This window comes from Cimex lectularius, unplaced genomic scaffold (genome assembly GCF_000648675.2).
Source record: "Cimex lectularius strain Harlan isolate CLEC.00 unplaced genomic scaffold, Clec_2.1 scaffold142, whole genome shotgun sequence".
Lineage (NCBI taxonomy): Eukaryota > Metazoa > Arthropoda > Insecta > Hemiptera > Cimicidae > Cimex > Cimex lectularius.
Window position 1 is genome coordinate 1,183,070 of NW_019392729.1, and position 72,089 is coordinate 1,255,158.

Below are 72,089 nucleotides of genomic sequence, written 5' to 3' on the forward strand. Positions count from 1 at the left end.
CAATTTTACCTCTTTGTGCCATATTTTCAAATATCAGGATTCGTTTCTTGGCGACTAATGAAGTGGCCACGGATAGTTGTTAGCGAAGTAAATACCTCTATAATTATTATATTAATATAATGAATATTTAGTAGTCATAATTGACCGTTTTAAGTATTTAAAATTTTACTGTAATTATATTTTTTATCTGAGGTGAGGTGAAAATCGTGAAAATTATATAACGTTTTATGGGCATATTTATGGCAATAAATAATATATGAAGCTGTGTTCGTTCTGGGAAGCTAGCTTTAATTTATTTCTGTATTTTTCACTTTTTGATTACTTTAATATTGACAATCAACCGAACGCTTCATTTTGAAATTTTGATTTTAATTAAATATCAAATCTCCCCTGACTGCTATTAAAATATGCTATTTTTGTATATGTTCTTAATGTGATTCACTTGTTTGTTAAAAAAACCCTGCCTAAGAAAACGTAAGCCAATAAGAAATACTCTAAATATTAATTGAATTATATAATAAAAAAACTGTTTACGCAACTCTCCCCTAACCTGTAGTGAACGGCAAATAAAAGGAAACAGGAAAAATTCCTATCGAGTCTCGCTGTATTCGAGAAAAGTTTTATATTGGCCGGTTTCTTGGAATCTCATATCTCCTCAAAATCTTATCAAGCGTGCGCGAATTTATTGCTAAAATATAATTACACCCCTCAATTTTTTTATAGTCATGCCATCGTTGTTGTTGTTTTCCCGTTATGTTAAAAATGTTTTTGTGTTATCGACGTGTGTAAATTTGTGTGCTAAAAATCAATTATAATAATATTCAAGTTTTCAATAATATTAAAATGTACTACAACATTTATAAATGACGCAAGTGTTAAATTTGAATATTTGGATAATAATATAATAATTTATAATCTCATTCACTAGTTTTCGTGGTCCGCTTGACCAATTAATACCTTTCAATTAATTAAATTTTTAGTTGAGATAAAAAAAGTCAGTGTCACGAGCAGGATTCGATCCCATGACCTTTGGCTAGATACGCCGCTACTCTACCACTTGAGCTACTAGCTATCGACTCGGACACTAACTTCCCTTCTCAACTCCACCTTTTTTTTAATTTTCCCTCCTTTTGGCCATTTTACAAATGTCGTGTGATCTATTTGATTCTCGGCGACAAATGAAATGGCCACGGCATATAAAATGCGGGTTCGAATTCCGCTCGTGACACTGACATTTTTATCTCAAGTAAAAACCTTAATTAATTGAAAGATATTAATTGGCCAAGCGGACCACGAAAACTAGTGAATTTAATAATTTACAATGAAGTTTATCTTCCCGAAAGCACTCCACGGGCATGTCATTTGTCGCCGAGAATCAAATAGATTACACGACATTTGAAATATGGCAAAAAGGAGGTAAAATTCAAAAGGTGGGGTTGAGATGGGAAGTTGTGTCCGAATGGATCGAAGTCACGATAGTTCAAGTCGTAGAGCAGCGGTGTATCTAGCCGAAGAGCGTGGGTTCGAATTCCGCTCGTAACACGGAATTTTTTATCTCAACTAAAAACCTTAATTAATTGTAATATATTAATTGGTCAAGCGGACCACGAAATTATCGAATTTAATGAATTAAAATGAAGTATACTTCACTAAAGCTCTCCGTGGCGATTTCATTTGTCGGCAAGAATCCAACCTGATTACACGACATTTGAAAAATGGCAAAAAAGAGGGAAAATCTGAGAAGTGAGATTGAGATGGGAGGTTGGTGCCCGAGCGGATCGGGGTCACGATAGTTCAAGTGGTAGAGCAGCGGCCGAAGGTCGTGGGTTCGAATCCCGCTCGTAACACGGAATTTTTTATCTCAATTAAAAACCATAATTAATTGAAAGATATTTATGTATACGTTTTTCGCATTGCTCATTATATAAAAAAAAAAATAGAGCAAAAGATTTGGTACAGAAAAAACTAAAATAAATATCCTTCATATTGCATACCATATAAATATTTAATTACAAAAATTGTAAAATTGTTAAAAAATTATTGATCCAAATGCCACTAATAATGTCAGTACTATTATTTACACAATTTAATACAAACAATTATGCAAATCTCATTTTTTTTCACATCATACACAATTAATTAATATTTATGAAAAGTATTGGTTGAGATAAAAAAGTCAGGATTCGAACCCATGACCTTCGGCTAAATACGCCGCTGCTCTACTACTTGAGTTATCGTGACTTCGATCCACCGGACACTAACTTATCATCTCAACCACCTTTCGAATTTTACCTCCTTTTTTGCCATCTTTCAAATGTCGTGTAATCTATTTGATTCTCGGCGATAAATGAAATGGTCCCGGAGAGCTTTAGTGAATGTTTCCTTCATTTTTTATTATTAAATCCATTAGAGTTCGTGGTCCGATTGACCAATTATCTTTTTTCAATAAATTAATCTTTATGTAAAGTATTGGTTGAGATCAGTGTCACGAGCTATCGTGCGCAAGTGGTAGATGAGCGTCGTATTTAGCCGAAGTTCGTGGGTTCGAATCCCGCTCATTAAACTGACTTTTTTATCTCAACCAATATCATACATAAAGGCTATTCGCAATATAGGTTTTATAAATGAAATAACTTTTCAGGTTCAATGGATGAAAATCACGTGTTCGGAAATTTGTAGCAACGTAAACATAACAATCATTCTAAAAATAACTGTTTTTTTTGTTAAACTGGCTTATATATTTTATACAATTATTAATCATTACAGTATTGAACTAGTTCATAGTATATTTTCATACGTGTCTTGAAAACCTCAGTAGTTTCCGAGAATCAATCATAATAAAAATAAGTTTCTTTTTCTTCTTTTCTTATAACTACCCTTTTCATTTTTCCTGTAGAATAATAAGTTTCCGTTAAGATAAGGAAGAGGCCGAAATGGAGTCGACCAATTTCGCCCAGCCTGCTCCAGAGTAATGTGTTTTCAACATCTCCAGAGTTGCACAGTGCGAAGCCTATCTCTTCCTAACTATACAGCCGACGTAATATAGCACTAAAACTCACAGCGCAAAGACAACCGTGGAGAGAGACTTTCAAAATTATCTCGATGGAAAATCAATCGTGGAGTCAAGGTTAATATATTGTATGGCATAAAATGTTTAGAACTGCTCAAATTTAGAAAATCCGATTTTTGCTTAATAAGAATTTCTGTGAAGTGTGTAAAATATTTAAAAAAATTATTAACTAAATTCATACTTAGGACATGAAATCTCACAGATGCATTCTGTTTGACAATTTCCCGTGCGTTAATGTAAGACGGTTTAAATTTGAATCTATGACAAGCCATTTCATAAAGGCCGCCGAAGCGGCATGAACAATCAAGAAGGCAGGGAGTTCCAACGATTGAGGAGGCAGAAGAAAGCACGGCGGAGGCCTAAGGCGGAGCCACGCTGGATTTGGGGTTCCTGTTCAGTCGCTTTGAGCGTTAGAAAAAAAAAAGAAAAAAGTAAAAATAAACGTGTGTGACGTGATCAAAGATAAAAGAAACTGCTTTTGAAGAATTCTTGTCGGCTGGTGCTCATTCAACAAGGTTCGTTACTCTATACTTTACATCTTGGCAGGATACCGAAAAATAACTTTATACTTAATTACTTTTCTACCATAAGAAAATATTCTCTCATCTTTCCTAAATTTTTTTGTAACCATTTATAAGATTTATTCTATCCAATCATTTGTTATTAATATAAGAACCTTTTATGTTTAACGGTTATAGACTTATTATTTTGTTTTATTTTTTATAACCATTTTAATCCCCAACGTCATAAATTTACCCTCCCACAACGTTATAAATCCAAGAAAAATTTTGTCAAAAAAAGAAAAATCAACTTTTAACGTACAAAGGTAAATAAGATCTTCTCCGATTTCTAAAGCGAGAATTTAATTCGGGGTTGGATTAGGCGGCTTGAAAAGCTTCTTTATGAAATATCTCTGAACTCCCTCGACCAAATCATACATCTAACCCTCCCACGTAATTGGCATCCAAAGCATAACACGAGTCTGGCAGCTTGAAAGATGACATGCTCGAATTTAATAAGGACAATCTTATGTGTAATTAGGAAAGGCCAAGTTTTGCGTATTGCAAATTTTGCAGGGGCTGCTTTGCGGATCGAGTGGGTGTACCAGGAGAGAGTGGGAGTTCAGTTATTCCAAAGATATTTCCAAAACTCACTGCTCAGAAGATTATTATTAGCAGGATTACAATATTTCAAATCGGTGGGCAAGGGATCATTCCTTTTGAGTTATCATAATAATAAACGTATTATCTGCTGTAAAAATTATTCTCTGCTAGCTTTAAATGAAGCTTCACGCTTATAAAGTTTATAGTCTAGCATTTCACTTAGTTTTCTCAGTCTTTAGGTTTTTGAGTTGAAATTGTTTTTGGCTAAGGTAATGTAAAGTACAGGCATATCTACTGGTTCTTAATATCGTTTCATCTTGATTGCATTGATGTCATATTACCATTTTCATAATAATATCATGTATAAATTTGTGTCACAGCGTTTCTGAATAGACTTACATCGTATGATTTGAAAATCGCTCAAACGATTGCAATGTAATTTTTTTTATGGCTTTATGTACTATTCATATTAGCCAATGCCAGCAATATGTTATGCGTATTCGTTTTGGGGCGAAGGTATCGTGAAAAAAGGGCCAGAGGCGACGGCGGGAATTGAACCCACGTCCGCGGGGTCTACGAGTCGAGAGTAACTCACGCTAACCACTCGGCTACCGCGGCCCCCAAATTGCAATGTAATTAAACAACTTTGAAAAAAAATTATATTATTACAGGATGTGCTTTTACGACATTCAACATTGATAACACCAGCAATATAGACTTCCAACTCTATGAAGCTCATTTTTGACCTCCTTTTTTGCTATCCTGAAAGCGTTCGAGTATGATTTGATTAACCATCAAAAAACTAACATTTTTACAAACAGCCACAGGAATTTAATTTCCAAATTTTAATCATGATAGCAGATGTGTTTATATTTTAGAAAATGTTGATAATACCATTTTAACACTCACTAATGGAACTAGGTAAAAAGTGATATGCTGGATTAAGGGACACGTGGGAATTAAACATAATAAAAGTGTAGATGTTGTAGTCTAGGAGACAACCATTAAAGGTGTCTTCTCGGAAACAGAAAACATCAACTTTTAAGGGAGGCGTCATAAAATGACAGATATATAAGAAGCAGCCAGTTCTCTCTTTCCCAGATATCCAAAAAACCGTGAAGTTGAAGGATGGACATTGCTTTCCCGTATACTCGGTCGGCCTAAAAAGGACAATGAGCATCTTTAACGCAACGTATGACAACCTATTCGGCCTTATCGGACGTCTCAAGAAGGGTGTTACTGCCGCAGCATTAGTGTAGAGGCAGCTCAGCCCCGAGGGGCGAAGACAACCTCGCTCCCCAATGCCCATTCCGAGTGGTCGGGTCCGCATTAAGCATCGAACCGTATGCCGCGCGCAAAAGTCTTCCTAAGCCGAAATACGCCTGGTCTCCCGCGCACTCGCTAGATAGAGAAGGCCACTCTATTTCCCAGAGTATTGGGCTTCTTTAGCGTACAAACTACCGGATCCGCTCCGGCCGCGGTTTTGTTTAAAGTAACCACCCCCAGAGGAGACCGCCTACGATAAAAGCCACCAATCAAGCTCAGCCTACACTTGCGTGGAAAGCATACTCGAATATGAGTAACCGATTCACAACCCGTTCCCATCCGCCACTACTCACGCATTCGAGGGACTATTCCGCACAATCATAGCGTCCTCAACGCTTATACGCTGCCGTTCTATCCGCCGTATCCCGTGAGGCCACGTGTATAACGTTGGTCATACGCAAGTTTCGTGCGAAGGCCGATAGAAGACTGCCTCTTGGTCTCACCACGACCACCTACAGAGCCATTCCCAGGGTAACAGGGTCTGAACCTTGGAACATTTCTGTTACCCCATAGTACAGATAGTTATTTACCCTCCCCTGACTATGCAAACAGGATCTGGTACCCTAACCCACGTGTGCCTCTGATAAAGCACCCGCCGCCCCATGCCGACTCGAGGCCGACACGAGTACAGCTTGAGATTTAGAGAGGTTGCCACGCCCTCAGGGCTACACCATTGTTTTGCCCGGACACCTCCTTTGTAACCAATGGTTGGGAGGAGTCGCAGGGAAGAATGAAGGAACCTGGAATGAGAAATGGACGTGAATGAGGACACGAGGTACACCGTTCTCGGGCCCCGAGCCTTAACCACATTGTACCACCCGTCGTCGTTGTAGTTCCACATTAGTGGGCTACAACTCCGTGGGTGGATGAAGGATGGACACAAGCATTTTTATCAACGATCTCAAGCTTAAGAGCCGGGCATAGTATCTGTGGATCATATTTGTATAACACCGGACTGAGAGTTGGCCTTATTGTGAAGTACATGAAGTACTGGAGAATCCTGAGCATTTGTTATGATGAGGTGAAAAAAACGAAACCCAAAGAAAGCGGAGATCAATATGTGCTTGTCCAGACATCGAGAAATCTTTTAATAAGAGTTCCTTACTTCCTTCGTGCAGCACTGAAGTGTTTGGATACACGAATTTGCCAAGGACTGCAACGTATACATTTGAATGCAGTGATGTTCTTGTACTATCATTTATAACAATATTTTCAGAAATGAATAGCTAATCTCAAAGGATAAGCTAATATCCAACCGCAGGCTCGGGCAGTGCGAGCTGAGCCACCAAAAGACGAGGGAGTACTCTCTCTCAATTTGTTTGAAGGCACCTGCTCTTTTTATGTAAATGGCAGAGTTAGTTCCGTATGTCATAGATCACATATTTTTATTTTTAATTTTTTCAAATCTGAATATTTATTTTTTTGAAGGTTTTGTTATAATTTATTTGGATCAGGTCCCGATTTTTGTATTTTCCGATTAATTTGTTTGAGTTTGTGGCACAAATATTTATTTTCATTTTTATTTTACACTCGAAAGGAAACGAGTTTGCTTCGTGTGAAGGGGATTCACGCTAAGATCGTAATACATTTATTTTTACTTGTTTTTTACTCGTTATTGTAACATCTCGGTTGTGTATATTTTAATTCTGGTGGTAATTTTAATGCTCCAAAGAATATCGAGTACTCTGGCATGATTGTGTGACTGGAAAGTAAAAGTAATTTATTAGCGAGAATGAAGTGGAAGACTATCGTGTATTGCTCAGGGTGAGAATGCGACCAGATTTCTATATTTGGGGAAATTATGTGTGATTTATCTGTTAATTATTATCTTTCAAGTAATTAAGGTTTTTAGTTGAGATAAAAAAGTCAGTGTCACGAGTGGGATTCGAACCTACGATCTTCGGCTAGATACGCCCCTGCTCTACCACTTGAGCTACCGTGACTTCGATCCACTCGAACACCAACTTCCCATCTCAACCCCACCTTTTGGAGGTCAAGGTTAATTGGTTAAGCGGACTAAAAACCTTAATTAATTAAAAGATATTAATTGATCAAGCTGACCACGAAAATTAGTGAAGTTAATTATTATTTTATTCTGTTATTTATCTACTGTTTACAAGTGATATTTAAGTGAAATTTCAGAAAAGAGACTGGCTCCAAAATGGCCGATATCTCAGATAAGGTCAGTTAGCATGGGAATATTAAATATACGAGGAAATTCTGAGGAAAAACAAAATATAAGTATGTAATAAAATGATCTATGTTTGGCAGTTATATAAATTAATCTAGGACTGTTTTTTATTATTACAATTACAATTTTGATCAAAGGTAGTTGCGCAAGAAGGTGATTGATTTAGAAATGTTTTAATTGGAAATACACTTTTTAACGGTTTCCATTTTTAACCCAAAACTTATTAAGAAATTCTAAAATTCTTCAAGAGTTCAGATGGGAGATAATTTTATTTTGCCAAGGAAAGTTGATCATAAAAGACCATCGTGATAAAGAGGATCGCTCCTTTATAGCATTTGACCGGTTCAAAGATGTGAGATAACCGTCCAGGGCGAATTTCTTTTCCGCTTGTACTGAACTCAAATGTTAAATATAAAGATTTTTCGAAGAATTGAAGTATCACGGAGGCCCTACAATTGAATAAATATTTAAGAACGTTATTATCATTCGATGTTTATCGTAAAAAAATATTTATTTAGGCATAAAAATGTTTCTAAGTTTCGTTTATTTTTTTTCTTACTGAAATAAAATAAAGAAGATATGAATCATATCTGTACTGCTTTTACGGAGATCTAGCTTATCTAAATTTTATCGTAAACATATTTTAATTGAAGCTTCAAAATTGGCAAAAAATTTAAAAGTTGTCCAATTTTTTAATTTTCAGAACAAAATGTATATTGTACATTTTCATTCGAGTTGTTCTAATCCAGCACTTGTGAAATGAAAGTAATATTGTTCTCTGGAGCCAACTGAGAGAAGTGGTTTGAAACACTTGAAAACTTCATAAGTTGCTGATATTTGAAAGCGTTATGAAAGAAATGTGGAAAGCCGTCCGTAAAAAGGATGCCGTCTTTTAATATTTCCAGCTTGATATAAGTGCTTTTCCCAAAGTTTCAAACTACTCACAAAACCGCATAATGTTTCGAAATGTGTTCAGGCTGAATTAGTCCTAAACAAGTTAGAAGCGATTAATTTTTTAACTAGTAGAAATTTCTTGAGAGTATTTTTAAGTGCACAATCGAAATAACATCGAATCGTTTTACACTAATTGCAAACAAACTATTTCAGATATATTTTCTAATTATTTGTTACGTTCAATTTCAATGGAACTATCTAAATATCGGATATTTAACCCTTGATCATATTAGAATTTTTTTAAACATTTATCAAAAAATATCCCAACCATTCATATGAGCGCACATTGATAGAAAATAAAATTATACTATAATGTCTTCTGATTTCCATTTGGGTTGAGTATTTTTTTAATTTTCATTACAACTATCTTTAATTTGGTACATGTAACAATGAGATAGGAAATATATACAACATTAAAGAGAAGTTAATTAAGGTTTTTAGTTGAGATAAAAATTAATTAATTGAATGATAGTAATTGGCCGAGCGGACCACGAAAACTAGTGAAGTTAGTAAGTTAAAATGAAGTATATCTTCACTAATGCTCTCCATGGCCATTTCATTTATCGCCGAGAATCAAATAGATTACACGACATTTTAAAAATGGCAAAAAGGAGGAAAAATTCAAAAGGTGGGGTTGAGGTGAAACGTTAGTGTCCGAGTCGATCGAAGTCACGATAGCTCAAGTGGTAGAGTAGTGGCGTATCTAGCCGAAGGTCGTGGGTTCGAATACCGCTCGAGACACTGACTTTTTTATCTCAACTAAAAAACCTTAATTAATTGGAAGATATTAATTGGCCAAGCGGACCACGAAAACTAGTGAACTTAAAAATAAACAAGAATCATATCCCTCCCTTCCTCGACTACATCTACATAAAGATATGACATAAAAGTTGTGCTGTACGTTAAAAAATTAGATTCGATTCATTTTCTCCATAAACCCTATTACGATGTAACCTTCTTACATTGAGTTTATCAAGCTTATGAAGTTGTCCTCTTCAGAAAAGGGAATAGAAGATCACCTAAGCTTATTAACTTATACCAATATAAATCTCAAAGTCAATGTGATCTTGGGCATTACATTTCATTGGACTATGCTTCGTAATTAGAAGTGTATGACGACATTCCAGCTTGTATCATCCAGTTCGTTCATCTGCAGGTCGAGATCGTTACTCTGATTTCATGATATTTACCGTTAAAAACAATTTATTGCCGCCCATTATACTCAAATCTGGTACATTGTGTATAGAACAATGTAATCCTGATACTATAACATTTCTCGTGACATATTTCTGCTTTCATTCACTCTAATAAGCTATGCAATAAGGGCAGCAATTTATTTGGTGGGTAAAAGGATTGATTAAAAAAAGACGACCAATCCACTCAATAATATGTTTTATGTGTATAAAACTGTTAAAATCCTATTTCAGATTTGTATTGAAAAACTTGAAAGGTTGATAAAAAAAATTAGGCTTGCATTTAGGCCACACAAATATATAGGAATTTTCCCTTTAAAATTTATAAGAATATCATCTTTCAATAATAAAAAAAAAACTCTTCTAATTAGCTTGTTGATAACTATAAAGAAAACTAATGTCAATTTTGGAATTGTTTTTGTAATATATAGGCCCTGATTACGGCGAAAAAATTGCTGAAAACTTGGTGAAATCCAAAAATGAATTATATTCATCAGTAAAAGAACTCAGGAAGATTTCATAAACAACGATGTAACTATTGCAGGTCGATCAACTTCGACTTTAATTATTGAAAAAATTGTCTTTTATAAAATTTCTCGTTATGCCGTGATGAAACGTAAGTTCACGAGCCAGGACGGTGTGAAAATCTTTAATTTTTTAGAGAATTTGTATTTTATTGAAACAGTGGTGTGCTCTATATTTTAATGATATTTTTATCTGCTAATTAAAAAAATATTTTATATGCATCTATTTTCGTGGTCCGATTGACCAAATAAATTCTTTTCAATTAATTAATTTTATTTTTATCCCAACCGAAGCCTTAATTACCGGGGGACCGCGGTAGCCGAGTGGTTAGCATGAGAGACTCTCACGCCGCGGTCGTGGGTTCGATTCCCACCGTCGCCTCAAGAAAAGATCATAAGGCCAATAAAAATAAAAATAAAAATAAAATAAAAATAAAAAGCCTTAATTAAAAATTAATTAATTGAAAAGATTCAAAAAGATGGGGTTGAGATGGGAAGTTAGTGTCCGAGTGGATCGAAGTCACGGTAGCTCAAGTGGTAGAGCAGCGGTGTATCAAGCCGAAGATCATGGATTCGAATCCCGCTCGTGACACTGACTTTTTTATCTCAACTACAAACCTTAAATACTTGAAAGATATAAATTGGTCAAGCGGGCCACGAAAACTAGTGAATTAAAGAGAAGAGTAAATCAAATGTGGTTGTGCGTCAATGATGCTAAATTGGTGCCTGGTTAATTAATACTTGTGTTGATATAACTTTTATGAAAAAATTCCCATTGATACTACGCCAATAATGTTAAAATGTTGTCTGTTTAATTAATATTTTGTTGATTCACTTTCACTATCACATCGTAGGAGATCTGGCGAGGAGTGTTCGAGAGAATTTGTCGGGATGCGAATTTTTGGATGTGCTGATTTATGATGGTTTGATTCCTATAACATTTCCTATAACAGGACGAATGAAATTTTCAAATCTTTATGTAGTTCTGTTTGATAATAAAGTGAAGAATCAAGAATTTTTCGTAAGGTTAAGGATTGGACAGTTTGGATGCGGCGGATGTTGGAACGTTTGGCTGAACCCCACACGTCAAGTCTATATGTCCAAGTAGGCATAACTATGGTGATGTAAAACAGGCTTTCATTTTTGAGAGGTAAGTCAAGAAGTACAAGGGCAATGTATCGTGTCATAACTTCTTGACGTTTAAGTCGTATATGAGGATTGAACGTCAAGCGTTTGTCGAGGTACAGTCGGAGGTACCTCGCCTTGTCCACAGTTGAGAGGGGATTATTACTTAAGTAAAATGAAGGGGATGTCTTTTTATTGAGATTGAAGGTAATGTGGGTGGATTGCCAGTGTTAATTTTATTTTTTTATTTTCTCAGTAAGACTCTTGTAGGGAAATGTTGTTGAAGGTTTCCAGTACAAATGACAGGATCGGAGTTACTAGAGAAGGTTGCTGTATCGTCGGCACATATGAGGGTGGTTTGAGGGTGGAATGAAATACCAGCTCTGCACTCCAAGTATAGTGTGGGGTCAGAACGCTACCCTGATGAGCCCCTGCATGGATAGGGATATATTCTGTCAGGGGAAATACCTTCAATAAATAATAAGTCAAGAAAGGCCCTAGAACAGTATTGTCCATCTCAGGAAAAGAGGAAATAATGTCTTCCACGCGATGGCGATGATGGACAGTAGAATGGCACTTGCGAATACCAAATTGACGGTTTGGGATTATATTTTGAGAATTTCGGATTTGGAGAAATATTTTTCATGTGTGGTGATTAGTGAGCGTCAGTCGATGCTTATTCAGAAATCGTGAGATGCGTGATGAAGGTTTCAGAAAAACATTTTCTTTATTGAGATCATCTTCAGAGCCTGGGATTTACAAACATTGTTTAAATTTAACAAAAACATGTAGGATGTGAAAAACGTGAATTTATACAATGTAAAAAAATATTTTTTATATTCAATCAAAGTATTTCTACTCATTCTACTATTGATTGAATATAAAAAAATATTTTTTGCATTGTATAAATTCAATTTTTCAAACATCCTACATGTTTTTGTTAAATTTAAACAATGTGTGTAAATTCCGGCCCTGAAGATGATCTCAATAAAGATCGAAACGTTGGCACGATAAAGAAAATGCTTTTCTGAAACCTACATCACACCAAACCGCATCTCACGATTTCTGAATAATAATATTTTTAATAGAAGCTTTTCTAAAATTCTCTCACTAAAAAGGGTAGTAACTAATTGACGCATATGAAGCAGTTGAATTTGTTATTTTGGTTTATAGGGAAGTGGACCGAATGAAGAAAAGAGTTAAAAAGGTGTAAATGCATATGATGGGTTTTGGGTAGGGGTTGGATGCATTTTAAGTGCAATAAGGTCAAAACCTGCAGTTTTCTTGGATTTTAGATGTTTTAGAAGGTGAAACATAATCTCTTTAAGAGGGAAGGATAATTGAATAGGAGAGTGTCAATATCCTTTAATAAGTTGTGAGCAAGTATGGGCCATAATGATGGAATGTGACTGAACAGTGTGGTAAAGTAAGAGGCAAAAGCATTCGTTTTTCCATGTCAAAATTGGCTCGGCTGCCGTCGACTTGGCAAAGAGGGGTAGATAGATATTTTGTGGTGAGAGAGGAGCTTTTTAACTGCCTCCTAGATCTGTTGTTATCTGCCTTTGGTGGTTCAGTATACCATCGGATCTAGTCACAGCGGTAGTACGCTTGTAATACCGTTGTCAATTGATATGTTAGTTTATTCAGTTTTCGTTTATCTGAAGGATCTTTGTCATTTCTTACAAGCTTGTTTTGTCATTCTTATGGATCGAATATTAAAAAAAATCTTTATAAATAAATAAAGGTATAAAAAGTAAAAGTTATCAAAATTATATTTATGCGTAATAAGGTGTAATAAGAACTGCTAATGTTCGTTGAAAAAAATATAAATGTAAGCATAAATATGATACTTACATTATATGTCCTTATTTTTTTTCTAGATATTTTTGAAGGATGTTCAATGAGTAAAATTCGATTTTTTACTCTTAAGTTTAAAAAGGTTAGAGTGACAAGAGTAAGGAGTTTTCAAGGGTTATTCATACTGAAATCTTATCCACCAAAATAATTTAGATTTACTCTGACTTTTACTCCCGTCTAGGTTGAAATTTTTAAAATTATTTTTTAACCGGAGGCACACGGAAAAATTTATCACCCCGTGATATAAATATGATTTTAAGAAAATTAGGTCGGAGATCGTTCAGCCACTTTAAATGCTTATTAGTCGGTCCTTTGCCATAAAGGAGAAGATGAATGGACGTGAAAGTTCACTCTGACATCCCTACTTTGCCCACTCACGTAGGGAGGAGTTAGGGAGCACTTAAGACATGAAAGGTGGAACCAATAATGTTAGGGGTCAATCAAATTAGGAAGGGGTGTAAAATGTGACACCATCTTTCGTATTACCTCCACGGCACAAGGGGTGGTACCAAATGTAATTATATCATATACATTATATCTATGCAGGAGGAAATCTGTATTACACTCTCTGGGCGGGTACAAAACATAAATTGGTTTATGCGATAATTGAATTGACGTTTAATTACAAACACCGCAAACGGGGAATGTAAATAATTGGGCAATTTGTGACTGGACGAGTCCTGATTTTTGTTAATAATCTTAAATTAAGTCGTTTTTACTTTAAAATGTACCTATTAAAAAATTAATTTGGATGCAGTTGCTATAAGCTTGATTAAATTTTGATAAAAACGATTTAAAAAAAAAAATTCATTTTCTAGACATACACTTTTAGAGACTTCACTTAGATTAGCATTTTTATACAATTATACAAATAATATATGTTCAACCTTTTAAATTAATAACTGAAATCAATCACTAATTCATATGCATTTATCAAGCATGTGTTGAATTCACTAGTTTTAGTGGTCCGTTTGACCAATTAACATCTTTCTATTAATTAATTAACCTCTTTCTATAAATTAATTAACCTAACAATCTAATTATTTAAGGTTTATAGTTGAGATAAAAAGTCAGTGTCATGAGCGGGATTCGAACCCACGATCTTCGGCTGGATACGCCGCTGCTCTACCACTTGACCTATCGTGATCTCGATCCACTCGGATTTCCCATCTCAACCCCACCTTTTGAATTTTCCCTCCATTTTGCCATTTTTCACGATACCTCAAGTGATAGAGCAGCGGCGGATCTAGTCGAAGATCGTGGGTTCGAATCCCGCTCGTGTCACTGACTTTTTATCTCAACTAAAAAACTTAATTAATTTAAATATGTTAATTGGTCAAGCGGACCACTAAAACTAGTGAATTAATAAGTAAAAATGAAGTATACTTCACTAAAGCTCTCCGTGGCCATTTCATTTGTCGCCGAGAATCAAATAGATTACACGACATTTGAAAAATGGCAAAAAGGAAGGAAAATTCAAAAGGTGTGGCTCATGTGCTGAATATTGTTTAACCTTCATTCAATTTCTGCTATTTAGATATTATAACATTCCTCACTTTCAATCAAATTACATAATAGAATTTACCTGTTCTGGCCCCCACTGTATACTAGGAGTAAACAGCTGGTATTCCTTTCCACCGTCAAACCACCCTCACATGTGCACACAGCGATCTTCTCTAGTAACTCCGATCCTCGTTAAGTGTGAAAAGAAAAGATTAGAATTTAACACAGACAAATACACTCATTTTACCTTCAGTCCCCATAAAATGAACTCCCCTCCATTTTACTTAAATAATATTCCCCCTCACAACTGTGGACCAGGTGAGATACTTCGGACTGTACCTCGACAAACGCTACTAATCCTCGTAAACGACTGTAACCAGTTGTGACAGGATCAGGGATCTTGCACGACTTCTAGACAAATCCTTATTCCTCAAAAATGAAAGGCTGCTTTACAACACCATATTTATGCCCATATAAGGGGGTAACATAGGGACTGCAAGTGTGGGGTTCATCCAAACAGCCCAATCCATCATCTTACGAAAAAGCCTTGATGCTTCGTTTTATTATCAGACAGAACTACATACGTAAATATTCCATTCGTCACGTTAGTGCAAATTTTAAAAAAACTCAACGACCGTAAGTCAGCCCATCGAAAAACTCGCATCCCGAAAAATTCTTTCGTATTCTCCTCCTGAGATCTCCTACGATGGATAGTGAAAATGATATCAACACAAGTATTAATTAAACAGACAACGTTTATTGTCATACTATCAATGGCTCGCTCTTGTCTTGTAAACTGCTCAAAAATGAATAAAGATTGTAATTAAATTAACCAATATATTCTTGTTAGTTGGATAAAATAAAATAGAAAATACAAGTTCGTGCTTCCTCCAGTGCAATTTAGAAGAAGCGGTGTAGTGGTCGTGGCGACACCCCTAGCGGGTACCTGGTGAAGAGGCTGTCTTCTATCAGTGTCCTTCCACGAAACTTGCGTATGACCATCGTTATTCATCTGCTCTCACGGGATACGACGGATCGAACCGAGGCGTATATGCTTTGAGGACGCTATGATTACGCTGACGGAGCCCCTCGAATACGTGAGTAGTTGTGGATGGAAATGGGTAGTCAATCGGTTGCTCCTATTCGAGTATGCTTTGCACGCAGGTGTAGGCTGAGCTCGATTGGAGGCTTTTACCGTAGGCGGTCTCCTCTAGGGGGTAGTTAGCAATTCCACTTTAAACGAAACCGCGGCCGAAGCGGATTCCGTAGTTAACTCGCTGGGGAAGCCCCAATACTCTGGGAGATAGAGTGGCCTTCTCTATCTAGGGAGTGCGCGGGAGACCAGGCTGATGTATTTCGGCTTAGGTAGCCCTTTGCGCGCGGCTCACGGTGCTTAATGCGGACCGACCACTCGGAATGGGCAAGCGGGGAGCGAGGGGATTTAGCCAGTCTCTGCTTGACTATGTTGAGTGATTGCCCCTCAGCTATGGGGCGGGATTCGTGGCCAAGCCGATGTATCCGCTTTCGAGTGCAATCCTTTAGCAACAAATCCCCGATCCCAGTACAGCATAATATACGAGCGACTTCAGACGTAGCGACTCCTAGGAATACGCTTCAACGAAGCCTGGAAAGGAAGGGATATGACACTGGGAACGGAAGTCGAATTGGACGATTGACCGACTCCGCCCAGGATCCTTCCGGCCGTACTCTTCCGCGACTACCTCGCCTTTAGCCAGGTCGCCTACTACGCCAAACCTTTAAGGGGCTATGTTTTTGGAACTTAAACCGAGGTACGCTGGAGGGGTCTAGGACAGGTGAAGGTGTGGCTTGTGGCTTCTGTTGCGAGAGTACGACGACCGCATTGCCGCTTCAACCGTACTGCAGCATTTGGCAATTCTTTGGAGCGGTTCGAGAATATGGTGGCTCTGCTTTCCTGGTCTGCACCGATTCCAGTTGACTGTACTGGTGTACTTGACAGGTCCTCTGTCGACTCTCTCGTTACGCTCTTGTTAGAGTTACCACGAGCTGGACCATCTCGGCAAAACGGTGGTTTTGTTGTCTGGGTACCCGGTCACATAGGTCCTGAGAGTAACGAAAAGGTGGACGAAGGAAGAACGTATATATATATATATATATAATAATATTATAAATGTTATTAATAAAATTATTATGACATATTCAGTGGTTAAATGTTGAGTAAAATCCTTTTACATGTTTCATGTAATTTGAGTTCATCACAATTGTAATGTATTTTGTTATTATAATAAAATTGACAATCAAAAAATCATATTTTACTCCTTAGTTTTCTTGTGAGAACTATTTTAATTTTCTTTAAGTAAAAAATGCTTTTTGCAAATGACCCCAAGGTTTGGAAACAACGACTGTCTGTTGCAAATGTTCAAAACTTAGATAACGCAGAACGCATACACGATGCCTAAAGGACAACACACACACACACACACACACACAAAACAAACGAGATAAAAATTTCCGTCGGAAACGCCATAGAAAACCCGTTTATGCTTTTTAGATGAACTGCTGAGGTAATGGATGAAAACATTTGGCTACCCTCCGAGTAGAACGATCTATTTATGTTCTCAGCCCTATCAACATAAAACAGCAACGACAGGAAATCCGGAAATGACATTGATAATATCTTTTTATCTTTTATACTAAACAGTTATTCTTCATTGAAATTGACGTGTTAAATTCAATTTGAAAACATTACAAAAATAAATTGTGGACCATTAGCGGTAATGGAGTGAAAGTGATCGATTCTGTCCATTTTCCCCTTTGGCTTGTAGTCAGTTTTTTCCGAGCAATCACTGTGTTTACCAGTTTCTTTTGTTCCCAGTTTTAATTAAATGTGATAATCTTTTAAGCGAAACTAATAGATTGGAAATAAATTATATGAAATTAATTACTATTTCATAAACCGGGTTGAAACCCCACAAAATGGAGATGTTTAAAGATTAAAAAAATTGAAATTGTATGAAATTAAATCAAATCATTTACTAACAAAACAACGGAATTTCTGAAGTTCTCGATTAATGTCAATTTTTCCATTTAATTTTTTCTTCCTGTTGAAAATTTGATCCTCCGTCAAAAGTTGTCTAACTAAGTGTAGGAAAACTGCCTTAGAAACACACTTTTCAAACAAAAGCAAACTGATTTGGCCAGAAGGTCTAAATTGTGCAAGACGTCTGTTCGTACTATCTTCTTTGGATCCGGCTAGCCGTGTAGTATATTGGTTTTGGCGGTTGTTTCCTCAAGTTCGCTCTCCGACCGGCCATCCAAATTCTCATCATGTGGCATTGAGGATATGAGAAAAGTTGGAAGTGACTTTTACCACATATTTCATACTCTTATACATAAGTAATTCCTATCTTGCCATTGGCGATTGGTCAGTTTATTTTAAACAGTTAAACTAATTTCTTAACATGGATTTGATCAATAGAAAAATAGTAATATAAAATAACTGAAATGTTTTATAATAAACAAAAAACAGACGTTCCTTTTTTGTTTTTCATTTCACATTAAATGTATTTTTTATCATTATTTTATTTGGAAATCGTGAGATGCGGTCTGGTGTGAGGTAGGTTTTAGAAATACATTTTCTTTATCGTGCCAACGTTTCGATCATTATTGAGATCATCTTCAGGGCCTGGGATTTATAAACATTGTTTAAATTTTACAAATACGTGTAGGATGTGGAAACAATACAAAACAAATGAATTTATACAAATGCTATAAATTTTAAATTTATTTAAAGTATTTGTACTCTAAGTAAAAATTGGTAATAATTCGGATGTTTTGTGTGATGAGGTATGTTATCGATATTGACATACATATATCATCATCACATCACACAAAACATATAACATATAAAACAATCATCACATTCCACACATCAAACATTTCTACTTAGCCTAATTCTTCAACAATTCGGCTTTCCTTTCCCCAACGACACATCTAAACGGAAAACAAACACTTTGAGTGAGTAGGAATACTTTGATTGAATCTAAAATTTTCTAGCATTGTATAAGTTCACGTTTTTTCACATCCTACAGGCATTTGTATAATTTAAACAATGTTTATAAATCCCAGACCCTGAAGATGATCTCAATAAAGATCGAAACGTTGGCACGATAAAGAAAATGTTTTTCTGAAACCTATGTCCCGCCAGACCGCATCTCACGATCTCCAAATAATCATATGTTAAAAGGTATAAAAATTTTAATATGGTTTAATTAATGATAAAGATCGAAACGTGTGGTGTTTAGTGATCGTTAGTCAATGATTGTTTAAATTTTACAAATATATAGGATGTGGAAAATATCATCATCACAACACACGAAACATATAATATAACATATAAAACACTCATCACATTCCACACATCAAACATTTCTAAATTGTCTAATTCTTCGACAGTTTGGCTTTCCTTTCCTAACTATCCCTGTCTATATAATCCTGAAAGGATAATCAGGCCGAACCATTACCCATTTTTTCCCATTGTAGGCGCTATTCACCTCAAAGAAGCCGAATCCTCACATAAAAATATCTTTCTATTCTCGACTTCCCTCCCCACCCCTTCAAAATCCAACGTGTATAAACATAAAAAATCGATATCTCACTGACACTCTCAACACGACACACAAGAATGACACATCTACACAGAAAACAGTTTGAGTGAGCACAAATACTTGATTGAATCTACAATTTTCTAGCATTGTATAAATTCATTTTATCCAACATCCTACATGTACTTGTAAAATATCAACAATGTTTATAAATCCCAGGCCCTGAAGATAATCTCAATGAAGGCCGAAACGTTGGCACGATAAAGAAAATGTTTTTCTGAAACCTACATCACACCAGACCGCATCTCATGATTTCTGAATAATCATCGACTAACGGTCACTAAACACCACTCATACCTATATACTTTGATAAAAATCAACTTAAGCGAGATCATAAATTTAAGAGTTTTAATAAAAATAATTTAATTTATGATGATTCAAAGAGAATTCACTAAAACATCGGAAAATCTTTTAGTGATAGATTAAAATTTCATTAACAATTGATTACCTAGTTTTGCTGTGGTTATCGGGAGGGCCTTACGTCTCCTAGGTATCGAGTAAATAAGTGATCGGATATCCTCTTGTGAAACAGAATCCCATTATTCAAAAAGAGCGGTTTGAAGTTCAATACCTGCGGAAGGCAAGTAATGCCTTAGCTGTCTCTTTACTGTGTCCCATAAGCGTTCTGTAGGATTCATGTCAGAAGAACATGCAGGCCAATTTATTGTAGCAAACCCTACAGCCTCCAAGTAATTGATGACAACTCGAGCTACATGCGGTCGTACATTATCTTACATTAACACTAAGTTGCCCCTAAAAAAAGGAACGAATGAGACCGCACAGCTTCCTGAAATTAATCCTTATATCTACGTATAATGGAAAATAAGCGAATGTGTACAAGGTAGTGTTAGTTTTTTTTGTTTTTGGGTGTATAAAAGTAAATAAAATTCTTAGTGTTCTAATAAAATTCTTGTACGAATAAATTTGTAATAATGTATTGGTGATTTTGTAATATTTTTTAAATTGTCAAACAATAAAAGGTTGAAACCTTAAAAAAATTCAAGAACAAAAATATATCCAATTTATAAACAAGCAATTTGTAAGAATAGGTGTTTGTATAACTATTGGTTAACGAGCTGTACATTTATTGCTCAGAATATTTTTTGTTACCAGACCAGAAGAAGTATGTAAGTAGTGTTCTCATAAAATTCTTGTACGAATTAATTTGTAACAATGTATCGGTGATTTTGTAATATTTTTTAAACGGTCAAACAATAAAAAGTTAAAAACTAAAAAAAATTTAAGAACAAAAATATAGCCAATTTATAAACAAGCAATTTGTAAGAATAGTTGTTTGTATAACTATTGGTTAACTAGCTGTACATTTATTGCTCAGAATATTTTTTGTTATCAGACGAGAAGTATCACGCTTTGGTGTGACACTCGTTAGTACATTTTTGTTTCTGATATGCTTCGAAGGACCAAAATAACGATATATTTCCTAGGTGATGAGCGACAGGTGGTGAAAAGTGGATTCCGTGTAACCATCCATTTTTGCCTCCGATCATGGATAAATTCATTTATCAATCATTATTCTTTTTTAAGGGTGGACTTCACACGAAGATCGGGGTATAGATTGACGAGCTTGGAAGGGATTCTTTAACTGCAAACCGATTCCAGAGAACTAAACTTTCAATTCGGACAAAATAACATCACCCACTTTATAAGTTTATAATTTGTTTTGTAGAGGAAAAACGGACTAAATTCGATTTATTTTATGATGTGAATTTATAATAATCAGTTTTCATAACGAAAATTGACATTTCAATAATGAAATGTTCAAACAACAGGCTATCTTAAATCTAGTCATTTAGTTACTAATTTCTTTTAACACTTAACAGGATTTGCTAAACAGTTATAGCTTTCCTTACGAACATTTCGTATTACAGTTGCACTTTTTCTTCTTTTTAAATAATCGGCTGTCTGTTTTTCATGCTATTTACCAATCGCTACTGCCATTTTAGCCTTCCTGCCGGATTTATGGAATTTCTGTTCAAGGAAAAAAACTGTCTAAAATAATGGTACAAACAGTTGCTTACAGTGAAATTTTTCGTGATTGAAAAAGTTGTTTTACGAATGGCAAATCAAGGTGGCTTTTCAGTGTCATAGATTTAGAATTTTGTGGTGCAGCGAAGAACTGTGGAATGTTTTTATTCAGTTAAGGTGAGCTTGAATGATCGTGGCTTCGAGTTCAAATCCGTAAGTCCACGGATCCATGGCCTTGTACATCGTAATTATATTTTCTAAAGTTAATTTATACTATTTTCCGAATGGTATAGACGTAACAGTCGTCTGTTTAGATGTAATTTTTTTAGTCTAGTAGACCGGAGGTACAAAATTTTTCTTTGAAATTTATTTTGAATTGCTGCTATTCAAGTTGAACTACGTGTACATGGCGGCCTACCTCTTATTTTAGGATTGTCTATTTTTCGTTTGTCATTGAAAAAAAAATTCCTAACTGATTCTATTGTCCCTTTGTACGACCTCCCTGTACCAACGGTAATACTTAAGGGCAAGCCAGGGGTACCAAAAAAGAATGGGAAAGAGAGGAAAACAACTCTTTTAAAAATGGCACCATCCTCTGATACACAGATGGATCTAGAACACAAGAAGGTACAGGAGCAGGAGTATTTGGACCTGGAACCAAATTCTCAGAACCCATGGGAAAATACCATCTTCCAAGCTCAGATTCATGCAATCGAAAGATGTACCCAACTCATCCTAAGTAAAGGATACAAAAACAAGAATATAGCTAACATGTCAGAAAGTCAAGCAGCCTTCAAAGCACTAAGCTCAAATATCATTAGTTCAGGGATGGTGCTAAACTTCAAAACCAAACTAAACATACTAGGTCCCAGGACCCATGGGAGTAGAAGGCAGCGAGAGGCGGACACCCTTGCAAGAAAAGGGGCTGCTACACCGCTGATAGGACCTGAACCCTTCTTTGGCATAGGAACCCACACTATTAACGAGCATCTCAGACAGAAGGACAAAAAGAAAATGAGGGAACTTTGGAATTCACTCGTTGGACACAGACAATCTAAGAATCTTCTAACCAATTTTGGTAGGAAAGAAATTACAGAATGTGTCAAGGTAAGCAGGAACAAACTGCGAATCCTAATAGGATTCCTAACAGGACACTGCAAATTTTACTAAGAAACTGCGGAGCTTCACGAGCCCGCAGAAAGAAATGTTTTGGGATGTATAATGTGACCATAGAAGAGCTTCAAACATTGAAACCGGGCCTACTAATCAAGTTTCTTGATGAAGTAGGACTCACCGATGTGCAGGCAGAGCACGGGCGGGATACAATAGCTGTCAAAGGGCGCAGTATACTACACCCTGGAACCATATCTACATCTACATCTAAGAGCAGGCCAAAAGTTGCATTATGATAAATTGAAACAACCTACACAAATAACCTGATCTTAGTATAAAATTATTTTAAATAAACAGGACAATAAATTTTAAAAAAATTGCTGACTATCCTTCCAGTACCAAGCAGCGGATGTTTTATGAAATTATGAAATTTATTATAAACGGATTATGTAAATGACAGTTTGTAGGTATAGTATGCCGGAGAATAGTTTGGTTCCAGGCCAGGATTACTGCCACTGCCTTGTTATCCAGGATTATTTGTAGTAGTAGTAGATTATTTGATCATTCAATTTCAGGAAGCATATTAGCATGGTTTGATCGATATAAAAAGGCCTTGTCACTGTTTATCCTAAGATATAGTCAATAAAATGATGAATATAATGTTTGCAAATTTGCTTTGGATCATCCCTTTCCCAACTGAACGGCATTGCTGATGGTGTTCTTCAAGGCTCTATCCTTGGACTTGTTATCGTCCTTATCATCCCATTCCCAACTGAACGACATTGCTGATGGTGTTCCTCAAGGCTCTATCCTTGGACTTGTTATCGTCCTTATCATCCCTTTCCCAACTGAACGACATTGCTGATGGTGTTCCTCAAGGCTCTATCCTTGGACTTGCAATTGTCCTTATATATATTAACTTAATAAAACACCTAATGAAGTTATATATAGGAGGACCGCGGTAGCCGAGTGGTTAGCATGAGAGACTCTCACGCCGCGGTCGTGGGTTCGATTCCCACCGTCGCCTCTGGCCCTTTTTTCCCGATAACCCCCAATTTGAAACAACATATATATGAATTCGTCATGGCTAAGATACCGCTCTCTATTCTTCTTGGAAGACAGATACAATATCGAAGTGATTAAACAACGCATTTCACTGCGTAGTAAGTTTCTGCAACCGTTGAAAAATTGAAGAAAATACTTGAAGGAAATTTCTAGGATCCCCTGTCTTCCAATTCCTTGTTCACTTCCTGTAAGGATTGTTGGGGTTCTTTCCTAATCTATCCAATTGATTTCCTGTTGTACGTTGTTCTGTGAAAGAGGGAGTGTTGAAATCCAATCTGAAGTTCCTATGATTAGTGTTTGATGGTTCCTTGGATGCACTCCAGTTTATGATATGTTCATCTGCCCCTTTAGACGGATAGTCTTGATTGAGCAAAGCACTGTTTTATTGCTACTTGACATGACACAGCCGGTTCTTAACATGCTAATAAATTCGCCAGCGGCGTCGAACAACCGTCGGAAACAACATTAAACATACGTGAAATTGAGTCTTGTATACACATTGGTGCGGAATCACATATGAAGACTTGAGGTGTTCTACTTGAGGTATTTATACTGCCCAGGAACATGCGAAATGCTTCTTTTTTTTTTGTAAAATAGTTTTTCCTTTCGAAAATCACATGCGGCCGAGTTTTTCCGGCATTGTTATGTTGAATACTTGCTGTCGAACCTACAAAGGGGAAAAGCCGACAACAATTTTCCTGCGGGTAACATTATACCTAATAATAGTCACGAGAGACCAGGAGCGGATGTAATCCACTCAAAGCCGATTTCACGTTATTTGTTTAAAACGTCCAATAACACCCACGGCCCGACTCCCTAAAATCCCTTTGGCGGAAATCGCCTAAAACAGGGATATCATCGAATTAAGAACGGTGGAGGCGATGTTTCGTAAAATCTGATTAAAAAGTTACTTCAAATATATTTTGTTTTATTTTACAATAGATTCATGCATGGTCAATGGTAAATTTATTTAAAACAATGCAAAAGATTATATATAAAATAATAACTGCTACCACGAATAATTAAAAAAAAATAAACGACAAATTAAGGAAAACGTTCCAAAATATATTTCCATAATATATATTATAAAATGTATATTAATACAATATTTACTTTTCCATACACTTGCAAATTTAAAACATACTCTATTTGGTTTAAAATTAAATCTATTAAATTCACTAGTTTTCGTGTTCCGCTTGACGAATTAACATCTGTCAATTATATAAGGTTGACTTTAGTTGAGATAAAAAAGTCAGTGTCATGAGCGGGATTCGAACCCACGATCTTCGGCTAGATACGCCGCTGCTCTACCACTTGACATGTCGTGACCTCGATCAACTCGGACACTAACTTCCCATCTCAACCCCACCTTTTTGCCATTTTTCAAATGTCGTGTAATCGGATTGGATTCTCGGCGACAAATGAAATGGCCACGGAGAGCTTTAGTGAAGTATACTTCATTTTAACATATTAAATTCACTAGTTTTCGTGGTCCGCTTGACCAATTAATCTTTCAGTTAATTAAGGTTTTTAGTTGAGATAAAAAAGTCAGTGTCATGAGCGGGATTCGAACCCATTTGGGACCAACTAACCGAAATCCAGGTCCTAACAGCATAGAAGAGTTGGGACTTGATTACTTGGTGCTGAGTATCTTTATTCCTTAGTATTTTTATCAAAAACCATTTCCAAGGGATGCAGAGGTTATCTATCCATCAGTCTAGTTTATTTCTTCTGTAGTAAACATAATGCATTATTAAATCCATTATGTTTAGTGGTCTGATTGATCATATTACGTCTTTCAATTAATTATTCTTTTTATTAAGGTCTTGGTTGAAATGAAAAAGCTAGTGTCAAGAGCGGTTTGGTTCCGAAAACTCATTATGTAGTTTAGTCGTTTCCGTTCTTTATGGCCAATTGAATAATCTCGATTTTTAAATGTCTGTTGCATATTACTGTAGTAATAAGTTAAAGCAGGAGAGAAAATCCCATCGAATAATCAGAAATTAAAACAATTGCATAAATCTGTAAATGTTTTGTTCCCTATCATCCTGGTGATAAGTGATTGCTAGGCACAGAAAAAAGTTAGCCCGCTCAAAGTTTTTCCCCTTAAAAAAAATTTGTCAATTGATAATAGATTTTTGTAATACGTAGTTTATTTTGCTAAAATTGCAACACATCTCCATTGGTGTTAATAAAAAATAATTTGTAAGAATCAATAAATATAATCATTTTGGGTGTGGGTCAAAGAGATAGTATTGTAATAGTTGTTGTTCATTTACAAATAAAAACCATAAAAAAAATCTGTTGTCCGAAAAAGGGTCGCTTTGACAAATTTCAACTAAACCTAAACCCTAATTACAATTAATTAAGGTTTTTAGTTGAGATAAAAAAGTCAATGGCACGAGCGGGATTCGAACCCACGACCTTCTGCTAGATACGCCCCTACTCTACCACATGAGCTCTGACACTAACTTCCCATCTCCACCCCACCCTTTTAATTTTCCCTCCTTTTTTTCCATTTTTCAAATGTCGTGTAATCTATTTCCGTGTCCGAGTGGATCGAGGTCACGATAGCTCAAGTGGTAGACCAGCGGCGTATCTAGCCGAAGATCGTGGGTTCGAATCCCGCTCGTGCCATTGACTTTTTTATCTCAACTGAAAACCTTAATTAATTGTAATATATTAATTGGTCAAGCGGACCACGAAATTAGTAAATTTAAGGAACTAAACCCTAATTATTACTACTTCAACGAACCACATAAATCATAATTTTCAGGTAGCCATGCTGTAATGGATTTTGGGAATTTCAGAAAAAAAATATTCACACACTTTGGACAACTGAAATTGCATTGTCGTAATCATCAGAACATTGCCAAGACGAGGAGGACAACACCGACGCATCTTTCACCTTTCATTACTTAATAAAAAGGATCTCGATCAAGGATAATAACTCGACCCCACCACTGAATATTGAGAAATAACGAAACTTTTCTGACAGACAGGATAATTAAGTATTAAACGATAAAACTACAGAACACCTCAAGAAGAAGTCACTGATGAAGTTTATATGTTTTTAGATTGATCTAGTTAACCAAAGTGATTATTTAAGTTGGCTTATAATTTTTAACTAAAGTGTGGTTGAGAGTGTCATAACCGGGACTCGAACCCAAATGCCGCTGTTCCAACCACTTTCGTGACTTCGGTTCCCCCCGAAACACCAACTCATCAGTGATGAAGTTTGTATTTATTTGCATGATAAATGACTTTTACTACCTTTAATTTAAAATTAGTCTTGGTGTCAATCGGAAACACGTTACGTTAGGAGGGAAGTTTCGTTCACATTTTGATTAAGTTCACCAAAATGTTAATTCTGTTTTTCTTAAACATTTTTACAGTAGAACTATAGCAAATAATTCTTACAAAGGGAAAAATGGATAAATTAACACAAAATTATAATTCACAATTTTATTGAAACTACTCGTAGGTAATTTTATAAAACTATATAACTATGCTACGTAACGATTTAACAAAAAAAGCTTGTTATGTAAATCGAGGAGCATTCACAGGTTAACTCCTGCCAGGTTATTTTATCACTTTTTCTTGAAGGGAAGATTGATCAAAAATTAGAGGATTGACCCCAAAACTTGGGGTAGAGATTTTATATGGCCTGTCATGTTTTTAAAGATCTGAATGAAGCAAGGCGTGAAGAGTATTTACAGATATGTCTCGTTCAGTTAAATCAACTTTGCAAGGTAATTGAACTAAAAGGGCTTTTGATCATTAGTACGTTGGCCTAATGTAGCTTTTATCGATTAATTGTATTTATAATATTAGCGCGTTACAGACGGCCGCCATGTAGCCCCGTTCTACGTGTTCATTCTGGAATTTCTTGGAATAATTTCCCAGTCGTCTGTATCGATTCGGTACAGTGATGATGTGTTAGGTGAGTGGCGTAATTGGATCGTCCATCCTTCTCCCTTTATGATTTTATTTAATATATTCTCCTAACAGGTCTTCCACGTTTCATCCAGTTTGCCCGATTCTGTAAGCCCCCCTCCGGTTTCACCTATAACAACTGAGCGGCCCACCGAAGTTATTGATTTTGTGGATATTAATTTTATTGGGCCCTTTCGCACTTGAAATATTGGATATAAAATGAGCACTGGTTTTATACCATAACCTTATGGCAGTTTGACTTGTGATTTGCCTAATACCTAATTATTATATGTATTCTAATATATCAAAATTATCGGACTAGAACAATAGAGCTTGGTTGGTCTAAATAAAACAAAAATGTATCTTTGTCTCTTTCAAAATAGATTTTTTTAATATGTTCTTTTAAATAAAAATTTACTGTTATTTAGATGGTCGTAAATCATTAAGGACCTTAGTGTTTCACAGGGATTTCCTGATTTTATAAAAAAAACTCAATCTAGAAAAAATTAAACATTATGTATTTCAATTAATTATTCTTTTTATCTAAGGTCTTAAGGTTACGATGAAAAAGTTAGTGTCACGAGCGGGGTTCGTACCCACGGACCTTTGGCTAGAAGACGACCAGGTTGATGGGTCACGGTTTTGGCCCAAACGTTTTTTGGTGATTCTACACTCCAAAATGCCGGACACCCTATCTTGCGAATATGCCCTGGTTTTGCCAAAAAATTTGAATGTTGAAATTGACTGACATTCCTAGCGCAAGCGCTAACATCATTTTTCTCAAAAGTTGGTAAATCGATTTTCATGATTGATAATTAGTTTTAAAACAATTGTCAAGCGCATTTTACAACTTTGTCAAACATTAACATCGCACAATTATTTCCATTTAAAAAAATAAAAAAAAAAAAACGAGGTTAATTTCTGACAGATAATTTTGTTATATTGCGCATTTATTTTATATATTTTAATAGTACGTCCATTGTTAATAAAAACTGTCCTTCAAACGGTCTGTTAATATTCTTTCCATAAAAAACGAAATTGGATATGTTTGAAAAATTACTCACCCTTTGAAGTAAAACCACAGGCTACCATAAATTATTTCTTTATTATAACAAAAATAAAATATGTACTTATGCAAATTAAAAATTACAGGCAGAACGGACAAATCGATTAGTTACAAAAGGCTCCTGATGGAAAAAAACGGGCATCACTTGTTTAGAACTATTTTACTGCTGAGCATTGTACCTAGCGAAAAGGTTGCTGGGATGGCCCGATGGCTCCGGTTCCTGGCTGTGGCCGTTGTTGGACTGGAGACGTGCGAACTGTTGTTCCAACGCCCTCTGGTAATGATGAGGCAAGACCTGCTCGTTTTCTTGGAAGTTGGTCTGGTGGCTTCCTAGCACGAACTGCGTGTTCGACTGCTGATTGTTCTGAAAGCTCGGATGGTTGGTGTTGCCCGAAGGGGCTTTTCGAAGAGGTGCTGTTGTGTACTGTACGCGCTGGAGCCTTCCGTCGGGTAGGTAAACATAGTAAACGCCTCTGTCTGAACCTTCAACAGATCTGAGCCTCTCCATCAATCTCTCGTTCGCCTTTTCCAGATCGGTTTCGTTCTGGAAAAACAAAAATGATTATACCTTCTATAAAATATCAAATAAAAGTAAATTACACTATTAAACACTGTAAATTATATTAGGAATTAAATATCAGCTTTGAAAAAGTTAATTTTCTTTAAAAAGTATGTATGGATATTTTTTACTTTTTGAAATTATAATTGTTCTAATTTTTCCTTTACTAGTCTCAAGGTGTTGTATTTTATATTTCAATAAATGTTTAAAATTTCGTTTGCCACAGGAGTAGAGAGAAATTGTGATATTTCTCCATGTGGTCTATTGACCCCTAGATCCAACACTGAATATGACGAAATCCCAAAGTGACAGACGAAACCAGGGAAGTTAGGCAGTCCAAAACGAATAACGACAAAATAACATCAAAATAATTACTCGAAAATATGAATATACGAACTTGAGTGGCTTGACCGGCAGAATCGCTGCTTGGTGGTCCATATTCGTTGGGTGGTGGGACGTAACCGTTGGAAGGCGGCGGACCGTATCCATTGGAAGGCGGTGGGTTTGCATTGGAAGGTGGCGGACCGTATCCATTGGAAGGCGGTGGGTTTCCGTTGGAAGGTGGCGGACCGTATCCATTGGAAGGCGGTGGGTTTGCATTGGAAGGTGGCGGACCGTATCCATTGGAAGGCGGTGGGTTTCCGTTGGAAGGTGGCGGACCGTATCCATTGGAAGGCGGTGGGTTTGCATTGGAAGGTGGCGGACCGTATCCATTGGAAGGCGGTGGGTTTCCGTTGGAAGGTGGCGGACCGTATCCATTGGAAGGCGGTGGGTTTGCATTGGAAGGTGGCGGACCGTATCCATTGGATGGCGGCGGGTTTCCGCTGGATGGTGGCGGACCGTATCCATTAGAAGGCGGTGGGTTTGCATTGGAAGGTGGCGGACCGTATCCATTGGAAGGCGGCGGACCGTATCCATTAGAAGGCGGCTGATTTCCGTTCTGCGGTGGTCCGTATTCGTTGGTCGGCGGCCCGTACTGTCCCGATCCTTCATTCGGAAGAGCCAAACGAGCTCCCTCCGGTTTCCATCCTGAAGGCGGGTACGGAGCGTCATCGCCGTGAACGGCCGCGGCGACGACCAAAACCACAAGTGCTATCTGTCGAACATTCATGTTATTGTACAAGCTGATTATACTCTCGACTCTTTTACTTACTCTCATGGTGTTAACTTAGTCGAGGTTGGTCTACAAATAACGGCACAGCTCCTCACATGGAATATATATATGTATGTCTAAGGCTGCCCTTACTACATCAACACCTTGGCCGGGAATCATTGCTGTGCCCTGGTCGAATAACAATGAGACGAGTGTCCACATTGGAATAATAAATCGGTATTCATCGCTTTCGATTCTTATGTCACAATTCGCCTTAAAATTAAACTTGCATTGAATATAATTAAATATCGGTCAACCGCTCTCACGAAAGTGACACTGATTAACTCACCCCGCGATTTATGATTAACTCGTTCGCAAGGAAAGATATACAAGAGCAAGTATAAATGTTGCGATAAATTATAAATGTTTTAATACTTTATCATTCCAGCTTCGACTCAAAGATAAATTTCCACTCAAACGTGGAATTCACACAGCGTAACAAATTATAATTAATAAATTTTGAAATGTAACTCGTACAAAATTTTGGGTAAAACTCCAGGATGTAAGTTTCTGCTTAGTTATGCTTGATTTCATCTGGCGCGATTAATTATTTGTCATTGGTGGCTGATAAAATCATTAAACCCAGTACAAACTCCATTCCGATAATCCGGCGCTCCGGGGAACGATTGGTTAGGGTGAAGTATTGGAGGGATGGGGGCAATTTTCCGAGAACCTAATTATCAGATTTCTTTCCTTCCTCTAAACCAGATTTCCATTCCACTTCAACTGGTCGTGTAGTAATACTTTAAATATGCACGCTACGGTACATATGTACGTTAATCAAAGTCAGCGCAGAAGAAGGTCAACAAGAAGAAAACACGTAAAAATATTTAAAAGGGAGAAAAACAAGTCATTATTTTTGTTATTGCAAAATTCTTTTTTTTAAATAAAATCCAGGCAAAATTTTTGTTCATTGAACGTTTCCATTTTTCTTCAAATATGAAATGTCAAATTGTTCACAAAGATGATATTGTATAGTTCTAAACAGAAATAAAAATAACGCAAGAGGAAGAAAATAAGTATTCCAGCAAACATTATGGCGTCGGACTGTCCACTGACCAATATATATTCTTAAATAAATACGAGGGGCACTTCATAAGTATTGCTGAGTGTGGCTCCGGAAAAGGCGAAAATAATGGAAGCGGCCGAGTTGATTTTAGTCGAAAACCCCTTGTTTACGTACCTCCTCCAAGAACGTACCCAGATCGCCAATGTCTGTTGATTTAATTTTTTTTTAAGTAACGGTCAACAGATTTTTTTTAAGCAATATCAAATCGGGGAAAATTATGTAAAATTGAGCAATCAAATGTATAAAACAGACGGAAAAGGGTAGGTCGTTTGCAAATCGTAAACCCTTAGAGAAAAAAGACAAAGGCCCCAGACGTTAAAACATGGAATAACCGTTAATACCAAATAATTCTATGTACCATGAACTAGTTTTGTATTAATGTCGAATTTAAAAAATACGTTAAATTAACCTAATTATCAATGTGTGGTGATTAGTGTCCGTTAGTTGATGATTATTCAGAAATTGTGAGATGCGGTCTGGTGTGATGTAGGTAGAAATACTTTGAATATAAAAAAATTTGATTATTCAGAAATCGTGAGTTGCGGTCTGGTGTGATGTAGGTAGAAATACTTTGAATATAAAAAAATTTGATTATTCAGAAATCGTGAGATGCGGTCTGGTGTGATGTAGGTAGAAATACTTTGAATATAAAAAAATATGATTATTCAGAAACCGTGCGATGCGGTCTGGTGTGATGTAGGTAGAAATACTTTGAATATAAAAAAATTTGATTATTCAGAAATCGTGAGATGCGGTCTGGTGTGATGTAGGTAGAAATACTTTGAATATAAAAAAATTTGATTATTCAGAAATCGTGAGATGCGGTCTGGTGTGCATCATCGACTAACGGTCACTAATCTCCACACATAAAAAAATATTTTTTTTCCATTGTATAAATTCACTTTTTTCCACATCCTACATGTTTTTGTTAAATTTAAACATTGTTTGTAAATCCCAGGCCCTGAAGATGATCTGAATAAAGATCGAAACGTTGGCATGATAAAAAAAAATGTTTTTCTGAAACTTACATCTCACCACACCGCATCTCACGATTTCTGAATAACTAATTAACAATATCGATATAGATGTTGATAATCTTATTTATCGATTTGCCTTCTACGACGCTAAGATTGTGATAATACTTCGTCCTATTACGCGTTCTCCGTCATATTTATCTCAACCTGGCTGCGATAGGTAACAATTTTCTCTCGGATATTTTTTCTTTTCAATTAATGTCCATGAAGAATTTAGTTCTTGTACTTTCATCCCGGAGGGTTGTCACCCCGTTGTGTTGACTCTAGTGTGGGTCGCTAGTATCATTCTTAAGCCAGAAGACCAGGAGATCGGCACATCCCGACCAACGGAACGGGGCTAGGCTCCAACCAGAGCCGTCGACAGCTAGGTCATTTCAGTCCCAACGCAAGCAAACTATAATCTAGCCCAATATCAATTAAATTAGATAAGTAAGTCGCAGAAATAAATTTATTGTTGATACAAATATTAGCCTTTATAGTAGTCTTTGTCAATTATTGTACCTCATGTCAAATTCACAAATTGTCAAGACATTCGACGCATCCTTGAGACAAAAGGCGGAATTTCCTAAGTGTCCTTTCCGGCGTCAGGATCTCCTTGAAGTTAAGGATTGCAAACTTCAAATCCGCGACTTGGAAAATGAAATATTAATTTAGTGAATTGCGCCCGTTCTATCTCAGCTCGCATACTTCTCATTTTTGCTTTTATTTTCAGTTGTGTATTTCGTCCGAAATCCAGTAAAAAGAGAAGCTTCCGACGGGTAGTTTTCAGTAAATGTTGGGAGAAAATCAGGGTCTGGTCAATTGTGATTTTCTCCCAACCTTTGATCTTTGGTCGATCCCTATACTAAACAATCTGTGTAAAAAGTTTTTCCTCGTCGACAGGTTAATTGCTTTTTTTTAAAATTAAATTTATTTGATATTTACAACTACAAATATTGTATTAAATAAATATGTTCACATATGTTGAATTCGTAATTTGAGTCTCTTGTGGGAGATCCCAGTAGCAACACTCCTTCACACTGAAATATTTTCAATCATCACTTAATGAGAAGGTGTCGGTCGGGGCACTTTCGCTTCAATTGTCTTAGAGGATTTTCAGATAGGGTTGGACGTGATAACTATCGTACTAATAGATTATTTTGTGTGTTCAGTGATACGTCGTTATGAATAGCGCAATTTGAAACGTAAAAAGGAGCATTTATAATACGACGATATAATAAATCGATTAGATGGATTGATTACAGACGGGAATTGGAATCCTTGGTTGAGCCCCACACTTCACAACCGTACGCCCAGAAAGGTGTTATCATTGTTTTGTAAATTAAAAGTTTATTTTCAATGTCTAATTTCTTTTTTTTCGTAGTAGTCTTTTTGTAATAATTTATAATGTCGGTGTGTTTGCTGTCTTTTCAGTCTTGTGTGGGGATTCCAAGTCAGTCGTTTATCCATGAAAAGTCCAAGATAACGCACAAAGTATTTATTTTCAGTTGTGTAATTCGTCCAAAATCCAGTAAAAAGAGAAGCATCTTCCGACGGGTAGTTTTCAGGAAATGTTGGGAGAAAATCACAATTGACCAGACCCTGATTTTCTCCCAACCTTTGATCTTTGGTCGATCCCTATACTAAACAATCTGTGTAAAAAGTTTTTCCTCGTCGACAGGTTAATTGCTTTTTTTTTAAATTAAATTTATTTGATATTTACAACTACAAATATTGTATTAAATAAATATGTTCATATATGTTGAATTCGTAATTTGAGTCTCTTGTGGGAGCTCGGTAGGCAACGAGATTCCATTTGTACTCACTGCAGGACAGATATTTTTACGTAAGGTAAAATTATCTGTACGCTTTTCGTTAGGTTTATCTTCATTTTCCACTTTGTGAACTGGTAATTCATTCAGGTGTTGAGTATTAATTGATGTGTCCGAATTATGTGTACGATATTTCATCGGCGAATGTATATGTTGAAATGTTAGCAGGTGTAGGAATATGCAGTTTATACTGAAAATAGAAATGGGCCAAGTATGCTTCCCTGAGGAACACCCGCCGTAATGCGTATATGAGGTGGGAATTCAGTTCCCTGACGGATTCGGCAAGATATCAGTATGAAAGGTACTTATCAGGTTAATTCCAAACCATTAATATATATACTAAGATGAGATGATGTACAACCTGCTACCTGCTTGATGAACAACTTGAACAGAACGATCTTCGGCGAGGTCACACCAGAAACAACAATTCTTTAAGTTTTTGCCGAGCTTGACAACTTGTAACTGAAAAGCCACCTGAGCCTCATGTCTCTCCCTTTTGTTCTAAGTTGGCACTTTTATTTTGAGTTATCTATATACAGTACAATTCAAAAGAAAGCTTAACTAATCTCAACTGTGATATTCTAATGTACCCGAGAAAAAAAGTAATTTTATTATTTATTTTAAGAAAAAGAGACATGTACTTATAGTTATATTTAACCGAGGTGCTGAGCTTCACCTAATTTTATTTTATTAAAAATGCAGTTTCTTGCTCTCAAGATATAATTCAACTCTCACCTAGTTAAAGCCCTGATGATGAACGTATAATCGTCGAAAGCTCGGCAAAAACTTAGAGCATAGATTAGACAAATCCTAGAAGAACAATAGATTACACGACATTTGAAAATGGCAAAAAGGAGGAAAAATTAAAAGGTGGGGTTGAGATGGGAAGTTAGTGTCCCAGCGGATCGAAGTCACGATAGCTCAAGGGGTAAAGCAGCGGCATATCTAGCCGAAGTTCGTGGGTTCGAATCCCGCTCGTGACACTGACTTTTTTATCTCAACTAAAAACATTAATTAATGGAAAAATATTAATTTGTCAAGCGGACCACTAGTGAATTTAAAAATTTAAAATGAAGTATACCTTCACTAAAGCTCTCCGTAGCCACATTTTATTTGTCGCCGAGAATCAAATAGATTACACGACATTTGCAAAATGGCAAAAAGGAGGGAAAATTCGAAAGGGTGGGTTGAGATGGGGTGTTTATAATTAGTCGAGGGTCGTGGGTTCGAATCCCGCTTGTGACACTGACTTTTTCATCTCACCCATTACCTTACATAAAGATTAACTAATTGAAAAATTGTCATTATAGTCATACATTTTGGGACCGGAACCAACAAGGGTCATTTTCGCCTCGAACTTTGGCCTAGAGCTCCAATCCAGCTGGACCATTTATTTTATTTACTTTTTATTCATCTATTTAATTCTTGTAGTACGGTAGATTACATTTTGGTAACATTTTAATAGCACTAACATTGTCATTTAGGCCAGGTAATATTTTAGTTCGTAAAGAATTAGAACCAACTTTTTTTTTTAGAACTCGATACTGGAGCTGGACACTCCCGATCGCATAGCAATTATCTTATATCACATAGAATATCGACCCGCTTATTAATAAATTTAATAGGTTTTGCCTGTAAAATAAAGAAATATGCAATAAAACGTTTTATTATTATTTTATTAAAGGTCTTAGTTGAGATGATAAAGTACAACAGTGAGTTCTGAATTCACGGTAGATGAAGTAGTAAGAACAGCGGCGTATCTAGCCGAAGTTCGTGGGTTCGAATCCCGCTCGTGACACTGACTTTTTTATCTCAACTAAAAACCTTAATTAATTGAAACTTATGTTTAATATCCTTTTTAATGCCGTCTTTTCCTAATAACTGATTTCACAATAGATCTAAGGCTAATTTTGCTTTATTTGCCTTTTCTATTAAGATGAACAGACATATTAAGCTGTAGGGTAAGTACAATACCAAGATACCTATAGCTTTTAACCACCTCTATTTCTTTGGTCATGTATGTTATGTTTTTTCCGTGCTCTTCTTCCACCGTTACTAAAAATCGTAATTTTAGACTTTTGGAGATTCACTTTTATGTTCTAGATCTCTGAATATTTTTTCAACCTTCTTTGCAGAATTAAAATTAATTTATTTGAGTACACACAGGAACACACGTAAACAACAGACTTTTAGTAATTTATCAAGTTATTTAGTGTTGTTTAGGAAACAACATCTAATGAAACATTGTGCTTCCCCGTTAACCGGAGTACTTTGCTTAATTAGCAACCCGGTGAAAAAACTACAGTTCCAAAGGAAAACCATCAGCAACAAGAAACGTGACTTTCATAACTTGTTCTCGCGAAAATGACTGGTAAGATTTTCTACCGTAAATAGCTCCATATCTTCCTTAATGAACTTGCATAATTAATTAACTCTCTGATGACTGGGACCTAACATTTCTTGAGTTATACATTAAATACCGGTCAAACAGGGCAGGCACAAAACGTTGATAGTTTTATTAATAGTGTTCGCAATATTTTAATTTAAAATGCTTACAGAGAATTCGTAAATAATCATAATAAACAATCATAACTTTATAATTTCCTTATAAATGCAAAAATTGTTAGATGTATGTTGAATAAACCTTACATTGCAGGATGTACAGAAATCATTTTACAGTTTGAAATACTGGTAAAAACAACACACAGTATTAAAATAGTTGATGAACTCTTACCCGCTATTATTATAAATTAAATAAATATTAAATATACCTGGATATTCCGAAGAAATTAAAATGCTAACTTGAGAAAGATCAACACTACAGTACGATTAAAGCTCTTTATGAATATTGCAACTGTTTGAATTTCAAACTAAATCTGGATAAATTGGAAATTTTAATATTTCAAAATGGTGGGTAAAACTTTGAAAACGTTTGCCGAGTTTGGCAGTGGTTCGGGGAAATATTGTTACAGTCGTACAAATACGCGAAAAGTTTAGTTTAACTTACAGTTTACAAGTTACAGCCTGTTAAATTTTTAAACTAATATTGTGACGAGATTTATTTATTTATTTTTTGGTAGTGTCTGGAAACAAGTATTTTGCTAAATACATCTCTTTTTTTCTGGGTATCAACAATATGACAATATGATGATGTTGAGAAATTTGTAGTCTGTTTTATTATTGCACTTTTCTGTTTTCGACATTTTGGTCGATTCTAGATATTTCTTTTTAAGTAAGCATTTCATTTCGATGGAACCTCATCATTATATTGTTTAGAAAAATTCGAAAAAAGCTTTTAGTTCCAAAAAATTTAGCAGCAAATGAGCTGGAACTAAAGGCCTTTTGAATTTACCTAAACCACATATTTTGGTCAAAACTTGCAGACATTTTCGTAAAATCTAACCTGGGATTTCCTTCCCTTTATACAGGGTGAATTGCTACTCGTGCTACAAACTTCTCCAGTAGATTCTTCACCCTAAAATTAACAAAAAAGTTCATATTGTCCATGGTCCGATTCTCAACCATTTCACAGTAATTTCGCTTTTTATCGATTTTGAAAGATATCACGTCCTGGCGTCGGAAAATCGTGATATCTTTTAATCTAAACATTTCTCTTAAAATCTATAAGCACCGTTGAAATCCCCGTTAATTTTTAGAGAGAATCAAAATCATAATTCCATTGAAATTTTTTAATTTAATTTAATGCCCATTTAGTATGTAATGCTTAAGAAGTTTACAAACAGCTAGAAGGTCAAGGAAGAAAGACCCAAACGTTTTGCCACCTTCATCTTCTTATTGAAAAATTAACGGGGATTTCAACGGTGCTTATAGATTTTAAGAGAAATGTTTAGATTAAAAGATATCACGATTTTCCGACGCCAGGACGTGATATCTTTCAAAATCGATAAAAAGCGAAATTACTCTGAAATGGTTGAGAATCGGACCATGGTCAATATGAACTTTTTTGTTCATTTTAGGGTCAAGAATCTACTGGTGAAGTTTGTAGCACGAGTAGCAAGTCACTCTCAAACATTAGCAATCCTTGAACCACCATTTTTTCTCTTTTTGTCATCAACATCTTGGTCTCACAACCACTAAATAAGAAAATGACGAGTGCGTTGGAAGCGTTATTAAATCAGGTAGTTTTCCTCAAATTTGCTGCCTTCTGAGACTAAAATTAGAAACTCTGGATTACTTTATACACTTTCCGATTTACACAATTTTCCACTCTTTTTGTAGTTCTGGCTGAAATAAAACACAAAAAATTAGCCCAAACATTTTGCCACCGTCATCTTCTTATTGAAAAATTAACGGGAATTTCAACGGTGCTATTAGATTTTCAGAGAAATGTTTAGATTAAAAGATATCACGATTTTCCGACGCCAGGACGTGATATCTTTCAAAATCGATAAAAAGCGAAATTACTCTGAAATGGTTGAGAATCGGACCATGGACAATATGAACTTTTTTGTTCATTTTAGGGTGAAGAATCTACTGGAGAAGTTTGTAGCACGAGTAGCAATTCACCCTGTATATTGAGTTCCTATTTATATACTCTGCCTCCCTATTTTTATGTTTTACGGAGAATATTTTGGTAAATAAAGGGGAATTATGAATTTCCTTTCCCCGACTGTTAAATTCAATTCGACATGAGTTCCAACATAAACAAACATACAAGAACATTTAGCGTGAGAGAAAATTCAACGCTAAAGCTCAATTTACACGAAACCACCGAGAACACTCAACAATTTCCTTCACATAATCCTCTTGGCTTATCGCTGAAGACGGCGAGAAGAAGAAACGAGTCGGACAGACAAATCGGGAACGACCAAACTACATTCATTCCGCAAACCTCGAGAGGATATCTCATAAGCTTAAAATTGCTCCATTTACTAAAAAGTCGTAAAATGGACTTAAAGAATACACATCAACATGAGGATGAACGCACAAATCAACAATTGAAATCAGAAATCGACAAATAAAAAAAGAACATGAACTGACGAGGTCAAAGACGCCGACAGACAAAGATAATATCGACCGTTTTCGTTTTATAAGAATAAAGGAGTCGACTCGTAAAATAACACACAGACCCAACTCACTGAAGATGTCAGTCGTACAAACCCAACCAACCAAAGCAGACCAGATTGACTGGAAAGGAGCGAAACACGTTCATCACATGTCATAAACACATAACGATGATGCTGAAAAACTGGAACTAACAGAAAAACAAACGAGAATGAGATCGAAAAATGGCCTCGCCGCCAAATAACCGTGTGAAATTCTATGTAAAACTTGGATATATAAAACCTTACTCTATACCCCCTCGTTAAATCTAACCCTTGACAGTTCTAAACCTCGATAAATCAAATAATTCCACCGTTCCCTTGAAATCTGATTTATCGAGGTTTTACTGTAAGATTTAGAGAATAATCTCGTTCCTTTTTGTCAACTTCGAACACATTTGGATTGTATTTCCAAATTACTTAATAACTCGTAGAACAAGAGTCCAAAAATAGCAGCTACGGAAATTAACTTAATGTTTACAGTTACAAATACAATCAAATATATTTAGGCCCAATAGCCCACCAGAAGTACCCAATTTCCTAGTCTTTCACCACACTTATCGCATTCATTTTTCTTTTGAACTGAAAATCCAGCAAAGATGGTTGTAGCGAGTATCCATCCAATAGCTATTAGAGCTAAGAAAATTTTGCATTTTTTGCCAATTTAAAATTTCTTTCAGATTGAGCCATTTCGGCGAGCTAGGAACATTTGATACTTAAAAATCGCTCAGATAAATTAGTTATTTTTAATTTGATATATTTGATATTTTCCAGTGACCAGTATACAGCGTTTCTGTTAAAAACAATTCTACTTCAGTTTATTAATGATGAAAATAGAAAAAATAATTATCGATTAACGGTCACTAATCACCACACAATTTATATAATTTTATAATACATGAATATATAAATACAATATATAAAAACAAAATATAAATACTGGGGTCCTATTTAGATGGCCTGGCTGAATTTCTCTTGAATCAATACGTGTTTAATATTTTTAGTTTAATTTCAAATTTTTATCTTTTTTTTTTCTTTTTTTTGAGAAAAATTATATAAGCCTCGGGCCGTGTTCAACTTCAAAATTTCAAATACGACCCTCTACATCCTGGCACATCATTTTAAATGATTTTTAGACTGAAAGCAATGGTGCGATCGGAGATTAAATTGGCCAAAAATGACCAAATTTTTAAAAAAGTTTGAAAAAAAGATTCGATATACGACTGCTTTATTGATAGTGGTGGTATTGCACGTCGTGCAGTCCAGTTGTACTCACAGAAGTTTCCTGGTCGCCCCAGAGTAAACCAAAAAACGTTTATTTCGCGTTGCTCGTAATATGAGGAGATACGGATCAGTTGTTGTTCCATCACCAAGAAACCGGCAGCGTATTTTGGACGAGGAGCTGAATACTGTAAAAGTATGTTCGAGAAAATCCGAATTCCTCTCTCCGAAATGTTCGAGGGGTTGTAGATTTTTCAAAAAATAAAATTATAGATGCACCTTGGACATACAATTGTGAACCGTATCGCTCTCATCTTGGACTTCGGAATTCTGATCATGGCAGGCGTCCAACGTGTCTTGCACAACTGTCGATTTGGGAGTCTGAGAAAAACGTTTTCCCAAGTTCACTTCTAATAGCATACTAAACCGTTGGAATTTTCGAACGTGGGCAGACTTCTCGGAAATAAATTAATGGGGCCTTATTTCTAAGAAAATAATTTAAATGGTGCTCAGTTCCTCCATTTTTTGAGGGAGGTTTTACCAACACTATTGGATGATGTTCCTGTGCAACAACGACATTTGAGACATTATTTGATTCGTCACTTCCGGGATAGGTGGATAGGACCTCATGGCCCGATCTGTTGGTCTCCTCGATCACCCGATTTAATTCCACTTTAGGGCCATTTAAAAAAAACTGTCTGCGCCAATCATAACCCAGCAACCTCAGTAGAAAAAATTCAGCAAAGAATAGAAAATGCTTGTCAATCCATCTCCCCCGACTCTATCGCTCTGATCACCGGAGAAGAGTGGTTAAAAAGAGCAAATCTTTACCCAATGCAGGCAGTTCAAACATGAAATATGATTAATAAATAGCAAACCGAATTACTTTTTTTTTCTCAAACTTTTTGCCAAAACTTCGTCATTTTTGACAAATTTAAAACGCGATTGCTGCATTATTTCAGCGCATAAAAATGTCTAGTGATTAGTGACCGTTAATCTACGATTATTCGGAGATCGTGAGATGCGGTCTGGTGTGACGTAGGTTTCAGAAAAACATTCTCTTTATCGTGCCAGCGTTTCGATCTTTAAATTCACTAATTTCGTGGTCCGCTTGAACAATTAATATATTACAATTAATTAAGGTTTTTAGTTGAGATAAAAACGTAAAAAAATGCCAAAAAGGAGGGAAAATTCAAAAGGTGGGTTGAGATGGGAAGTTAGTGTCCGAGTGGATCGAGGTCACGATAGCTCAAGTGGTAGAGCAGCGGCGTATCTAGCCGAAGATCGTGGGTTCGAATCCCGCTCGTGCCATTGACTTTTTTAACTCAACTAAAAACCTTAATTAATTGTTTCGATCTTTATTGAGATCATCTTCAAGGCTCAAAAGTGTTTGTTTTCTGCTTAATTTTGCCATTCTTGCGTGTCGGGTTGAGAGTGCCAACACTAATATCTCACTGGAACTCCCAACACGACACTCAAGAATGACAAAATTAAGCAGAAAACAAACACTTTGAGCCCTGAAGATGATCTCAATAAAGATCGAAACGTTGGCACGATAAAGAAAATGTTTTTCTCAAACCTACTTCACTCCAGACCTCATCTCACGATTTCCGAATAATAATACTAGACTAAAAAATATTAAACACGTTCTTTTTTTGTTCAAGAGAAATTCAGCCGGGCCATCTAAAAAGGACCGTCTGTATTTAAGGGGGTTAAATTAGAGGCAAATATTTTTTGCTGCCCAGGAAACATCTTCGCTATCTGACCGCTATTATTATCCGAAACAATCTGTTTTACATGTTTTTGTGAATAATTGTGAAGTTTGTAATAAAAAAAGAAAACATATTAGCCGAAAACCAAAAATGAATTATCTAATAGTACTCATAATAGTAAAAGTCTTTATATTTTAAGAACAATTTTCATTTTTTAAACTGAAAAACAATTCTTATCTAGTGGCAAATCAGAAGATGAAAATGCAAAAACAATTTATATAAATTTGCGCTAATATTTTAGAAGGGGTTAAATTAGAGGCAAACTTTTTGCAGCCCAGGAGACATATCGGCTCTCTTATGGAATTTACATTCCTTCAAATCTATATATATATCTTGAAATTTATATATCTCTACTTACAGGTATATATCTCAGTTTGTTAATACGTACTCATGCATTGAATCTTTTAAAACAAACTTGAAAGTTAACACGTTTCCGTTTGAATTTAATGTTATGTTGTTCATCAGCAGTACTGATTTTCGTAATAACATTCAGAGGATCTCTTTTAAAATATACTTCTGAAATAAGCAAATATCTAAAAAATTAGGCTAAGGAATAGAATTCCGTACCTATTAACCTATAATTCCCTGTTGAGTCTAAGGATTTGTTCCTTTAGCACTTAAACGTTCCTTCTATTGTACCTTTTAACCATTAATTTAAAAACATCTTTTTTTATGAAATCTTTTTTAAAATATCTTTTTTTTTTTTTTTTTTTTTTTTTGAAATAGAAAATTTCAAGTTGTTCTTTATTTCAAACATTATCCATGTTACTAGAATTTCAAACTTAATTGGATCTGTTTTGAAAAATATACAACTGCTTGATGCTGTAATATATGCACTTTAGATCTTGAAATTTAAAAACGACAAGGTGCGCCATGTTTTAGTTTGCATTAAAAAATCAGGGTTTGAAAGAAAAGAAAAACATACAGTTCCTTCATCAACCTTAATTAGATTAGTTATGCACTAGTACGTGTAAAAGAATATACTATTGCTGCGAATATTCAGCAACAGTTCCTCTTACACAACACATTCACTCTAATAAATCATTCTCAATGTGTACGAAGTGAAACCCACTTAATACTGTATACAACAAAACTACTGTTTCCTCCAAAAATCGAATGGGGGACTCAAATACACGGCGGATGGCATTCCTACACGCTCCCTATATGGAGCCTGGTAGGAAACATACAGCAATCTTTCTTTACACGCCAAACCGAAACATACTGAAATTATGAGATCTACAACCCGTCCAATCTACAAGTATTGTGGTTTTGTCAATCACCAAGGTTGTGGGTTCGAATCCCCCTCGTCACACTGACTTTTTTATCTCAACTAAAAACCTTAATTAATTGAAATATATCAATTGATCAAGCGGACCACGAAAACTAGTGAATTTTAATTAATATGAGATTATAACATTTAATGGTAATTTTTAATAAATAAATGATTAATTGCAAATTATTAAAATTATATGGATTCAATTTAATTTTCTGCATTGGGTTACCAATCTATTCCCTTAGAAAAATAAATGTAAATTACTTTTTCGAAAAAAAAAATCATATAGAGTATCACAGAGGAAATAAGGAAAATTAGTAAATCTTGTTCCAACAGAAACTACATGTATTTTCTTTATAAAATTACCGCTAGTATGTTCTTATTTTGAAAAATAAAAACAAAAAAACGACACAACACAGTTATTGCAGTCGGAAAAGCTCTCTATAAATAAAGCGAGAGGGAAATTTTTTCCCTCTTTATACACGGTACGTAGAGAGTAAAGTGGTTACAAGAAACCTCACAAAGATACGGCTTCTTCTAAAGAAAATTCTATTCTGTTTCTGGTAGAATAGGCAAACTATAAATATATCTCCTTCATCAGAATTATCATAAAAGAATTATCTTGTGCCTTATTGATCTAGGCAAAGCTTGGAAGAAAATTTAAAGAAAATGATCAGATTGGTCAGTTTTTTCAAAATAATATTTTTCAGTTTTGTAGTTAAAATAACAATTTTATACCACTGCCTAATATATGAGGTAATGTATGAAATTTGACTCGTGAGCATTCATACTGAATTACACAATATAAAAAAAATTGTCTTAAGATAGTTGAAAAAATACTGTCCTCATTTGGGCATAGTCTAACGTCTATGTGATCAGTCGAAAGTACGATTCTTCATGGGTCGACCACCAGCCAGAGTGTAAATATTGTTTTCGCAATAGGATATCGATCCAAAACGGTTGCTCTGTATTATGTAATACCAATTGCCACTTGACAAACGGAATCAAAAGCCCGAAGCGATATCTATTTTAACAAGGTTTTAAGCCTGGCCGTATTTTCGTATGACATAACGCTCTGAAAACCGGGTCGATATTCTATGTGATAAAAGATAATTGCTATGCGATCGCGAGTGTCCAGCTCCAGTATCGAGTTCTTAAAAAAATCGCTCTTTCTAATTCTTTACGAACTAAAATATTACCTGGTCTAAATGACAATGTTAGTGTTATTAAAATGTTACCAAAATATGATCTACCGAACTACAAGAATTAAATAAATGTATAAAAAGTAATAAAATAACTGGCCCTGCTGGATTGGAGCTCTAGGCCAAAGTTTCGAGGCGAAAATGACCCTTGTTGGTTCCTGTCCCAAAATGTACGACTATAATGACAATTTTTCAATTAATTAATCTTTATGTAATGTATTGTTTGAGATAAAAAAGTCAGTGTCACGAGCGGGATTCGAACCCACGACCCTCGACTAATTAATTATAAACACCCCATCTCAACCCAACCTTTCGAATTTTCCTTCCTTTTTGAGATTTTTCAAATGTGTAATCTATTCGATTCTCGGCGACAAATGAAATGGCCACGGAGAGATTAAGTGAAGATATACTTCATTTTACATATTAAATTCACTAGTTTTCGTGGTCCGCTTGACCAATTAATATCTTTCAATTAATTAAGGTTTTTAGTTGAGATTAAAATCATTGTCACGAGCGAGATTCGAACCCACGATCTTCGGCTAGATACGCCGCTGCTCTACCACTTGAGCTATCGTACCTCGATCCACTCGGACACTAACTTCCCATCTCAACCCCACCTTTTGAATTTCCCTTCCTTTTTGCCATTTTTCAAATGTCGTGTAATCTATTTGATTCTCGACGACAAATGAAAGTGCCACGGAGAGCTTGAGTGAAGATATACTTCATTTTACTTATTAAATTCACTAAAATTTATTCACTCAAAGTCACGATAGCTCAAGTGGTAGAGTAGCGGCGTATCTAGCCGAGAGTCGAGGGTTCGAATCCCGCTCATGATACTGACTTTTTTATCTCAACCTTTCATAAAGATTAATTAATTGAAAAACGTTATTCGGACAATCGGACCACGAAATCTAATGAATAATGACAATGTAATTGCTATTTCTTTTCAAAATAGGTTTAACAAATTTCGTTATTCAAAAATTAAATGCAAGAGTTGATAAGCAATGTATTTAATACTTTTACATTACTAGCGAACATAAAAAAAAAGATCTCTGCGAAGAGTGATTAATAAATTTTGTCTCGTTGTAATTCTGAACACCCTTTTGTCTCCTTTGTAACTACGGTCGATTCGGCCCATCCGAAGGATTTTGTTTATGAATTTTCCATTCATGGAAATATGTCTATCGGTTTCGTAGCTCGCGGTGCTCGGTGTTGATGAAGCATTGCCCATTTGCTGTTGACTAAACCCGGGCGGTTTGTCTTTAATGCCATGATTACACGCGCCGGTTGTTCACAATGCCTTTTGATTGTGATGGAAGCTCAAAATGGAACATGGGTTGCCTATTCTACCAGAAACAGAATATCATCTTCATTAGAAGAAGCCGTATCGTTGTGAGATTTCTTGTAATCAATTCGCTCTTTAAGTACCGTATTATTCAGATCGTCGTTACAAAAAAAATTCGATGAGAATGCCGTAAACCTCATGGCTTTATCTCAGTCAGTTGAAAATGTATTTATTTATTTACTGTTTTTCTAAGAAAAATACATTTCGTTAATTTTCTCCTCTCTAACGTAACTTTTCCCAACTTTTGACTCCATTTTTAGGCATGGTACCGAATTTTTTTATTAATATTATAGTCTACTTTTCTTCTTAAAATTGCCAGTCCACTTAGAAAATAACTGCACAGACATCATGAAATTTGCAAAATGGTGAAAAAATAAGTTAAATTGTATGAGAAAAAACATGTAATACATTGCTGATTTTTATGAGCAAGCCCATGTAATAAAGTGTTAGTTAAATTTTATGAGAAAAATCATGTAATAAATTGTTAGTTAAATTGTATGAGAAAAAACTTGTAATACATTGCTGATTTTTATGAGCAAGCCCATGTAATAAAATGTTAGTTAAATTTTATGAGAAAAATCATGTAATAAATTGTTACTTTTTATGAGCAAGCCCATGTAATAAAGTGTTAGTTAAATTTTATGAGCAAAATCATGTAATAAATTGTTAGTTAAATTGTATGAGCAAAAACATGTAATAAAGTGTTAGTTAAATTTTACGAGCAAAATCATGTAATAAATTGATAATTAAATTCATTCTATCAATAAATGGTGTTCCGGTATTTTAATAAATTTTATGCAAAGCCATCAGAATTAAATTTTTATAAAAACACAACTACTCTTGTACAAAAATACATATAGTTGGAAATGAACTACAAAAAATATAGTTGCTGGTTCTTTTGTCTTCAACTGTACTCAACAAAAATCTGGAGATTGGGGAATTTGGTTGTATCGCGTAGCGTGGCATCAGGCAGATGTGCATGGTAGTAATACGAACTTAAGGAAAATTGGACATTGGATTTGCGATGGGTGACTGCAGGTCGTCACATTGCGTTGTCAGGTGTTCCCCACTTTATTGCGCCATCGGCCCTCTCAGTAACTCATTCACACATACAACAATATATTATATACAATATTTAATGATAGGAAGACACAGCCCCATTTCTTTTAAACATTGGAATGGACCCAACAATACATGCCTTGCCTACTCATCACTCCCTAGGGGCCAAGGCCTAGACTCTTCGACCAAGTGTGACACGCTAAGTGACCTTTCTCCACTAGCAAGACATATGAGCTGAAAGTGGTTTACCCTAAATACATTCTGTGTGTCAATAGAGTATGGCCTATCCTCAAATGTTTCAGACTACCAGAGGGTCATCGATCAGTTGAGCTGGCGTCATCACATGCAGCTTCTCAGAAACAGACCATTGACACTGCCAACATTCTTTTATTGTTTTCTTTACTGCTTGTACGGCATCAGAAAGGTGGATCATGGTGTTTCTGGAGGGTGAGATCTCAACTTTCACCAAGTCGTCTGTTGTTCATTGCCCTCCTGCATGACATGTCCAGGTACTATTGTTTCAATATCTAAATCAGTTACTGGCATTATAGCAAGTTAATGATGAATGTTATAAAGGTAATAAATCAACATTAACCATTATAATAAAAAAAGTACAGTGTACAGTTCATATATTTACATCCAAAATCAATGTGTGAAACATAAAAAATACAAATGTACATAATAAATTAAAGAAACAATTAATATCAAATAAACTATTACTTTCTTCTTTTACTAATGCAGGCTTTTGTTGAATTAATAATGAAGTATTAAAAGTGGTAAAAAAAATTTTAAATGCTGATATTTTATCATACCATTTAAAATTAAATGGCAGACAATAATTTACAAGTTGACAAGGATTATAATTTTATAAATCTCAGGCTACTTTCTCTTGTTTGTTCGTTATGTCCACACAATGGAAATGTAATGGTACCACGTTATACAATTTCATTTGACAGTGATTTTCTAAATAAAAATAATATGTATTAAAGTCCAGAAGCGATAATTGTTATTAAATTAAATATATACAATTTTCTCTTGTGATATCACGAATAAAACAGCACAAACACTAAAATTGTTTTGATTGAAAAACAATTGTGTTGGAAAAAACACAAAAAAAATCATGATATTTTAATGTTGATACATTACTTATTTATTTTAATGTGGACAACGCCCTAGAAAAATTATTATATACATTTTTGGAACTTTCTTATAAAGGGAAAAAAGAGTATCGATAAAACTAACAAGATTATCTCTTTTTGGTCACTGTACTTGAAAGTTTAGCTAAACATTTTGGATATCATGATACAACGGCGGTTTTCTCCTTCAGTCGACCTTTACAACACTATATATTTTCCTGACAAACCAGAAACAAGCGAAAAATCCAATTGTACCTGCAACAAAACACAAACATATTACTAACTTATTTCTCCAGCTAAGCTAAATTTATTTATATCTACATAATAATCTAATTAATATACTTTCTCAGTGTGCTGAACAGGACAAATTTTGGTCAGTATATAAATTACTAATTTGATGAAGTCGTGAGGAGTGGTCAAGAAAGAGGTAATTTAGAAAAACAGCTTTTGTTATTTTTTTTTGCTGACGTTTCGACCTTTATTAGGGTCATCTTCAGGGTAAAAATGCGGTGCTATTCTTGTGGTGTCATATTGGTTTTTGTGTGAGAGTGTTGTGACTTGCACTGCCGAAGTTTTTTCCCCAATTGTGTGGTCTATTTTTTATTTTATTTTTACCTCCCCTCCAATGTATTTCTCTATTTAGACCTTTCCTGAACAAAATTCATTTTCTTTGAAAAGTTTGGACAACAATGTAATTGTTATTGCTCATTTTGTAATAAAAATATTCCTGGGTCTACTTACACCTGCTGATTGCTAGCCAGCCCATAATTTTTTTTCAGTATATATATATATATANTATTTTCAGCAAGGAAAAAGACCCCAACTACATGCACCCAAATTTCTCACCCTTTTTCTATTGCCTGGTTTTTCCATTTACCCCAAAACTCTCACTTTTTAGTTTGTATTATTTTTTTAGGAAAATGGATGGAAGTTTTTTTAAATCTTTATATCTTATATTATCTATATTATTATATCTTTTTACTTGAGCAGATGATATTTTGAAAGAGTTTCAGAAGAGGAAGAACAAAACGTTTTTCTTGAACATTGACAGTTTTGCTATGGCAACGACAATAAATATTTTACCAGATGTGATAAATGCAAGTTTGTATGTGGCAACGAAAAAATGTAACTAATAACTCAATTTAAAAAACAAAAAAACTTACTGTAGTTTTCCAGAAAAATGCAGGTTTATGGTTATCAAATAAAAACGATTAATACATGATTTTAAACATTTTTGTATTAATAAAAAATACCCTCAATCACACTCAATATGCTTCTCTACATCCTCTGAATAGAATTTTGAGTCTATTATCAACAAATTCTGTAAACGCATTTTCTAACAACTTTCCATCAATACATTTTTATGTCGTAAAACGTCCAGTTGTCGGTAGGTGAGAGGACTGAAGAATAGCGAGGGCAAGGAACCTCATAACCAAGTTTCAACAGTGAGACAAAGGGCCAAGTGTTGCCATACAACAGAATCAGCCTTTTACAATAGACCAAAGATTGCTTCAATAATGCCAATTCTGGTGCAGTGCTATAATTTGGGAGCAATACATTTTGGCGTTGATTGTTTCACCAGAATTCAAGAAGCTGGAAATCAACCAAATGAAGCTCACCGAAGAATCACTATCACCTTTTTTTTTTAAAGTTTTTTTTAAGCCAATGTTCGGAAAGTCTGGTGTTATTGTAGAGAATTAACTTTTCATCGCAAGCGACAATTCTATCCAGAAAAGGTTTGACAAAGAAATGTGCAAACTTCATAACGATCGGTTTTTTAGTGTTTGTTTAATCCAAACCAAAATTTTGAACACCTTCATCACCTTTCCAATTTCCTTAAGGTGGTCAACAATGGTCGATTTGCTAACTGAAAGATTCTCTGCGAGTTCTGAAACAGTTGTTCTGGGATTTTCTTTGGCCAAAGCCAACAGAACATCATGATACAGGGAAGAAATCCTTCCATGAACTGCTTTTCGTTCAAGGCTTAAGTCGCCCCTCGAAATTTTTTAAACCATCTCTGAACAGAGCTCTCACTCACACTGCCTTCGAACCAGACATCCTTAATGTTTCTAGCCGTTTGGGCACCGTTCCAACCGGGTTTAACTCATTAAAAAAAAATGATGTGAAAATCACTTCTTGACACTGAATTATTCCCAAGTAGCGAAATGCTACTAAGGTAAAACAAACATTTCTGTTTTGAAAAGGATAATAAAGTGTTGTTATTCATAAAAAAAAAAAAATTAAAAAAAATAATAAAAATAATAATAATTTTTTTTTTTAAATCCATCAAACGTAGGCAGTTTATTATATAGAGGGGTAATTGAAAGAAAACATAAAAACCTGCATTACTTTCCGGACAACCCTATAAATTCATCTCTTGCCTCATAAAGTATCAAAAAGATCGCCAGGCCAATTGATTTAATTTGATAATAATTAATTTGACTTCAATGTAGTCATAATTGAAATAATGTCATATATTCCTATTGCCTCTTTTAAAAATTTAATTTTGATTTTAATAGTTTTTTAAAATTTATTTTCATTTAGTTATTTAATTGTAAAAAAAAGTAATACATATTTAAAAAAAAATCAAACTTACCCGTTAAAAGGAAGAATAAAAATACCATAAGGAGAGTGTAACCAAAATATAAGAACGTTGATGCGTTATCTTCGATATTTAATTTTGTGACAAAATAATGGATGCAATATACAAACAAGTACATAGCAGTGAAACCACTTGTCAGGAAACTTCTCCACCACCAATGATAATCCTGTAAAATTGATAATATAAGCCAATATATATAACACAGCGTAAATTTACATTTTTGTTTATACAAAATGCACTTACTTCAGCGCACAAATGGAAATAACACAAGAGAATAGTGGTCTCGGAACAGGTAATGACCAAAATCAAAAATACCAAAAACAAAAAGCCAAACATGTAGTACATCTGGTTGGACCTGAAACGACAATTTATACATAAAATCGAAACAAGATTTATACAATGTTTTATCGAAAAATGACAAACCAAAGAGAATTGAGGATAAAAAATAACTGGATGAATATGCAACCGAATGGCAATACGCCACCCATAACTATGCCTGGCAAGGGTTGTGTGTACAGACTCTGATCTGGAATTTGTCTCGGTATTTGATTAGTTCGCACAGGATGTTCAATCGGCTGAAAAAATAAATATACAGTAAATTATTGAGTCATTAACACAGGGGGGGGGAAATAATAATTGGATAATCGTCTTACCCTCTTTCTGAATCCAAACACAGAGCCAATAAAGGTTAATGGCACAGACACCAAAAACCAGAGAGAAAGAAGTGCGACGAGGGTTGAAAATGGGACGGCAGCTGAGCTTTCTTTCGCCCATAGTACAAGGTTCATCACAAAAAATAAACAAAACACAACCCTGAAATAACAAATTAGAAAATAACTTATTTTTACACTTAGTACATTCTTATTTAAACCACATTTGCAATAAATTGAGCTGCAATAAATGCATAATGCAGACATTTTGGTTTGTGAATTTTATTTATTTTTACTTTATATTAGATCTAAGATGTATAAATAAGAAACAAATGAAAACATTTTTTTTTTAAGTTTTGTGGGGTTGAATAGGGACAAGAACCATAGGAGGCTGCGGCAGGTGGCACTCTCCGACTCACAGTACACAACTATCAGGTATCGAGGTGTAAAGATCTTACATGCATCCCATAGATGTCACCTTTGTAAATACGAGGAGTGAAGTCGTGTAAACGCCTCAACTAATTTCTTCACACTTGTTTCTATTCGTTTGAAAAGGAGCGCCATAGCGATAAATTTTGCAGCAAGTGTCTTAAGCCAGGAACACACCTGATGCTATGACATGCGACGCTACCCGATGCGACCCGACGCCTTGCCACGTTTTGGTGGGGTGTGCACATCTATCCGGTGCAAGCACACGCCGCATACATTCCACAGCGTTTATCGCAATTATCACAATCACAATCTTAACACATCTTTTGTTCTTAATGCACTATTTTGAGCAAAACCTTGTAATAAATTCACTAATTTCATGGTCCGCTTGACCAATTAATATATTACAATTAATTAAGGTTTTTAGTTGAGATAAAAAGTTTAATTCACTAAAGCTCTCCGTGGCCATTTCATTTGTCGCCAAGAATCCAATCCGATATATATAAGAAACATCCGAAATATAAGAAAACATCGTTTCATGTAAACATTCTGTTAACAAACGCCATTGAAAAATGGCAAAAAGGAGGGAAAACTCAAAAAGGTGGGGGTGAGATGGGAAGTTCGTGTCAAAGTGGATCAAGGTCACGATTGCTCAGGTGGTAGAGCAGCGGCGTATCTAGCCGAAGATCGTGGGTTTGAATCCTGCTCGTGCCATTGACTTTTTATCTCAACTAAAAACCTTAATTACTTGTAATAAATTGTTTGTTAAACTTAATTGTTTTAAATAAAGTTACTTCTAACCATCATAATTAAACAATGTTTATAAAAACTTATGTATTTTTAATCTCGTTTAATGGTTTAGATGAAAATAACATGTAATTAATACAATGACAAAATTACATGTACTTAGTATTCTGGTGTTTTGATCAATTTTCTACCAAACCATTAAAATTAATTTTTAAAAATAAAAACTCATGAATTTTTGATCTAGGTTAATTTGGTCTATATTAAAATAAGAATATGTGGTGTTTAAAATAAGAATGTTGTAATTATTATAACTACAAAATTACGTATACATAGTTTGAAATAAATTACAAAAAAATAGTGTCCTGTTCTGATGCTACCCGACGAAAATGGTGTAATTTTACGAGCAAAACTATGAAATAAATTGTTAATTAAATTTTATGAGCAAAACCATGTAATAAATTGTTCCAATTTTAGCATATGTACTGCTGAAGCGAGTACAATAAATTGTTAGTTAAATTCATTATATCAAAAAATCGTATTCCGGTGTTTTGATTAATTTTCTACCAAACCATTAAAATTAATTTTTTAAATAAAAACTAATTAATTTTTAATCACAGTTAATTTGGTTTATATTAAAATAAGTATGTTGTAATTAATATAACGACAATAATACATGTAGTTTGAATAAAAATATGAGTGTCCGGTTCTTTTGTCTTCGACTGTACTCGACGCGACCCGACGAAAATCTGGACAGTGGGGATCGCAGAGCGTCGGGTAGGTTAGCATGGCATATCATCGGGTAGATGTGATCCCGGCTTTAGGCATTTTGCCATCTTCGGTACTGAGCTATTGAGGTACTGAGCTAACTGATGGTGGCAAAATGTCTAAACTCGTCTTACATACTGCCACAGTGAGGTGCAGATAAAAATGATTGGTAACGATCAAATTGTAAATATTAATGATTGTAAACACTAATTATGACATTGTCATCATAGAATCATTACCAGTTGATGGATGATTTTTAGATAATTACCCTGGGCACAGCATCGATGTGAGCAATACGTTCGATTTCCATTTTTCTCCACCAAAGCTTTTGTATATTCTTGCAGATGTGTAGCCAGCAATTGTACCCAAACAGACATATACGATCATAGCACATGTCATAAGGGCTCCTCGGTTGGCCGGAGATAGAAATCCGAGACAGGCAAAAGCTGTTAGAAAAATATCAGTTAATAAAGAATCAATTATTCTATTATTTAATATAGAAAGAACAAGAAAAGCACCTGTGAAAATAAAACAAATTTTCAAAACTTGCATTAATTTTGCACCAATCCAACATTTCTTATAATCAGGGGTCTTAAAAAATTTAGTTAATTACTAACTGATATAATGGTTCAACTATGTATACATTCTTTTACCACATTATACTTTTTATGATAAAAAATAATATTTCAATAATGTTTAAATTTAATTAAATATATTTCATTTTTTAAGCGTGTGAAATTAAAAGTTCAACCTAAAATTGACATACCCAATGTTACAAGTGTCATGAAAAAGATTTGAAGCCCAGAGCCGAGAAATACCGAAAGTAACATTCCTTTTCGTGGAGGGCGAAATACATCGCCATGGACGAGTTTCCAACCGAATTCTTCCTGGACATCTTCTCCAGAATCGATCTGAGAAACGAATCAATTTGAATAAATACACCGAACCAATCTCTTAAAGTTACAATGGAAATCAACGAACCTGATTGTATCGAGCGATGTCTTTATGAAGCGTCCTTAACAGAATCATGGCCACCATTCCAGAAAGGAAAAGGACGATGACGAGGGAATTCAATATTGAGAACCAATGAATATTAGTATGTTGCATCGATTCTAGTATGTAGTCCCACCTCGACGACCATTTCACAGTGTCGTTCCTCTAAAAATATAAACAAAAACAACTTGAGCATTTCCTTTTCAAATTGGCATAAAGAAAAATAGACTGTTTTTTTTTTTCCATTTAAATAAAACCATTTGAAAATTTTTATTAAAGTGAAAAATTTAAACGATTTTCTGACTACAAAATTATGATATTTATACTGTTTTAACATATTGAACAAATTCACAAACAAGTTTAAATATAATTGTAAAAAAATATTGAAACAAGTATTATGTAGTGTCTACTGCTTCATAGATTTTTTTTTTTTAAATATCTTTTTCGATTCGATTTGATTTTTTCGATTTTCATTCAATTTTTTTTTTAATACCATATTTGGGTTTTGTAAACATCATATAATATATATATATGAACATGGAAACTAATAGGCATCACTGTAAGTAAGGTCCCAGGTTCGAATCCAGCGGCCCTGCATTCGAACCCAACATATTCAATGTTTTTTTTAATTACAATTAATTAAGGTTTTTAGTTGATATAAAAAATTCAGTGTCACAAGCGGGATTCGAACCCACGATCTTCGGCTAGATACACTGCTGCTCGACCACTTGAGCTATCGTGACCTCGATCCACTCGGACACTAACTTCCCACCTCAACCCCACCTTTGAATTTTCCCTCCTTTTTGCCATTTTTAAAAAAACATTTTAAACTAAAAACCTTAATTAATTGGTCAAGCGGACCACGGAATTAGTGAATTTAAAGTTTTTTAATTTTTTTGTTTAACACTGGCAGCCCGAGGGTTATTATAACCTCTGCTGTTCCAAACCCTCGTAAAAAAAAAAAAAAAAAATTGCCATCTAGAAGTGTAATAACATTATTGTACTCAATCTGGTGAATTTTCAGGAATTTCAAATTTTGTGGATTGAGGATAACCAGGGCCTGGATTTATATGCATTAAAAATCATCAAATATGCCACAAGATTTGCACTAAAAATATTAAAATACACAGGATGATTGTCAGGGACATCGCCCGACTAATAATTAACTAACGTTTTTCTAATCTAGACTTTTTTGTCTAGTACATAATCATTTTGAAAAGAAATAGAACAGAAAATTTCCAATAATATTTAAAATACACTGATAGAAAAAATAAAGAAACCACCCTTAAATTTTACTCTATTTAAGTTTATTCATACCAAATGTAGGTTTGGTTGTTAAAATAGGACATTTAAAAATTAAATGTTTATTACCTAATTCTAAAAAAAAATTATTGAGAAAGAACAGAAAAAAAAAATTGTCCCCTTTAATACCGAATATTTACACCTCCGACAGGAATCACATTTATTAAATACGTTTTGCATTCCTTGGAAAAGATTTCTGAGAGTTATTCCCCATTCATCAAGAATAGACATTTTCAACTCGTCTAGGGTGTTAGACCTGGGTGCTCTTTGCTTCGTCCTTAACATGTTCGACTGGGTTCAAATTTGAACTTCGAGCCGGCCTAATTATCCTAATTACCTGTAGCTAATGAAGAAAGATAATGGATTAAATTTTAAAATAAATTGAGTTGTGTATTAAATTTGTCCAACAGTGTATTAAACAAAATAAATAATAGTTGTTGAACAACAGGTCACTAAGAAACGCACATAAATAATAAGCTTAATTAAGCTCATGATCTGAATTAAAATTGACAGTGACATACACGTCAAAGTTAGTTTATGTAAAACTTCAGCAATTATCTTTCATATATATAGATATTCTTCAAATATGAAAAAATATACAGAATAAAATTTGAACCCCTGCACCACGAAAGTTTGATTCAGATATATAACTGTTCATAATGGTTGAAAGGGTTAAAAAAAAGAATATGCAACTGCATACAAATCTAGGCACTAGTGATACGATTTACATCAACCAATTTAAACATCAGATAGCAATGTTTTTTGTAAATTATATAATTCATTTTATCTATTTCTCAAATTATTTATCATTGTCCTATTTACTAACAATCAATATATTTTTATGTACAACTTGGATTAGTTTTTATAGCAATTAACCGAGAAAAAAGATTCGGAATTGATAAATTGAGCACAATAATGATTACACACAACTTTGTTGGTGGAATTTTCTGACCTTTCATAACCTCTAGTTTTAATAATACACAATGGCATACACATATTTAATTTTTTTTTTAAATCATTTAAAGACAATTTATAATGTATCTACCACAAAAGTCACGCTGTACGTGTATTTAATTTGAAACGTTTTCCCTCTGGGTATGTTTGCTGGTATCCCTAGCGGTTCTTTCGAGAAGCAATCATTATTATTGTCATATTTGACACTCCTAGGAGTTGCTTTGACAGCTGTAAAAAAAAAAAAAAAGTAAAATTAATCAAATATTTACATAGAATAAAATAATTTAAAAAAACCTTACCGACAATCCGTCCACTGTCTTTGCCATAATTGTTCCCCCAATCTTCAGATTCTCCACTGTGGTACGTTATTTGTATATCCACATGATTAAATATATAATAAGTGTGCAGTTTATTGTACATCGTCTAAAATGAAAAATTTGAGTAATACATCAACAATATCGATAAAAATAACAACTAATTACTAATATTTATTGTAAATAATTTTCAACTCATTTCTTGTTACTATTGTTAATACAGCCCAGTTTCACATCAAGTAAAAAAAATTAATAATTGTAATGAAACCAATTTTTAAAAAAAATTCTGCGATGGGGGGGTTCTTGAAACGGAGGTGCCCACCAGAAAGCAACAACAATGTAAAATCGAAAACATCTGGGCGGTATAAGAAGCAGAGGATAAGACAACAGAGTGAGCAGTCAAGCCCTGCTGGGGTGATCGAGAGGAGAGGGGCCGGTCAGTGAGGACAGGCAAGGAGTGGCAAAACAGGCCCTGAGATGGATGCAAGCTGGCGAGAGGAAAAAAATTGTTTTCTAGATTTTTTGAACAGTTTTCCATCAGATCGTGGGAATTCAAAAGACCTTGAGGGAGTCCGAGAAAAACAAAGGAAACTGGAGCGATCGATATTGGAAATATATGAACCAAGCTTCATTGTTGCTGGCAACTGTTACACTGGGACTGTTCACCTACCCGGTTTTTTGGACCTCCCATCCCGAAAACTTAATATTTTCAATGTTAGGGGTTGGAAAAATTCCATTTTTTTTTTTATCTTTAATGTGTCTAGGACTGTTGCCTGGATTGGGAGGGCACGAACACAGCGGCAGGCTGTTGGAGGCTGACAGGGGTGGCAAGTGTGAGCAGGCAAGCTGAAAGAAAGCAAGGACAAAAAGAGGTAAAGAAAACGATAAAAATCAAAAAGCGAAGGGTCCTATTATTTCTCCAACGTTGAAAGCTGCCTTCTCCAGGATCAGTGAGGCCCATCCAAGCAGGACTGATGTTGAGACGAGGCACTCTGGTGAGGTTCAACTTGGTGAAAGAATTCGTTTTTTTGACATTTGAATTTTTTTTAATAGAAAGGGTTCCTTTTTTTATTTATTTTTTTAAATAAATAAATTATTTAATTTTTTTTTTGTGGAGGATATTCCCCTGAAAGTTGTATTTTTAGTTTGTTTGCAAGGCCTTTGCATTATGGTTATTGTGTAAATTAAATAGCAATTAAAAGTTTTTCTGTTTTGTTTAAATTCATGCTGTATCGTTTTTATTTATTTTGTGATTCCGACTCCTGACATGTATGTATGGTGATTTTGATTCATACAACAAGGTGACAGTCGGGTATAAAAAGGACTCATACCTTAGAGGAACCACCTTCAATTTTGGTCTAGGAGGAGGTTCATGGTTCGAGCCACAGAGGAATTTTTTTTATTAATTAGTATTTATTATTTTATTTTTATCATTGATTCTCATTTTATTGGGTTTTGATTTTTGTTTCAAAGGGATTCACTATTTTCCCCGGATCAAATAGTGTGGCACCCAAATATATTACTAGTTTCATAGGCATCCCTCTTTTCCGCTAACAAGCAAAAGTTATTCCAAGTTAATTCATAACAAGTAGTTGAGATAAAAAAGTCAATGGCACGAGCGGGATTCGAACCCGTGATCTTCGGCTAGATACGCCGCTGCTCTACTACTTTTTTATCTCAACTAAAAACCTTAATTAAATGTAATATATTAATTGGTCAAGCGGATCACAAAATTAGTGAATTTAATGATTTAAAATGAAGTACACTTCACTAAAGCTCTCCATGGCCATTTCATTTGTCGCCGAGAATCCAATCCGATTACACGACATTTGAAAAATGGCAAAAAGGAGGGAAAACTCAAAAGGTGGGGTTGAGATGGGAAGTTAGTGTCCGAGTGGATTGAGGGCACGATAGCTCAAGTGGTAGAGCAGCGGCGTATCAAGCCGAAGATCGTGGGTTCGAATCCCGCTCGTGCCATTGACTTTTTTATCTCAACTAAAAACCTTAATTAATTGTAATATATTAATTGGTCAAGCAGACCACGAAATTAGTTAATTTAATTCATAACACAGCTTATACATTACACACTGTCTTAGTACAATTTCCCAAGCTTTTATCCTTTTATATTTATTTATTAATTCAAAGACCAGTACAAACTTTTCAATTACCATATAGTAACATTAGCTAAAAATGAATAGATCACTGCAATTACAAGAGAAGGCTGATCTTTACTAGATCTGTCTATTTTTAACCTTTGTCCTGAAATTCTGGGGGATTTTAATTATCTTTATTTCATTATTGTTTTTAAGGTGGTGGTGTATTATTAACAATTAAAATTTCTTTATGCTCTTGGGGACCGAAGACATGGTAGCACAAGGAGACAGTGACATTAGTACTGATACGAAGACTTAGGGTTTGAGTCCCGCCTGTGATACATTTTTCCATCTAAATTTTTATTTGTTTAAAATACGCCAGTTATTTAAAATTGAACAAAAATCTTGGGGACACAGTAGCTGAGTGGTCAGAGAGATAGACTCACGTTAGATTCCCATGGTCCTTTTTTTTCATGCAATCCTTTCTCCAAAAAAGAATACGCATCATATATGATAATCATGTTCCTTGGCTAATATGCAAAGTTCGTAAGGTAAAAAAAAAAACTTACACTCAGGTTACAAATATCTTCTGGTTTTTTCTGCTCGCCAATATAACATCCCATTGGGAAACCAGGGACGCAACATTGCCTTCCATCGTCTAGCATATAACACCACGTTACAGGCATGTTATCTGAAAATAGTCAAGTTTTTAATAACATTTACATGAAAAAAGTTATTAATTATTGAATGATGATCAATGGACCTACCGACAATCCAATGATGTTGATAATTAAGGCTCATGCCTTTTTGTAGAAGAGACAATTTTTTGATGTCCTCAGGTTTATCAGTGTTGTATTCCTTGGTACAGACAGGGACACAACTCGCATTCTTGAGAAAACTCATCTAAAAAATTATAAATGAAATTTAAACAAATATTCAACATTGCATTATTATTATTATTATTATTATTATTATTATTATTATTATTATTGATAAATATACCTTATATGGAGAAGGTCGAATCCTCTCCCCGAAGACGACCTGTCCAAGATTTTCTGTGGGAGATTTTGTTTCATCGGAAAGACAAAAATCAAAACTGAAAAAAATTTAGTCGTTAAAAACAAAGACAAAATGAGTTTATCTGTGGTGTTTTAACTCACTGATGATATTCATATGGAATAATTGACTCGTCTGTGTTAAGCCTGTTTACAAAAAGGTCAACTTCAGTCTGAAAAAAAAATTAACCATGATAATATTTTAATGCGAAAAAATAATCGTATACATATTTTAATGTCAATTCTTTAAGCAATTTTGAGTGCTCAATATTTAAATTTGTTCAACTGCTGATAAACTCATTAATAAATTTCTGCAGAAATGATAAAATTGAGTTCTATTTATCACTATGCAGGTTATAGAATATAGTTTTATTCAATTAAGTTTTCCTTTTCTACGCAAAAATTGCTACGGGTTGAGTTTTAATTTGAGGTAAATATTTCTGTAATACACTTGTTATCTTCAGTAAACAGAAGATAAAGATTAGTTTCCAGATGAAGCGTTCTGAACTGAACTGGATATAAACAATATTCATTGACATGAGAAATTCTGACTCAGGAGATTGCAAATAATTAAGAAATCTATGATAAAGAATTTTATATATATTTGGTGTAAAACTCAATCAGAAAAACCTATTCAATTACAGTACAGACTAAAAAAATCCAAATAAATACTCATTACAGGATGAAATTGTGTAAAACAGACTATTTTCCGGTATACCTTTTACTCCATTTTAATTTTTATAACATAAAAAAAGTTCTAAGTCAAAATTTTAAACAATATGGGGATGCCCAAAGTGAGACATGAGGAACCAACCCCATCATATTAAAATTTTGTACCGATCATTTTTGTCTTCAAATCCTCACTGGCTTAATCTGTCAGACTCTTTTCGTTATTTAGCCATCTCCAGTGTTTTCACAGAATCACGCTGAAAATGGCAAAATGCTGAAACAGATCAACCCTGTATGGAATAGAAGATCAAATGATTGATAAGACCAGATTAGAGGCTCATCTCCTCACAGACAAGGCATCAAACCACTTGAGAATTATTCTTTCATAATATTTTCAATTAAAAAACAGGCAGGGCCAGAATTTAAACCCAGACCAAAACCAGGGATATCATTACCAGAGGAAATACAAAAGTGAGAAATCTGTGTAACTTCTAAAGGGAAAAATGAGTCTATTGTACAATGGAGCTTCTGTCTGTTTAAAAAAATAATATATGACAATATTTATGAATTGCCTTTGGTTGATTTGTGAGTCGGTGTACTCGTGCAAAACAGCGTTGGGTCTGCCTTGTGTGTTGAACTACGCAAATGCATTTTGGCATTGCCCCATCTTCAGTGAAAAAGTTTGAGTATTTCAGCAAACCCATGAGAAAAGAGGGGCCCAATAGGTGACCCAATGCTGGTTCAGCATGTATTGCAACATAGATTATCCCAAATAAGCATTGAATTTAAAATTATTGTACAGAGTAACAAAGTAAGAAAAAAAATCGTTACCAGAGAAAAGTATAAAATGGAGAAATCTTTACAACTAAAGGAAAAATGAGTTTATTGTATAATGGAGCTTTCTGTTTGTTAAAAAAATAAAAATAAAATAAATAAATAAAAAATATATGACGATAAGTACGAATTTCCAACTGGAAGTCAGATTTATTTGAAAATACACTGATGGGCAAATTTAATGCACCATTCAATTTATTTAGTTTAAAATTAAATCCATTATCTTTCCTCATTACTTGCAGGCAATTAGGAGCTATCATAGTCAAAATAAACAGTAAATAATGCTATTTTTACTTTATTTTTTTTTTAGTTTTGTACAGATTAATCCCATTTGCACAAAAAGTAGCATTACGCCCTTCCATTCTGCTATGCCTAAAGATCACTTTCAGTTAATTTTTTTCCTTTGTTGATTTCATTTGATCATAGTCAAATTCTTAACCTTTTTCAACAGCTCCAGTCAGGCATTTCAGGAGTATGTCAGAGTCATAATATTATTAGAGGAAGGATTCGGCCAGTGCGAACTCACCAGGAGGACTGAGTGAAAATCACTCTACCATAGCGAAAAGCTTCACACTAGAAGGTCAAGACAGGGTCGACCTAGGCCTACGACAGTAGAGTCTTCCATCATATGGGTTTACGAAAGCGCAGCATCAAGGAAATGAGATAGGGAATCTGATAAAATAAGTTCAAAATGGTTCAATTTTCTCCAGGACTATAAGATGAAGGCCAAGGAAAATAACCTTAAGACCCAGCACCCAGCACCTCTTTTTACACAGCTAAGATACTGAGCAGGCTTCAATTTGCACGGGAACATGTGGATTGGGCACTGGAAGATAAGGGACAAGTTCTCTTTATAGATGAGGTGAGATTTGGCCTCAAATCTTCAGATGGGCCTAATTTCATATGGAGACGCTTAGGAGAAAAGTATGCCCATTCTGATGGTTCCTCAAGTGGCAATCCACAGGTCATTGATGCTCTGGGGTGGCATTTCCTTCAACGCCTGCACTGAATTGGTGGTTGTGCGACCAAGATCTCCAACTTCACAAAGGTACTTACGACACAAATCAAAGAATATGTATGTAAGTTTGGCCCCCACTTTGGTGAGATTCTTGCTAATGCAAGATAATGCCAGGTCCCATAAGCATCTATTATGGATGACTACCTGAATGAGGTAGGAATGGAGTGATTTGAGTGGCCAGCTCGAAGTTCAGATTTGAACCCAATTGAACACATTTAGGACTTAAACGACGAGTATGACGACAAAACCCAGATCCTAACACAGTAGAAGAGTTGTTACCAGAGGCGGAAATACTCGGTATTAAAGGGGACAAAAAAATTTTTTTCTTTACTCATAGTTTAAACATTTCTTTTTTAATTTCTCATGTTTATAGTCTAATCTATTTTTGATATGCAAAATATAAATAAACTTAAATACATGTAATTTAAGTATAATGCATTATTTTAGCCCATCAGTGTATTAATTATTACGAGATGTTGATGTGAAATGTTGGTTTGTGAGTTGGTGAACTCATGCTGAACCGGCACTGGTCACGTACTGGTTTCATCTCTGGCTAGTTGAACTACTCAACGAGGAAGTCCTCACTGAAGATGGAGCAATGCCAGAACGTTTGAACACTTCAACGCACCCACAAATAAAGACCCAATGCTCGTTTAGCATATATTGCAACATAAATTATCCCCGATAAGTGTCATATTTGACAACCAATTTACAGTAGCTAACTTGGACAGAGAATCCATTAGAAGAGATTGGATACAATATATAAACGTTCAAAAGAGGACTAGTTAAGGAATAACTAGAACTTCAAAAGTAAAAGACATGAATATGTTAGAAATGAGAAAAGCTTGATACAGGAAACTCTCAATATTTATCTACTGATAAGAAGTTTTGTCAAAATAAATTTTCCGTCGTGATTGCTAAGAAAACAATCTTTATGTTAAATGATATAAGGATTTTTGTGACGTTTTAATTTTTAGAATAATTCATGCAGGTCTAACATAGTGAATGGGACTGAATAGTAAACGAAGATTTGATTGGTCCGGTTGCCTGGGTGGCATGTTGACAGCCACATCGGTTGCCAACTGGGCAAAGCTTATCTCGCCACGTAGATAAAAGCTAGTTGGCCGCCGGCGATTGTCTTTCGACGGAAAAAGCTCTCAGGTCTCGCCTGTCGAAATAAAACTTTAAAAAATTTAAAAAAACTGACCTTGCATGAGGGCAAGAAGCCTTGTTTACAGTAGTTGACAGGCGCGAGGCCGGGGAGGTAAAAGCCGTGGGATCGCCTCAAACCGGCCAAGCAGAGGAAGCAAAGCAAGAAGGCGGACACACCACTCGGAGTCATCTTTCGACGAGGTGTCCCGCTGACATACGACAACCGATTTCGCCCACCGACGAGACACGACGCACGACAAAAATGGCTGGCGGGGATTCGACCAATCGGGCCGCGTTTCCACTTTTTCCACGATTCCACAAATCCGGCCTACGGAGAAAATGGCATAGTTTCACTTTTTCCGATGGAGAGACAAAGGCGGCCGGGACGAAGGGGCGAAGGAGAGACGTCTCGAGGTATGCACGGTGACGGAACAGCGAGTGAGTGGGGTCGGTCGCTCTCGCACAGCTGAACATCAACGCGTCCTTGATTTCAGCCGCGCTGAAACGGCGTCCGGGACGGAAGGGACTCTCGCCGGGCCTCGCATCCATGGAAATTAGACTTCCATACTTTTCCCAACCGGGGAAAAAAAGTTCCTACCCAGAAACAGAATCAATGGTTAAGAGGTGTTTTCATTATGAAAAAGGCGGGAAGAAGTGAAAATTTGAAATTCAAACTCCCAAAACAAACTGCTGTGGCTCAAAAATGTATTGGCACACCAACGGTTTCCACAAATCTCAATAGGCCTAAGATATTTTCCATAAATACAATTTATTTAAAAATTGGCCCCTTATAATTAGATTTTAGAAGCAATGAATATTTGGAATTTAAAAAGTGATTTTAAATAAATCTTAACAGTAAATTTTGAAAGTCCAAAAAAGTATTGGCCCACCAACTTTTTCCGCAAATCTCAATAGGTCTAAGATATTTTCCGTAAATACAATTTATTTTAAAATTGGCCCCTTCTAATTAGATTTTAGAATCAATGAATATTTGGAATTCAAAAAGTGATTTTAAATAAACCTTAGCACAGTAAATTTTGAAAGTCCAAAAAGTATTGTCACACCAAATTCTTCCGAAATCTCAAGGCCTAAGATAGTTTCCATAAATAATATTTATTTTAAAATTGGCCCCTTATAATTAGATTTTAGAAGCAATGAATATTTGGAATTCAAAAAGGTTTTTAAATAAAACTTAGCACAGTAAATTTTGAAAGTCCAAAAAAGTCTTGGCCCACCAACTTTTTCCGCAAATCTCAATAGGCCTAAGATATTTTCCATAAATAATATTTATTTTAAAATTGGCCCGTTATAATTAGATTTTAGATGCAATGAAGATTTTGAATTCAAAACGTGATTTTTAAATGAAACAACACAGTAAATTTTGAAAATCCAAAAAAACTATTGGCACAGTTGAAATGTTTCCTATTAACTGCAGTAAAAACAAATAAATCCATGTTCTTTCAATAGATAAAAAATCAGTATTGACAATAATACAATAACAACAATAAAACTCAGTCTTTGCTCTATCTTTGCCGAAGCAAGGGTAAAACCGGTGAATAATGTGTTATTTTCAAAAATCACATAATTAAATTACATTCAAAAAAGCTTAGCTACCGACAAATAGCGAACAGATTAGAAAATAGTTTTAGCATTGTTAAAAATAAAGTAAGAAAATCTAGAAGAACGGGTTCGGTTTTAAACAAACGTTAGGACGGCCATTAAAATATAATGAAAGGAACATACACCGCTTTGTTGATTAAAAGCCGTTTTCATCCGCCGGGATAGCAGAAGAGGTCGCATCATCTTCCAAAACCACCTTTTCCTTACAGACGATAAGAAATGTAATTCATAAATATAATTATTATGGCAGGGTCCAAAGGAAAAAACGTTTTATATCAGAGGCCAACCGCAAAAAAGACTTGTTTTTGCCAAAACTTATGTTAATAAGGACCTAGAATTTTGGAAAAAATGTTATTTTCTCAAACAAAATTCAAAATTTTTGGATCAGATGGGCGCAAGTGCGTTTGGCGATTACCTAATACTGAGTTTCCGCCATGTGAGGCCCAGTGTAAAACATGGAGGTGGAAGCGTCCTAGTTTGGGGGTGTCTCCTCGGACAGAAGCCTCTCCGGCAGTGCCAGGTCGCCGGAATCTTCTCCAGTGCTTTAGAAGGGGAGGCGGAGTAGACCGACAATTCCCGGCGTATAGCTACGTTACACACTCTACTTGAATTGTTTTAACCCTTTTAACATTAATAAAATGTGTTAATATATTTAATAATTTTAACAGATCTGCGTTGGAATATTGGCATAACCCATGATTTTTTTTTTAATAGAGATTATGTAGAAGGTAGTACAAAATGGTTTGACTCACCTCGAAGGGAGAAATAACTAAGTATATCAGAATTTTCCCTTAATACGGCGTCTGCAATAAACTACCTCTTGGTGATTACTAGGACAAGTTTATTTTGATTTTCTCTCACCCTCCTTGTCTCACACGCTCTCTCACTCTCTCTCTCTCTCTCTTTCTCTCTCTCTCTCTCTCTTATTTGTTAAGTATCGTTTTTATTCACTTTGATCACCATTCTACTTGCATTTTATTAACCCTTTTAAAACATTAATAAAATTTGTTAATATATATAATAATTTTGTTGTTTCTGCTTTCGAATACTGGCATAACCCATGGTTTGTTAACAGAGATTACGTCCAAGATATTGCAAAGTGGTTTGACCTCGAAGGAATCAAATAACCAAGTATCTTAAAATTTTCTATCTATCCCCTTCTCTCTCTTCCTCCCTCTCATCCTCATTCTCCCTCTCTTTCTCTCTCTCACTTTCCTTTCATTTTCTATTATCATTCGTTATCTTTTACTTTTTAAATATTTTAATTATTAAATTATTAATATTAATCCTCAATACCCTATGCAAATTTCAAAATATCAAATTCATATACTGAGATTTAGTGAGCTAAAATGTAATGTTAATTTTTTCCCACAAATAGAATAGAAGAGTTTTGTCTAGCTTCTCGTTTTCTTTTGTTGCTTTTATTGAATGAAATATTGTGTTTCATTGAACTTTTCCCACCAATTAATTTGATTATTTCGGGCTATGCATTTCGAAGCTAGAAGCGAAGCCACAAACTGCATAGCAAGAAATAAACAAATTAATTGGCTGGAGAAGTTTAATAAAACATCTAAATAAATTAAAGTTTATATTGTGAGTAACAATACCCGTAAAAAGACTCGATATTTATTTTTTTACGCCAACCGAGGAAGAATCTATCTATGAGAGCAAGGAGCCTGGAAACTTCGTTTGAACAAAATTACTAATGGGAAGCTAAAAGGCCAATTTAATCACCAAAGGTAATTTAATCGAATCTTGACGAAATGGCGCGACTACTCAATAACTCCGATGTCGAAGCCATTAGTAACATTAAATCGTTTAATCCTTCAAAAATGATAAAACCCTGCTGAGGAATCTAAACGACGATCGAAAAATGTTCTTTCCAAAGAAAAGTCTAAATTTAAATTGACTTTTTCAACTTGAGCGTAAGATTAGAAAAGTTAAAGATTTCTGAGTTAAAGCAGTCGGAATAAATGGATTATGGGCCGGTGGAATTAAGTAAGTTGTCCCAAAGAAAAAAAAAACTTTGTCAGTCGAGTTTAGGCGATCTTCACACGTGAAAGAACCAATTACCTAGCTTTCACGTGATAATGACCTCGCCATTCTCTACGGCGGAACAATTTTTCAAAGCAAAATTATCATAAATGACCACCATTTCTTTTGTTGTTGTTGTTCTATTTTTGTAAATGGGCTTCTTGCTCGTTTACATTAATAAATACATAAATCATACGATACGACAACGGTAGGAAAAAACAGTTATTTTTTCACTTTATAATTAAAAAGTCAATTTAAAAAAATAATTGTATACATAAAACGGTGTTAGTTGAATGATTACAGGAAAAAATATAATTGGAATTTGCATTCAGACATTTGAAACTTTTAAGGATCCAGTTTATCTAATATACAAATGTGGTTTATGAACAGTATATCAGGTATAGCAAATAGATTAGAAAAAAAGTAAAAAGAAAGAAAAAAGAGATAAAATGCACCAATGAGCTCGTGCATTTTTCTTAATATTTTAAACGTACTAAACTTTCAAGAACAAATGTTTCCTTTATAATTTTCCCTTTCATGCTCCTTTTCCCATTTCAATTTATTTATAAACTTTTTTTGGAATATGTAAAATAATTTTTTTGTTAATGAATTTAAATATTTATCGTTGGCCGTAGAGAGAAATAGTTAATGCTTAAATCTACTAGTTGTTGGCCGAAATAATCAACCTTCGAACAACAATCACTTTCGACTCCATTTGATTTTTAGGCTTCACCCTTTGTCATCATTTTTTTCGACCGTTCGTCTTCGGAAAAAGGGAAGAACTTAGTCGATACTCGGGAAAATCATCGTCCCGAGTAATTGGTGTTATCGAATCAGCCAGTTGAGTGAGAATCACTGGCAGAAAATCTCCCTATTCGACCAACAGAAACCCGAACTACCTTCGATCTTCGCTTAAAGGACATCTGGAATTCCACCACAGGGCCTTAGAATCTCCTTCGTCCATCGATCTGTCAACGTTAACCCATCATTCATCGACATCGTACTTCAAAATCTGTATTTATTTTTTTCGTTATAATTTTGCATGCAAGCTTGCTTAATCATTTTTTTTTCTAGGAGTACTGAACGAACATCTACATCTTGGAGAATCATGCGAAATATAGTTGACCGTATAACGGAATTTCACCCTTATTTGGCAACTAATCAGATATGAATCGGTGAATCCTGGAAGAGAGAAATAACCAAGTATATCAGAATTTTACCTAAGAACGGCGCCGGCAATAAACTACACCTTCATGACTTTTCGGTCGTGCAGGTTTAGCATTGCGACGCGCCGTACTGGCGATTATTAAGACAAGTTTATTTTGATTATTTATCTTTCTCCCTCGCTCCCTCGCTCCCTCACTCCCTCTCTCTCACTCTCCCTCTTTCTCTATCTCTCTATCTGGTTTTCTCTCTCTCTCTCTCATATATTTTAAGTATCGTTTTTATTTACTGATTATTCGGAGATCATGAGACGTGTGCTGGTGTGACGTAGGTTTTAGAAAAACATTTTCTTTATCGTGCCTCAACACGACAGACAAGAATGACACATCTACACGGAAAACAAACACTTTGAGCCCTGAATATGATTTCAATAAAGATCGGAACGTTGGCACGATAAAGAAAATGTTTTTCTAAAACCTACGTCACAACAGACCGCTTCTCACGATCTCGGAATAATCATTGACTAAGGGTCACTAAACACCACACACGTTTTTATTCACTTTGAGGAGCAAACTCAATTACCATTCTTCTTGGACTTTGTTAACCCTTTTAAAACATTAATAAAATTTGTTAACATATTCAGTAATTTTGTTGGATCTGCGTTCGAATATTAGCATAACCCATGATTTTTTTTTTAAATAGAGATTATGTAGAAGGTATTACAAAATTGATGTATTGGATCTTCTTGAGGTCATTTTACAGGTGAATAAAAAACATCACTATTGGGNACTCTCTCTCTCTCTCACACACACACACACACACACACACACACACACACACACACACACACACACACACACACACACACACACACACACACACACACACACCTTTGCATAATTTTGCATGCAAGCTTGCTTAATCATTTTTTTTCTTTCAACTCAGATGTACACAGTGGATAATTTAAGGAACAATTATTAGTTTCATATTATCCACCCCTTTAATTTAGATTAGTACGTTTAGTTTTGTTCAAAAAATTTTATAGTTAACACTTATTTTTTGTTAATTTCTGTTCATATTCAGATAAAATTGACTAAATTCAAATTTTTTCTAAAATTATCCGGATCCGGTATTTTTTCTTGGTCAAATTTTGTTAATCAAACGGTTACAATATTTCGATTTACAAGTTATAATTTAATTTATTATAATTTTCTTATTATTTTGTTTTATTAAACCCAACTTGTTACTTTAATTTTAATTTTTTATTCGGCAGAAGATATTGCATGTTAGTTTTATTGTTATTTCATTTACTTTGTCTTCTCACGTCGAACGGTAATATTACATTGATTCATATAATTTCCAAAAGGGTTAATAAATTGTTTGTCATTTTCAGTATTAATTTCATTAACACCTATTCATTAATTTTCATTTTTAATTCATTTTATATTTTCTCCGCTACCTCCTACATCATCCTCAACCTCTCAACCTATATCTGATTTCATTTATTCTATTAATACTTTATTTCAGCCATATTGTTTTCATTTAATATTCTCGAAGTTTTTATTTTTATGTTTTTTTATTTTTTAGGACAAAGAAGTCGGAAACCCATTAGATCGGCTACAGACCGACATCCAACAAATATGATGGGGGTCAGGGGTGTGGTCACAAAGAAGTGAGTATTTTAACTTCTTGCCAAGCTTGATTAAGTCTTCTTCAGGGCTCTCCAGATACTTACAACAATTAACAAATAGGTATACAATACATAAATTACTTAAGAGAAGTCAACTGCACGTTACATTGTCATAAATTTGATTACAATAAAACTTTATTAAACTATTAACAAAACTTTAAAAACAATATTTAATAGTAATTAAAACTTTAAAAACTTTTATAAAATTAAAAGCAAGATTAGATTGTTTTTAATAAATAAGGAAGTTAACCAATGGTGACTAAAATCAAAATTGACACAGTTTACGTTGAAGGAAGGCTTAATTTCGCTTCATAAGTTCAATGAAACTGCTTTAATGTAAAATATTTCCTTTTATAAGTTACTGCATACTACTGCTCAAGACCTGTCAACACCTTCACTGCAACAAAATTAATGTCATGGTGATATTTTGACAAAGCTCAACCTTGTCTTTAGAACAATCGTACCGGTGTTGTGACACTCTTTCACCTACGTACTGTTTTATCTGATCATAGTACATCGTCGGGCAGTTTTACACGGGATGAAATATGTAATATTTGCCATTTTTTGAAGCGGGCCTTTACACTTTAGTTTTGAAAATTGAATTTTATTATTGAAATTAAAAACAATCTTTACACCACACCACATTAGAAGTATCACCTATAACCACATATAAGAAATAGGAGAAAATCCCCATTTCAAATTTGCTCTATTAATGTTGTTAATAGGGCCTTTTATCAGGGTAATAAACTTTTAAATATGTGATGTGGGATACCCATTACTTATACATGAAAGACTCATCACTCAACTTTAGAGTTCTGTCAATGAGATTGACAGCTACATTTATTTTCATTTAAAAGGAATGATGAGATGAAAAATGCAACACTCTATACGTGGTGGACTGCTATTGATGCCAGTTGGTAATGGTTCATCCATCATCCCTTTTAATAATCAAAAGGTCCAAAAACGGAAGGATACTCCAACTCATGGCTAAATTGTAGTGAGGAGTGATAATAATTATGTGCCCAATGCCTGCCAGTTGGGAACTCTTTATGACGAAAAGTTCATCAACATACTTTTTAACTAATTTAATTTTAAATTTATTTCTTAAATGAATCCAATCAAGAAGATCATTCGCAATCAGTTCTGCAACAATAGAAACGAGAGAGATTTGACAATAATAAATGACTTTAATAAAAGTTTTAATTATTTTTTTGTGGTAATTAGTGACCGTTAATCGATAATTATTCAGAAATCGTGAGATGCGGTCTGGTGTGATGTAGGTTTCAGAAAAACATTTTCTTTATCGTGCCAACGTTTCGATCTTTATTGAGATCATCTTCAGGGCCTGGGATTTACAAACATTGTTTACATTTAACAAATACATTTAGGATGTGGAAAATCTCACTGGTACCTCAACACGACACAATTACACAGAAGAAAAAACTTTGAGTGAGTAGAAATTCTTTGATTGAATATAAAAAATATATTTTCCATTGTATAAATTCACTTTTCCACATCCTAAATGTATTTGTTAAATGTAAACAATGTTTGTAAATCCCAGCCCCTGAAGATGATCTCAATAAAAGATCGAAACATTGGGACGATAAAGAAAATGTTTTTCTGAAACCTACATCACACCAGACCGCATCTCA

The 72,089-nt window shown here is 34.8% G+C and overlaps 2 protein-coding genes and 1 long non-coding RNA gene across 4 annotated transcripts; 1 reads left to right on the top strand and 2 right to left on the bottom strand.

Moving 5' to 3' along the window:
• The first annotated feature begins 3,466 nt into the window (after positions 1 to 3,466).
• On the top strand, positions 3,467 to 28,858 carry LOC106666954. The gene is made up of 2 exons (XR_001340497.2): positions 3,467 to 3,585; positions 28,742 to 28,858. It is a non-coding gene; the product is annotated as an uncharacterized LOC106666954 (long non-coding RNA).
• Positions 28,676 to 30,428, bottom strand: LOC106666953 (basic salivary proline-rich protein 2-like). Of its 2 annotated transcripts, XM_024226770.1 has the most exons (3): positions 30,368 to 30,428; positions 29,612 to 30,310; positions 28,676 to 29,199 (listed from the first exon to the last, which is right to left on the bottom strand). In XM_024226770.1, exons 1-3 carry the CDS (start codon positions 30,371 to 30,373, stop codon positions 28,816 to 28,818), a joined length of 1,089 nt encoding a protein of 362 aa, XP_024082538.1. In that variant the 5' UTR covers positions 30,374 to 30,428; the 3' UTR covers positions 28,676 to 28,815. The 2 variants fall into 2 exon arrangements, with proteins under 2 accessions (XP_024082538.1, XP_024082537.1); XM_024226769.1 differs by having other exon boundaries at positions 29,612 to 30,408.
• A 17,385-nt stretch (positions 30,429 to 47,813) lies between these two features.
• LOC106666995 (transmembrane 9 superfamily member 2) lies at positions 47,814 to 64,406 on the bottom strand. The gene is made up of 15 exons (XM_014394579.1): positions 63,985 to 64,406; positions 60,362 to 60,429; positions 60,204 to 60,297; positions 59,969 to 60,104; positions 59,771 to 59,892; positions 57,094 to 57,217; positions 56,886 to 57,022; positions 54,527 to 54,703; positions 54,312 to 54,456; positions 53,814 to 53,991; positions 51,608 to 51,767; positions 51,378 to 51,529; positions 51,198 to 51,309; positions 50,949 to 51,120; positions 47,814 to 48,607 (listed from the first exon to the last, which is right to left on the bottom strand). The coding sequence occupies exons 1-15, from the start codon at positions 64,117 to 64,119 to the stop codon at positions 48,540 to 48,542; spliced, it is 1,980 nt and encodes a 659-aa protein (XP_014250065.1). The 5' UTR covers positions 64,120 to 64,406; the 3' UTR covers positions 47,814 to 48,539.
• Positions 64,407 to 72,089: the final 7,683 nt, after the last annotated feature.

What these genes read in the sequence shown, in the direction of transcription:
- LOC106666953 (XM_024226769.1), bottom strand. Translation starts at nt 30,373, where the DNA reads ATGAGAGTAAGTAAAAGAGTCGAGAGTATAATCAGCTTGTACAATAAC. An exon ending in CTGCCGGTCAAGCCACTCAA is followed by an intron (nt 29,200 to 29,611) that starts GTTCGTATATTC and finishes TTGTTTTTCCAG; the next exon opens with AACGAAACCGATCTGGAAAA.
- LOC106666995 (XM_014394579.1), bottom strand. Translation starts at nt 64,119, where the DNA reads ATGACTCCGAGTGGTGTGTCCGCCTTCTTGCTTTGCTTCCTCTGCTTG. An exon ending in ACATCGCTCGATACAATCAG is followed by an intron (nt 54,457 to 54,526) that starts GTTCGTTGATTT and finishes TTCGTTTCTCAG; the next exon opens with ATCGATTCTGGAGAAGATGT. An exon ending in CATGACACTTGTAACATTGG is followed by an intron (nt 53,992 to 54,311) that starts GTATGTCAATTT and finishes TTTTTCTAACAG; the next exon opens with CTTTTGCCTGTCTCGGATTT.